This window comes from Episyrphus balteatus, chromosome 3, assembly GCF_945859705.1.
Source record: "Episyrphus balteatus chromosome 3, idEpiBalt1.1, whole genome shotgun sequence".
Taxonomy (NCBI): Eukaryota; Metazoa; Arthropoda; class Insecta; order Diptera; family Syrphidae; genus Episyrphus; species Episyrphus balteatus.
In genome coordinates, this window is record NC_079136.1 from 30323540 (window position 1) to 30395628 (window position 72089).

Consider the following 72089-nt stretch of genomic DNA (forward strand, 5'->3'; position numbering starts at 1 on the left):
AGAGCGTGATAAACTATTAAATTTCTTGCTATTAAATTTGGTACTTTAAGAACGCCCATCCGAAAAAAGAAGTTTTAACCGAGTTTAACTTAGCATGACAACTTTTGAAAAAGTTATTTTTGACGTGATAACGTCTTATAAATCGATGAACCATGGCAGCCACCACAAAAAAGTGACGCCATTTTCTAGCGTTACACTCTCGCACTTTCGCAGTGCGGCAAAAAATTTAAATTCAAAATTAAAAATAAACTATTAAAGATACAAAAATCTCCTAAAGCTTATTTGAAAGATAATAATTTAAAGCCTAATTCAAATGAAGGATTTTTAAAAATTCCGTCATTTAATAGGGTAAACAGGGGTAAAACGGAAAGATGAAATTTGCGCTAAAATCTAAACGCATGGTCGTAGAGAGTTGATTCTTTTTGTTATAGATAGAGGAGACTGATTTAAGGATAACTGCATTTAAGAAAAAATTCTAAAAAATTCTGAAACTCCGCTATAACGTTTTGTTTGAACGTTGATCAGGTGTTGTGGGTATGACAAAATGTTGATCATGGGTAGGGGAAATTTTTGTTGACAATTCTAAAGAAGACAGGTGAAAGATGAAGAAAAAAAATGAGGCGTCTCATATGTACGTATTTTTTTCCAACACTCTGCGTTTCGAACTATGAATTTTTAAATAATACCTACTTTTTTAGGGGTATTTTTGAGTAGTTTTTGATTATTAGCTTTTTTTGGAGAGTTCAAAAAATTTAAAGTTATATGGGACATGTAGGGCTGATAAATGCGCATACATGTGCAAAAAATTGGAATCGTTAAAAGAGTTTTGACTGAATACAGAGAAAAATAAGTTTTTAAAAAACAGGTTTTTTGGCCGTTTTTAACCGATTTTCATCGTTTTTTATTTTTACCTTTTTTTCTTTAATAGATAGAGGAATATTATATATGGAGTAATGATAGACCATGACTACAACTATATGTGTGCGAAATTTCAATCATTTTCGTAAACACAATTTTGAGATAACAGTAAAATAAAATTTTAGAACAGGTTATAACTTTTTACCAAGAGCAGATAGAAATTTGATTAAACATTTATAAGCATCCTGATACAATTGCCTTTCATTTGGTATATCAGATCACACATAACGCTAGACTAACTACAAGCCACACAATGTTAAATCAAGAAACTTGCGAAAAACATCATACCACCAGTGGAGATCTGTTGCGCCATGAACAGCCACCAGTGTGGGAAGTACCGTAATCTCAGTCTGGAAATTCCGCATGGTTGACTTTAAAAAATTCTAACTTCTCTTGTAGGCATCTTTGAAATGAGATTGATACGTCATTTGAAAGGTGAAACAATAAGCTTTTACATGGTATAAAATCTTTTATAGGTTGTTAGAGAAAAAATTCATTTAATAGCATGAGAACATAAAAATAAATGTTTTTTGCTTTTTTTGATGAAATTTCATCGAGTTTAAAAAATTCTAGCTCATTTTGTAGATGTCTCATAGACTTGATCTATACCTATATATATTTTTAGCTAAGACAATAAGCTTTCAGATGGTGTTAAAATTTTTATAGATTGTTAAAAAAAATGGCGTGAGAAGATAAATTTACATGTTTTCTTTGCTTTTTTTGATGAAAATGATCAATTTAAATAAATTATTTTAACACTTTTTGCTCATTGTAAAAATTTAAAAATGGTTTTATTATTTAGAAGAAATATTTGGCTTTTAAATGGTATCATTTTTTTTTGTGAGCTTTTAAAATAAAAAAAAAATAATATAATGAGAAAAGAAAAAAGGTATTTTTTTTTAGCTTTTTCTTGTAAATTATGATTGTTTGAAATAAATAAACCCTTCAATTGGCTCATTTTAAAAGCACAGAACCTGTTTTCTTACGACGTTATCACGTAAAATCATCGTCCGTAAACCGGCTTTACAGACAACCTCTTTTTTTGCTTAATAATTGTTGCTAAACTCCCGTGTTTATGTCGTGAAGTCTCAAAGGCTTAAAAAATTAAAAGTTGTCATGCTAACTTTATATAAACTTTTAATTTTTTGATTTTGATTAATTATTTAATGTTTTATTGCCGTAATTATGACGTGAAATCAAAAATAATATTCCTCTTTTGGTTTTCTCTATAAAAATAAAATCTATTTTTGGTAAACCGTAACCCCATTCCATATAAAGTTAGCATGACAAAACCGGTATTTCTTAAATCACTGGTCAAAATAAAATTTTTTTGGCCAATTAATTGCCGCATTGGTTATAAACCCAATGTAAACTGCAAACTCAAAAAAATTGCCGCGCTTTTGTTTAAAAAAAAATATATATATAAACTCATCAGGCACGGTTTAGTCCTTACCGATGCCGCCTCTGATACGACCTGTCGTAAAATAAATATGGAATAATCACGGATTAGATGCCAAGATAAAATATCCCTCTCAAAATTACGGGTTGGCCCGGTAAAATCACGCACTTTTCTGGGAAAATACGGGCTTCCCTAGTAAAATCATGGGATTCCCCTGTTAAATCATTGATCAGTCCAGTAAAATCACAGGTTCCAGCGGCATAATTACGAGTTCTCCTTAATTTGGTAAAAAATACGATATGCTTTGGTAAAATCACAGATAGCTCATCAGGTTTTCCTGGACACACGGTACCACGGACTGCTCCAAAAAATCACTGGATTTCTCGGTAAAACAGCTCGTTTCCAAAGTAGAGTCACATGTCACTTACTACGGTAAAATAACTGAATTTCCCCCATAAACCGAGGTGCCTCGGTAAAATCACAGATCCCTCCCTCATAGGTTTTTTAGTATTAATCAGTATTAGTTACCCTGGTAAAACTACGTGTTTCTCTAGTAAAATACAGACTTCATCGATAAAATTACAAATCCAGAGTTTTATCTGTAAAATCACAGATCGCTCTACTAAAATAACAGGTTTCTCTGTTAAAATCACGGTTTGCCCTGAAAAAAACCCGGCCTTCCTTGTTAAAATCCCAAGTTGCCTCGTTAAAATCACGTATTGCTAAAATCAGGTATCGTTTCGGTAAAAGTCCATAAGATTTACAAGTTTTTTTGTTTTTTTGTACTGACCGAAATTGAAAAAAAAAAAAAACAAGTAACAATAACTTTAGTTACTTCAATTTTTGGTAGCAAATTATTTCTCTCTGAAACACAAAATTTAAATTTATTTAAGAACTTTTTTATACTATTTCTTGGATTTTGTGTTTAATTTTGCACTTTTACTTCTTCCCTATTTATGTTCATTTGTATTGGCGATATATTGTGGCCAACTATGTTTTTATGAAAATAAATAGTGGAGAAATAAACAAAAAATCCAAGAAATAGCATAAAGGTCTAAAATTGGGTTTTACCATTGAATAATTACAAATTGTAATTATTCAATGGTTTTACTTCTTTGGTGCTTTATTTAAATTAATTTTTTTTTTCACCATTTCACCATTTCTTTGGTGCTTTATTTTACTTAAATTTTTTTTTCATTGAATATGAACAGTTCTACATAAATCCAAAAGTGAACCTTTTTTTGACATTCATTTAGTTAAATTTCTAGCTTATGTAAAGTTTTGAAAAATAAAATTCTATTAACGCTTATTCTGTCTGCCATTTTGGAACCACCATTTTGAAAAAATAATAGTTGGAGTATTTTTCGTATTTCACATACTTATATGCTTCAGTGTCCTAAATTTCAACTTCATTTTTACTTATTAGGTAAAAATAATATTTTACCATAACTATATGGTGAACAAATATGAAAAAATATGGTAAAAATAGGAATTTTGCATTATTTCGACAAATTCAAAACGCCAGAAGTGCGGAAGCCCTTACCCAATTTGAACAATTTTTTTTTCTACTTAATATTTAGGTAGCTCATAAAAGAGTTGTCTAAAGATATTATATTAAAAAAATAAGGCGTTAGGGTGGTCATTTTTTTTTTTTTTTTTTTTTCTAAAAATACAACTTTTTAAATTTTTTTTCAAGCTCAATGCAGAAGATATTAACCGATTATGATTATTTTGTAAACCCTTATTACGCTATTAGGTATTGAAATTCGAACAATTTTTTTTTTTTCATACATTTTTGACCCATCCTATATCTGTGTCAAATATGTGTTTTAAAAACAATTGAAAGTTTCTTTTATATCATATTCATTGCGAACACCTTGTATCTGAAGGAAAAAAAAAAACACCAGCACGATCTGTTTGTTTGACGTTGTTGTTTTTTTTTCTATAAAACAGGATTGGAATTTTATGGGGTGGAATGAAAAATAAGGAAGACGATGAAAGACAAGATTTTTTGACACAAGCATCATGTGTCATCTGTGCCATCATTTGTATATATGAATATAAGGTGAAACTCTGTTTTTATTTTTAAAATTTTTTTTTTCGTTTTTTTTAAACTTTTTTATTGACACCACAAGCACACATAACGTCTGAACAGCGGCGGATTTCTGTGAGATTGGAGATGAGGAGAAGATGTCATCGATGGTGGCACAGAATGATAAAAAGATTGTTTGCATATGGCAATGTATACAAGAAGAAGCACCGAATGTGCAGTGGGTGGAATTGATTTGATACACAGATGTTGATGGATGTTGAGTTAAATGAATTGCAGAGTGCCGCCAAAGACGAAGATGATTTCTGGCTTATAGAGAAGATGAATACGACTACGACTACTATGTTTGACGATGATGACGGAGACGACGACGATGATGATGACAAGCAACGACACATTCGTCTGGTGTTGTGTGTGATTTTTGTTTTGTATCACGTTTTTTTCCTTTTTTTTATTATCATATCTTGAAGATTCGAGTTGTATGATTTAATTTTTGACGCATGAAATCAGAGTGTTCCGGGTGCTGAGTGATTATTTTGGTCGAGAGGACTGAAAATGAAACATGATGGGAAATGTGATTATTTTCTATGAACGGTTGAACATTTCAATAAGAAGAAAACTCTTATTTCTTTTTTGTAGGTAGGGGCAGATTGTCTATTTTTCCCTTTTCATCCTGAAGGTGTGAACTTACTCGTGTGGAGTTTTCTTTTTTTTTTTTTCTTTTAAGATTTAATCTTCTTTTAATATTGGGTACATCTGCATGATAATTTGAAACGTATTGTGACAAATGTAATATTTTTAAGAAAAAAATATTACTCATACACCACAGTGTACCGAGAAGTGGGGAAAGTTTACAAATAAAAATCAATTATTTAGAAAGGCAAACTTAGGAACACTTTAATATTAAATTAATAAGAAATAACTGCTACCTTAAAATATGGAAATACAACATGGAAGTCTGATTATAAAACGTTATTATTTCACTACGAGTTTTTTGTTCAGGAAATTTAAGATGCTTTTTTATTTTAACTTCTTTTATAACTTAAAATACAAAGTAGAAAAAATACTCATTTGTAGAATTTACTACCAAAGAAGAGCAAATAGCAAAAAACGTCAACTTTTCTTTTGTTAATTTATTTACAGATGATTTTTTTGAATTTTTTTGTTTATAATATTTTAAAATTATTTACATACACTTTATTTACGAGCTTAGATCTAAGATAAATAAGAACATTATTTTTAATACTACAATCCCAGCAGCTTACAAAAACTCCTATACATTTTAGCGTGACGTCCCGTAAGACAACCATACAGTTCGTTTATTTTCAAACAATCGGTTTTGCTGAGAGTTCTTCTTTGACCAATTTTAATTCCAGGCTTCAGAGGAGTGACTGTTGGTTTTTCTCCTTTTTTCTTACTAAATAAAATAAAAAAGTTCAACAAATATAATGCAAACAAAATTTCCAATAATTTTACCTGAAATAATAAGCACCATAATGCATCACAGAATTATAATCATAATCAAATGAATATTTGCCATTCTTTTCCGAAACCAATTTGAAATTCTTCTTAAATTTTGGCATAATATTTTCCCAGTGTATTTTGACATATTGATCACGATCAGCTCGCGATTGCTCGTGATAAATTCCAATTGCATGCATCAATTCGTGCATAATTCTTCCTTCACTACTAAAACAATGTAAACTTGTTTCATCTGGTCTTTGTAGCGATACAGTCTGTTCGCCACCTCGACGGCCCACATATGACCAACATCCTTTTGGTACATCAACATCTGGAGGCTGAATATACAAATAGTCATCATCCTCTCCGTCATAGGGGGCAAAATTAATGCATGTTAGCGAGTTAAGTACACGTAAGGCATTTTCAATTGCCGCACGCTCTTCACTATTATAACTTTTACTTATCTCAAATGGAATATTGCCATTGGGCCAAAGGCGTTTGGGATACTTTGAAGGATTTACACCCAAACGTAAGCTGGTGTAAGTTTCTGCATCAACAGCGATATCGCCTTGAAATAATTGAGGCATTGTCTCTGGATCATCGTATGTAGATTCTTTACTCTCCTCAAGCGATGATTGTTTGTCGTAATAATCAATGCTACTTTCATCTGCAAAAGTAAAATACAAATTGATAAGGTTTCTTATTTATTTATTTGTTTATTTATTTATTTTATTTTTTAAAGAATAGTTTTTGAAAAATGAAACAAAAAATGAAACAAAATTTTCAAAAACTCAATTTAATGAAAAACAAACAACAATGTGCATCACAAAGGTAAAGTAATATCAAGAAAAGACAATAAAAGGGAGAGTTCAATTGGTATCTAGGAAAAAACTATTGCTGTTGAAATCTTTAAAAATCAGATAACTCGCTTTAAAAAATGCTTTGTTATCATAAAGTGTTTGCTTACCTACACATTTTTTTATTGTTTTTTTATTTAAAAAAAAATGCGATTTTATTGCACTTACATAGGTACATACACTTATGAATCTTTTCAAGGTCTTAAGTCAAAAATTGTAGTTTTTCAGAAAATGAGATTGAAGTTTGAGAACTGCATGCAAATCGATAACTTTTTGAGTATTAAACGTCTTATTTGCATACTAAGCAGTTGTTTCAGATTTATATTTTTGATACAAAACTAAAGAAATCTTACTCAATCTAAAATCAAGAAATGCAATTTTATGACTTAAGGTCTAACTAACACCAAAAAATTATGAAAGTGAACTAAGTTTAAAAATACTGTTCAAAAGCAAAATTGCAGTTAATAGACTTGTTTATAGCTCTTATAATTGTTTCTAAAAAGAAATACTGCTAAATCAAAACAATAGATATTGTTCTTCTGTAAACAATGCAAAAAGTGACTTTATCCACTTTTATAATTAAGGTCACATATGGAGGTATGACTTTAGTCGATTCGGCTCACAATTTGTTTTTGTCCCAGCCCAACCTACACGCTCTAGCTTTTTGATAAATTGCTAGTTTCTAAAAAACATGAATTTACCGCAACGAAACTTACCTAAACTTATCCTATGAAAAATAAAAAGCACAACTGAGTCTCACGAGGCACGAATTTAAGTTGCTAAAAATGTAAAATGTTTACACTTTTTTTTAACTATTCACTTTGTAAATGTATATTAGACTGGGCCAAAAAAATAAAACATTTTTTTTTTTTGAAAGTTACTTCAAAAATCTTGTTCAGGATGATGAAAAAAAAATTTGGTGAAAATTTGAGCCGTTAAAAATAATTTTAAGAGGTCTATCATCGGTGTTTTTTTTTTATACATGATATGATGTGTTACAACAGAACTGCTAGACGATCAAAGTAAAAAAAAATTCTGTTCATTTTTTCTTATATAAAATTAAATTTCCTACAAAAAAGATCTGATTGAAAATTTTCGTCAGACGAGCGTATTCGAGTAATTAAGCTTTTTAAATCGAAGTGTTTTTTCAATTTGACTGTTTCACTTTGGAATTTTGTGATGAGCAAATAATTGAATAGAAAAATAAAACCACGACAGATTCTTATAGGAAGTAAAAACTTGATAAAAACATAAACTTAGCAAAAATTTTCATTTGCTGTATTTAAGGATCAAAAGAGTACAAAATATTGATGGAGGGGGTTTTTAGTCAAGATAGAGCAGGAGGAGGGGGGAAATAATATTGTTGTAATGTAGGTAGGTATACAATACACATGACATTAAAAGCGAGTCCATCATACGAATAAAAAAAATTATTGAAAAAGCTTCGTTTGTTATTAGAGAGAACAGCCTAAAGAGTCGAAATTATTTTGCGTAAATGGTTATTTTTTGTGAAAAGATGAAAGTTAGAATAAGAATCGATATAATATGACAAAAATGGAAAGTACTGTCATTTTTGCTCCATACTCCAGTATTTTTTGGGGTTTTATTTTATTTTTTTTCATTAATATGTTGATGGTCAATATAAAATTTCAGTTGTGTTTTCTCTTATTTGTTTTAATTCAGAGATTCAACTAAATGTAACAGTGATTTATTCAAACCATCAAACCATAATGGATTATTATCACAATGCAAGGATCTAAAAAATCAAAACATCGATAAATGTGTTTTTACTAAAAGGACCAACTATTTTGAACATGACACTTAATACAAATCAAATTATAAACAAAAACTAATTCTTGTCTCTTTAATTTAAGGTTCAATATGCGGAGGGTTATTAGGGGCTTCTTAGACGCACAATATTCACATTTTTTTTTATCTTCGAATTTCACTAACAATTTGTATGTCAAACAAATAAATTTTTTGAATAAAAAAACATAATTAATTTTTTTCTTCTAACACACCTGAACCAAGAAGATCTAATTCACTGAATTCATTATTAGCTACTGTTGCCGCACTTGTTATTGCTATCACAAAACTAACAACAAGCCCGAAATAAATTGGCAGTCCAATTATAACTTTACACATATCTCTGGAGAGTTTATCTCAGTTTTGTTTGTTTGTTTCACATAACACAAAAGACTGCTGGCCAAATGGAGGCTTACTTGGCTAAGAACCATCGCGCGCGCTATAAATTCCAGAAACTTTTCATTTCGTTTGTTGTTATCATCACCGTTTGGCTATTAGTTGTGGTCGGGCTGGTAGTTCGAATCCGAATCCAAATCAAAATACAAAACAAAAGCCACTTCGTTGTCGCAACGGTCTTCGTCGGTTGGTCGTCTTCATCGTCTTTTTGGACTAAAAGATGAAGAAATCTCAATTTGGCATTGGCCAGACATGGCCTGGTGGGAAATGGCAATCTATCACGTTGATAAAGAGAAACAGTGGGGGTTGAATTGAATTTGGCCAGCATAATATGGTCACCCATTACATGGTATTTGTATATCTATACAGTCAATCAAACATTATTTCATTTATTAACTTATTTGTTTTGCTTCTTTTAGTTCAGATAAAATTAAAAACGCATCTTTTCATTTTAGAAAATTATTTATTTTTGGCCTATATATTTCGAGGTCTTACTTGCCTTATCTTTAGGGTCATTGAAATATTTTTAAAAAAGATGAACAATTTTCTAAAAAGTTTTTTCGACATTTAAAAACAATTGAAAAATCAAAAATTTTAATTAATTTTAATAAAAATTTAAAAAATTCTTTAAAGTATTGTTCAAAAAATATTATATTATTATTTTCATTTAAATCTCTATGGTGCCAAATCTTTTATAAAGTTTTTTAACAACAAAAATGATTTAGTCATATCGTTTCATAATAAAATGACAGCTGAATGAAACCCGCTTTATAAATTCTTTTAGTTAATACACTGAATTTTTTCACAATACCCGAATTGGATTTTATATTTAAAGCTAAAAAGCAATTTAACATAAACGTTTTAGTAAAAAAAAAATATTAAATAAAAATAATGTTTCTAATGTCTTATTTCTTCAAAAAGTAGGCCGAAACATAAAATACAATGAGTAAGATATTCAGCATTTAATTCATCCACTAACTAGTCTTGATAGTTTCTTGCAAGAAAAGTTTTTTTGAGTCACTGTACACATGCAACTTGTTGCGTGATGTGTAGTTTTTTTTTCGTTTTTGGAGAATGTTAAACATTTAGCCTCGGGATACCAATTCCAACGAATGTGATCAAAAAGAGAAATATATTTTTTTTTTTCTTCATTTTGCCCCTAAAATAAGTTTTGAATTAATTTTATTTACCCATCTGATTATATGGTAAAGTTATACTTTGTAATGAATGGAATGAAAAAATGTGTTCAACTTCTGTAGTACTGGTTTAAAATATTGAAATGCCGCAATTAAAAAAAAAATAACAAATTTATGAGTGTTATGCTTTTGGGGTCGAAAATGATGTAAAGAAAGCCAAACCCCGTAATTCAGGGTTTGGTACCCTTATAAAACGATAAGACCTAGTTTGTCATTTACCAAATGTCTTAGCCCTGGAACCTCGATTGATGAGCCCTATTACCTATTGGTAATATAACAAAAATAAAATGCACGACTGGGGCCGCACGTATTTGCTCTTGTAGTTCAAAGTATCTATACTTTAGATAACTATTGGAAATTAAAGATTTTCGTTAAATTTTGAAAAAAAAAAAAAATAAAAGTAAAAAAATTCCATTTAAACTTTTTTTTTCAAAACATTTTAGATTTTTTTTTACATTTTACACTTCTAAATGACAAGAAATATCTGTCTGCAAATTTTGAATAAAATTGGCTTAGCCTTTGATGAAATATACGACATTAACTAAAAAATGCATCAATTTGGCAGAAAACGGCAACGCCTTACCGTTCTAGGAAATTTTTGTGAAAAACTAAAAACGCAGTTTTGTTAGACTCATTAAGACTATAACGAATACCAAATTTAATCGAAATCCTTAGAGTCGTTTTCGAGAAAATTGCAATAACTCATTAACGATACACGGGAAGAGCCGACATTAACCATTAAAAAAAAAGAAATTGTTATATTTCCACTATCCGTATTTTTTGAGAAAAACTAAAAACGCAGTTATATTAGATATACGTACAGCATTACTTGTGTCAAATTTAATCAAAATCGTTAGAGCCGTTTTCGAGAAAATTCCAATACCTCGAAAAGTTTGTATGGGAGGTATACGTTCTAGGCGAGATATTAAAAAACAAAAAAAAACAACCTTGGAAATTACGAAATAATCATCTGTACCAAATTTCAAGAAAATTCGTCCACCTGTTTAGGCTGCAGCTTCTTGTACACCTTTTTTTGACGACGCACAGGCGCACAGACGCACCGACGCACAGACCGACGGACGTCATGACGAAAACCACTTTTTCAGACTTCTCCATTATCGTAATGTTAGTTTTGACTAAAACCTCGAATTATTTTTTTGACACGAAACCAATACTTGCCCTATAGAGCAAGTAAAAAACTTAAAATAAGGTGCCTGCTTAGCGACTGAACATATCCTTAAGCAGATCAACAAAGTTGAGTGAGTGCGGCACATGGGAACCGGTCCAATCACTTTTTTTTTAAATAATTTTTTATTTTTGTATATAAATGCAAAAATTCAAACAAAAAGCTATCTAATATTTATTTTTAGACACTTTCCTAAAATCCAAAAATAAAACCCAGTTAGTTTATACAGGAAAAATATTTTTTCTGAATTTCATTATTTTTACACAAATTTGCTTTAGTACAGGAAAGTTAGTAAAAAAACAGGCATATTGTGGAACGAAATATAGGACGGCTGAATTTTTCAAATCTGAAAGAGGGGTATTAGAAAAGCTTAAGTCCTGGTTTTCGGGACGCCACCCCCTGGCGAAATCCGCCATTTTGGAAAACACGAATCGCTCTATATCTTCAAAACTATTTGTCCTAGAGAAATGGTTATCAGAAAAAAGTTCTTGGAAATTTAATTATCTTTCTCTTTGTAATACATTATTATTCTGAGCGGGCAATATTTTTGAGGTAATGTTGTTTTAATTTATTTTTTTTCGGTTTTTTTAAGATTTAAACATTCCCGGTAATAGTAACATAATTTTTTAAACAGTTAAAGTTATAGACCATCAAATTTCCAATAATTTGGTATATTTTTGAAAGTCATGCGATGTATGAGTCGAAAGTTATTGATCATAAAACTATAGTCTAAGTACAGGAAAGTTAGTAAATAAAAAACGAAATTTTGTGAAACGAAATATAGGGAGGCTTATTTTTAAAAATCTGAAATAAAGGTTAGAAAAAAGCTTAAGTCCTGGTTCTCGGGACGCCAATCCCATGGTGAAATTCGCCATTTTGAAAAACGCGAATTGGTCTATATCTACTAAACTATTGGTTTGGCCGAATAAGTTACTTAACCAAAGTTGTAGGTAATATAAATATCTTTTCTTGTGCATTCACTGTTTTTCAACGAGGACAACACTTTTGAGGTTATGTTGTTTTATTTTTTCGGTTTTTTTAATTTTTCTCAGCATCTATGATAGAAACATAATTTTTTAGCATGAATAAAGTTGTAGAACATCAAATTTATATTAATTTGGTATAATTTTGAAGATTATATTTTTAAACCAAAGATACGGAATTTTAAGAGCAATCCCTTTCAATATTTTCTAAAAATATACTAATATGTTTTTGCATAAGATATGAAAAAAAGGCTAAATCTTTTATGTAACGTAAAAACAAGAAACAAATGATATGAGAGGGAGTTATTAAGGTGGGTAACGGTAAACTTAGAATATTGTGGTACACATATTTTGCTTTAAGTCAAAATCCAACTTTTATGATGCTAAACATTATGTTTCCATCATAGAGACTGAGAAAAATTAAAAACCGAAAAAATAAAAAATAAAACAACATAACCTCAAAAGTGTTGTCCTCGCTGAAAAACAGTGCATGTACAAGAAAAGATATTTATATTGCCTGCAACTTTGGTTGAGTAACTTATTCGGTCAAGTCAATAGTATAGCAGATATAGACCAATTCAAGTTTTCAAAATGGTGGATTTCGCCTGGTGGTTGGCGTCCCGAGAACCAGAACTTAAGCTTTTCTAATACCCTTCTTTCAGATTTGAAAAAATCAGCCTCCCTATATTTCGTTCCACAAAATGCCTGTTTTTTTACTAACTTTCCTGTACTTAGACTATAGTTTTATGATCAATAACTTTCGACTCATACATCGCATGACATTCAAAAATATATCAAATTATTGGAAATTTGATGGTCTATAACTTTAACTGTTTAAAAAATTATGTAACTAATACCGGGAATGTTTAAATCTTAAAAAAACCGAAAAAAAAATAAATTAAAACAACATAACCTCAAAACTATTGCCCGCTCAGAATAATAATGTATTACAAAGAAAAAGATAATTAAATTTCCAAGAACTTTGGTCTAATAACCATTTCTCTAGGACAAATAGTTTTGAAGATATAGAGCGATTCGCGTTTTCCAAAATGGCGGATTTCGCCAGGGGGTGGCGTCCCGAAAACCAGGACTTAAGCTTTTCTAATACCCCTCTTTCAGATTTGAAAAATTCAGCCGTCCTATATTTCGTTCCACGAAAAAGTCTATCTTTCCTGTACTACTTATTTTTAAAAAATGTCATAATGTTAAAGGTTGAAATTGGTGTCAAATGAAAGATAAGTAGGTAGATACTAAAAATGAAAAATAAGGTTGCCACTTTTAAAATGGAAACTTCATTTTTAAAGGAAAAATGTTACCAAACTAATTTTTTTCATATCTTTGTAGTTTAATCAAATAAGAAAACTTTTAAAATGCCACATAAAAGCCCATAATTACAAAAATTAATAAAATAATGTACGGAAGCCTACAAACATAGCAAACATATTTAAATAAAAAAAAAACCTACAAAAATCGTTTTTAAACAAAAGAGCATAAGTTTTACACAAAAACATCAAACTACCAACAAAACATTGGATGACACCATCTGTGTTTTAAAGCATTTGCGTACGATTGCAGAGTACATTTTTAAAATAAAATATTGTTTTTTAAGCATTTTAGTAGGGTTGCCGCATACTTTTCATATTACCTAAAGAGATGACACCTGGTATTTTTGAGATAAAAGAGAGTTTGTGGGATAGAGTTTGGTGTATACTTAAGCCTTTTGGCGTAAAAACTCCTAATTTTCTGTTGAAAAAAGATTTTTGTAGTTTTTTTTTATTTGAACAGGGTTGCCATATTTGTAAGCCTTTATTTATAACATTGTTTATTTAATTTTTTACTTTTAAGGCAAAGATAAGACAAAATTAGCTAAGTGGCATTTTATAATATAGGGTTGCCAACTAGAAGTTTCCATTTAAAGTGTGTAAACCCTATTCTTTCATTTTTATTAACAACTTATCTTTCATTTGACAGCAATTTTAACCTCCATCCAAAAAATTTTAGCTGAAGTAGAAGTTTTTTTCTGTCACCGTTTATAAAAATTACAACAGTTCAAATTTATTCATGTTTTTTTTAACAAATTGCACTCTTTTGTGCTTCATATGATTTTATGGTTTTTTTTTTTAATTTTATTTTCTTAACTGTGCCACTGCCTCAAGCCACTTAACTTATTTTATTTATTAAATTATAACCTTTCTTTTTGAAAAGTGCGACCATGGTATTTTGTATAATAGTCTTCAACTTTTGCAGTGACTGATGCAATTTTAGCTCCTCAAGTTTTGGAAATCTCCATTTTTTTACAGATCTGTTCCGGTTTAGGAATAAGAAAATGTCACAACACAACAAGCAATAAGGACTCTTTTATGCAAATGAGGTCAACAGCTCCTGACCGATGCTCAAAAATTCTTGGGTTCAGTTTCTTAGTAATTTTTATACAAGTCCCTTTAAAAAAAATTCAAACATTTTTCAAAATTAATACAATTTTTAAAATTAATGAAAACTTCTTTACAATAATATCCGTAATTTATAAAACATAGTCAATCGTAGGATATGGTTTGTAAATTAAAAATGCAAAAAGATATTTAAACAAAATTAAAATAGATAACTAGCTTTTGCATTCAGTGGACATAATACAAATTCCCACTTATCAATAATTCTAATCTAATTCATTAATTTTTTGTACAGCGCTTACTTAAATCTGCATTAATCAAACCAAAAAACTTTTTTATGTGAAAAAAATATCTGACAAGTGTAAACCAATAAACCCTTCACATGCATAAGTAAATAATGATAAATTCAATTTTGCATTTGATTATAATATATATTTTTTCTAATTTGTATTTTTTTGTTGAACATCGCCAAACGCGAAATGTAACATGATACTATCAGTGCAGTAATAAATCAACAAAAAAAAAAAAAAAAATTGATTCCAATTCCGGTTGCGTATTATGCAACGCAAAGAAAGCTCAGTTGGTATACCTAATACTCTCGTCCATCAAATATGCATGGATTGAAAATTTTATTTCGATTTACGTGACTCTGGCCAATTTAACAACAACAAAACAATATACAAAATAGATATAAAAAAAAAAATAAAAATAAATAATTTATTCAAATCCGAATATCGCTTTGTAGACCAGGGTCGATAATTTTTGAAACCAAAAAAAATCATAGTAGAATGAAACCCATTGGAAAAGGAGGTGAATATGATGAAAATTAAAGGAAAAATAAATTACGGGCGAGCCGAGTTCGGGAAGTGGGTGGGTTGAGTTTTTAGTGGTAAAAAATGGTAAATCTCGATTTCCGGCAAAACTACAAATCCTATAGAAAAAAGTTGTATGGCAAAGTTGTAGGTAATAAAAAGGTCTACAACTTTTGTATCAACAATTTTTTCACATAACCTCAAAATTTATGTGAAAAATTAAAAAAAACCGAGTTTTTGGTTTTTTATTTTTATCTTTTTCAAAAACAAAAATTTTTCTACGAAATTTGGTGAAAACTTACCTTATTATGTCTCAAATACACTGTAATTTATTTGATTTAAAATATTAATTTGTTCACCTTATTTTGACTTAATACCAAAAAAACACCCTAATTTTCAATCGAAAATTCACGTGTCAAAATATCAGCTTTTTTCAAAAAGTCGGTGGGCATTTCGTTCGTTAAAATGTCTATTTTCTGATGGTGTAAAAAAAATTGTACATTAGTATACTATAGAACATGTTCTAGTAAAATTCAAAAAATGAAAAAAGCTTGAATTCGAAAAAAAATTTTATCATTGTTTACAATTTTGGCCTATTTATTCAAATTTACACTTTAATTACTCACAAAACGTAAGATTAATCAATGTTACATGAAATCTTACGTTTTTTGAGTAATTAAAGTGTAAATTTGAATAAATAGGCCAAAATTGTAAACAATGATAAAAATTTTTTTTCGAATTCAAGCTTTTTTCATTTTTTGAATTTTACTAGAACATGTTCTATAGTATACTAATGTACAATTTTTTTTACACCATCAGAAAATAGACATTTTAACGAACGAAATGCCCACCGACTTTTTGAAAAAAGCTGATATTTTGACACGTGAATTTTCGATTGAAAATTAGGGTGTTTTTTTGGTATTAAGTCAAAATAAGGTGAACAAATTAATATTTTAAATCAAATAAATTACAGTGTATTTGAGACATAATAAGGTAAGTTTTCACCAAATTTCGTAGAAAAATGTTTGTTTTTGAAAAAGATAAAAATAAGAAACCAAAAACTCGGTTTTTTGAATTTTTCACATAAATTTTGAGGTTATGTGAAAAAATTGTTGATACAAAAGTTGTAGATCTTTTTATTACCTACAACTTTGCCATACAACTTTTTTCTATAGGATTTGTAGTTTTGCCGGAAATCGAGATATACCATTTTTTACCACTAAAAACTTAACCCACCCACTTCCCGAACTCGGCTTGCCCGTAATTTATTTTTCCTTTCATTCTTATCATATTCCCCTCCTTTTCCAATGGGTTTCATCCTACTATGATTTTTTTGTACTTTTTAATGTTTTTGAAGGCATCGGCACTGGTCTATTGATTTTAAACAAAACTATCGATTACAATTTTTTTTATTGTTGTTGCTCACCAACATTCAGATGTAATCGGAATTTAATTTGTATTTTTTTGTTTTTGTGCAATATTTATCGGTATTTGACAGTTTTATTACGTTTTTTTGGGTAGATTATGGTAGGTTTTGTGGCGGCTATTAGGCTACTGTCAAAATTTTTTTCAGGTTTCGAATTTTCCAGAAAACAAATGCTTACACCAAAGTATAATTGTCTCTTAAATGCCCAAATAAGGTATATTAATAAATCTGTTCCGGCTTGTTTGCAACTTGATTTATCTCTCACTTGACACTTTAAGAAGAAAGTATTAAATTGGTCATTGGTTTTACGATGGGCCATCGTCTGCGATGGATTTTAGCTTTAATAGTCGAAAAATGAATTTCATTAGATGAAAGAGAGTGTAACAGCTGGTGGTGGAGAGGGGGATCATAGACACCTGATGGGTGTGTATCAACTAATATTTATGCATCAGGTAAGGCAACTTTCGCAAGTCTATATAGCTAGTTTGTTTGGATTTCTTGTTGTCAGTTGATTAAAAGGTTTATCAATACTTTTTTTTGTGTTTTTTTTTTTTTTTTTTGTTAAATAACCACTTACATTAGACTTTTGCATGTTTGAATAAATTATTCTGCAAATTTTTTTGTGGAATGCTAAGATATTTTCAGCTTTATGGAAAAATTTAAATTAAGTGACCATTATTTTGATGATGGAGAATTCTACCTTCACGGGAATTTATTCTCATGGGAAATATTTTCACTTCAAGGGGGACGAAATTTACCCCAAATTTTAATTTTAATTTTGAGGTTTTTTATAGATTTTTGACGTAAGTTATGGAATATCCAAACAAAGATAGAAACAAAAAATTTGCCTTTTAGCCATTTTTTCATATATATAATGGTCGGAATAAGTATTTTGACAAAATGAACATTTTTCTATCTGATGAGACTAATCTGTAACGGTTAAAGATAAAAGATCCAAGTAAACGTTCATTTAATAGGTTTGTTATGATGAATCTCATAGTGGTCAAGGTCAGTCATATGGGTGGTATTATGCTTCGAAGTTGTCATACGACTGACTGACAAGCAGCGAAGTTTAACGACGCACAGTGCGGTATTTTGGTTTAAAGCCTGGCCAAAAATATTTTGGCACATTTTCCACATCAAATAGGTACCAAATGACAAAAAAGTTATTCGGAAGGAAAAATTTTCATTTTCTTGTTACAGTAAAAGCCACTTAAATGCTTACCCACTTACCTTCCGATTAGCCGGGCGAAAAAAAAATATAAAAAATCATAAAATGCATGTACAATCCTGTGCTATATTAAAGTTAGTACCTAATCTATTCCTTATTTTATTTTTTGACTTAAGTTGTTTCATTAAATAGTTTTTGAGAAATTGAGTTTTAAAGATGAAATTTAGAAAAAAAAATGTTTACGTTTTTTAATTGATTTTGCATAAAATTTTGCAATATCATGGACATATTTATACCATTATTTAATGACCTAGTAGTTTTTAGTCAAATACTAAAGACTTCATTCTAATAAATATTAAAGTTCTAAAAGAATAACAAAAAGAAACTGACACATACTTTTTCCCCGGGAATACTTTTTCAAGAATATTGTGTTCAAATTGTGGAAGCCAAATTGATTAAGTTATAGGTATTTTAATACTTCGCTTACGAACGTTTTAGTCCATAGTTCAAAACTTTAAATCGTTCTCCCCACAACTAATGTTTTCAAAGCCGGTGTCCCTCATAACTGCAAAACTACTGCACCGATTCTTTTGAAATTTGGAACAATATTTTTTTTTTACATATATTTAAAGGTATCCCTGGAGACGTGCCCCCCCTGGATGTTGTCATTTTATATTAGCAGTGCGAATTTCTGAGTGGAAAAAGTATTTTCACAAATAATAACATTAGATTCCAATGTTGGTTAGGTAAAATAATGCATTTTACATTTTTCAAGCATGTATCAAAAAGTAAATTTTGTTTAATCTTAGGTTCGTAAAAAAGTGCTCAAAACACATCCAAACATATCCCAGCACTAAAATGAATGCATCTTTCGTTGCAACATGTAATTTCGGTGTGTCTTCTAAACAAATCTGTGGAAAACTGAATTTATAGTGCCAAACTATTGATTACCAAATAAGAAAACACAAAAAAACCTATACTATCCAAAATTCTCAAAGAATGGGCAGATAAACGAAAAAATGCACTTCAAGAAAACAGGCACATTTTGAGAAATTCACTTAAAATCCCAGATTGACCCATAAAAGTCTAGAGTAGAAGATGTCATTCTTTCACCCAAAACTTCATTAGCCTAAGAACAATTATCAGACAGTTTTGGGAAGAAAATTTTAAGATCTTTACCGGGAGATAACACCTTATTTACCTCATAGAAAAGAATTTAAAAAAAAAATTATTCTCAAAGGATATATCAAATGAAAGGTTATGTTATCAGCACGCGTAATAAAGTTAAATCAAATTTGTATGTGCACTAGATCAAAAGATATAATGTGTGTGGAAAAAGAACATCTTTTTACCGTTATCTCAGAATTTTGAATATGAAATTAATTGAAATTAATTGTAGGTATATTTATAGTTTATTTAATTACATATCTACAGTACAAATTTCGTTCAATCTATCTATTAAAACAAAAAAGTTATAACAAATCACTACGATACTAAAGAAGTTTTCACATCAAAAATCAATTAAGTGGTTTAAGCTGCAGCCCGAGATTAGAGCATAATTTTGTTTTCAAATTCAATCCTATAAGACTAAACTGAGGTGCTTTCCAAAAAACCGATACTAACTCAAAATCAAAATATATAAATACCAAACAACAAAATCGAATAAGCCTCCACTTACTATTCCAATAATGAACTTTAACCAATTTTAACTTAAAACTCGACAAACTTGTCATCTTCCCCGCGCGATAAACGAAAAACACAGATAATAAATCCCCAAAAAAAACAATATCAAAAAGCCTAAAATCTAATGTCATGGTGGTATGAATACTATTTGTTCACAGCAAATTATCATCCTCCAAAAATGTCCTCAGTCCATAAATATTGTTATCGCTGGGAAGTCATAAGCTCTGCTCGTTTTCATTTCCAAGAAGCAGCAATAGCAGCAGCAACAAAATGAGTATAGCATAAAATAATTTCATTTAACTAAAGCTCAGATTCTTCCGCACGCATAACCATCATGGTCATCACACTTAAGTGTCCTCTGCCTGCCCCCCCAAACCCACACTCACTAAAGCACCAGTCGATTGTCATGATCCTGGGACAAATATCCATAATATATATCGCATTAAATACACTGGCCATCCATAAGATACGAGTAATACCAAATGTTTTTGGGATCTTCCTGAAGTTGTTGTTTTTTTTTTTTTTGGTGTTTGTTTAGGGGAGGAAGGAAGAATAAGGCTCGGGAGTGTGACTTTGCCATGGAAAAAGGACGAAAAGATAGATGGCAGTAATTGTTTTGGCTTCGCTGTCAATGTGATTTTGGGAATAGAAAAAAAACAACAACAACACGAATGAACCAAATGTCTGGAGAGTCGTGGGTGTTGGATGAGTTTATGTCAGTAGGTTTGGGGGAGGATAATAACACCAACGAACATTCCGTTCTTCGTTTGGCGCGTTATTACGTATATTTCTGTGCGTGTGCATGTACTTGGAAGTTAATAAAATCTCAAGCACCTTATAAATACTGCAGCAGATAAAGGAAAATAATAATCTGTTTCAGCATTTAATTGTTTTAGTTGATGAAAATACATTTATCGGAAATGAGGGTAATAACGCAAACACAAGAAGGCGCTTTGCTGTCACACATTTTTATTGGAACCCGCAGTATACGAAAAGGGGGGCTGGCTGGAGCGATAGGTGGTTGTTGGGGGGCAGTTGAATATATAGCAGACGATTATGATTGAAAGGGTGCTAGGGCGACATCTGGGTTTATGGGACTCTTTGTTTTGATGGTTTTTTTTTTTTTTTTGCTTTGCAGAAGTTAAACAGTACAGATATGTGTGACCATGACCATAATAAGTCTCTACTTGATCATAAGATTGGGCGTGTGTGTGTGTGCGGGATGTTGTTAATGATATAAAGCAAAATTATTACGAAGTGGAGACACATTTAAATGAAATTAAGTGTCTATTGGATTCATTGATTGCTTTCGATAAAGATACGCTCTGAATTGGCTGTCATGAATGGACAAATCATGTTGTAAGCAGATGTATGGCGTTGTTAATTTATGAGATTTTAATTATTTTAGCTTTTTGTAATGCTTTGAACCATTTTAAACAGATCATTCTTATTATTAAAATATAATTTACTTAAAGTTTACAAGCTTAAAAAGGATGATATTTAAAGAAAAAGCGGATCCAATAATGACTATCCTTCAAAAGTAGATAAGTTGACAGAGTTTTCTCGATGTGGTGTGGCTATGTACAGTTTGTCACTGAATCGTGACGTCACTAATAAATGAAGATAGATAGTGGTAAAAGCCATTTGAAGTTCTTAAGTTTTTAATTGTTTATTGTACCAATAGCTCCACAAGAGACTCCAAGCAATCAATCCAGATTTTGGCACATTTGAGACGGTCAAAAATGTCATAGAAATGAGGCCTCTTTTGCCAGACATCATCACAACGGCTAGTGGTGGAGTTTCAAAACTTTAAATTTGTGTGAGAGCCACTGTGGCGTATGCGTAACCTTTTTTTTTGTTTTTTGTTGATCTGCTTTATGGCTAATTCAATTTGTTCTATTGTCCTTTTTTGTTTTCTTCAATTTAATGAACAAACAAATGTTCGCCATAGTGACCCTCGAAAAAGGAAAAGAAGCCGTCGCTGACTAAAAATTGAAGGCGATTGACTTCTGTTAGTTGACAATCACTGACTGTCAAAATTGGGGTTGAGAAAAATGGAGGTAGAAAATTTTGAAAATCGAATATATTGGTTAAGTTATTATGTATCAGTTCATAAACGGGCAGAGCAGAGAAAAATCGTTTATTCGTCAATTTACTACCAAAAATTTAAAATAGTAGTAAACGAAGCGAAATGGCGCATAATGTCCTCAAAATTACTGAGAGGACCTCCACGCAGAAAAATAATGGACCTACAGAGAGGTTTTTTCAATGGGTTAAAAAAAGGTGTTAAAAATAACGTAGTCTTGGTTAAAAAGTACGTAGTAAAATTACCATTTCAGAAGGTTATTTTAACCAATCAACTTGTTTATATTGATCAAGAAACTCGGCTAAATTTTGAAATATTAGTAAAATTTAACTAAGAAAGTGGGTAAGATTAAACAATTTTTCATAACCGAGTCGTGTAATTTTAACCGGGTTAGCTTGCAGGTGCTATATTTACAATCTTCCTCTGTTAATTTCACACTAATTTACGTTGTTTTTAACCGATCATTTTTCTGAGTGTAGAAACTATATCAACTTGAATGATGCGTTCTTATATTTAGGCTTTTGAAAAATAATCAAGTATGATTTTTTTTCCAATTGTATAGGACAAACCAATTTGTGTAAAAACCGCGATTAGTTTAACTTGCAATAAATAAAGGACATTTAAGTTTCATTTTGTCTCGAGCTACAGCCCAAAACAGTTTTTAAATAAGAATTTTGTGTGGATTCCTTAGAAGAGAAATTAAATTTTTTTTTAAGTATCAGAAATAACGGAACTTCCCATATGACCAAAATGTAAAATACATATATTATTATAAAAATTAAGAAAAAAAATTCAAAAAATATCAATTAAGGATTTAAAAATTAAGTTCCTTTGAAAAATAATTTTTTTTTTTCAAAACTGAATTTTTTGGTTTTTTTTTTTAAGTTAGCAAGAGAGCTACTTTGGACCATAAGAGGAGGTACATCGCATTAAAAAAAAAATGTTCTTAAAATAAACAAAAACAAAATTTTGGAATTATGTAAGTTATGAAATCTTAAATTGAATAGAAAAAGAAGAAGAAAAGATTTTGAATAAATTTATACTTTCTCTATTTTGTTTACATAAATAGATAATGCAGATATTTTATTTAAATAATAGGGTATCGCACATCTTACCTTCAGTAATATCCTTTTTTCTTCAAAAGAGCTATTATTTTGTTTATTTTGAAGAATTAAAATTGATTATATGAAAGATTAAATTCTCTAATAATTTTATATTTTTTCAAAAAATAACCAGTTTTATTTATTAATATTAATGAACAAATCTACATAAAAATATGAAAATATGTATTTCTTATTGCACTTTATAATTTAAACAGATAGCTAGTTAAATAATGTAAGTTTACAGTATCGAATCTATTCAATGAAATTTAAAATCATCATCATAATGCTATACACTGACTTTGTAACCTAAAAATAATGAAACAAAAATACAAATGAATCATTAAGACATTTTATATATTAAACAATTTATTCATACATTACCTGAAGAGCTGTGTTAACTGATAAAGGCATTACACCTCCAACAGTAATTAATTCAGGATCCTGTGATTTCATTAACATAAGTAAAACGCATTTTTGCTGTGGAACTGCCAGTTTATACCAATGAATTGAATAGATTTCATCACAAAACTTGTCATTCTAAAAAAACATTTCAGAAGACAATCAACATTTTCAAATATGTCCTTGAAGGCCAAAGGACACTTACTGTTAATTCAACCAATGTCCCAATTCCACAATAAACGTACAACATGATAAACTCTAGAAATAAATATGAATATGCTCCTGGCCAATCTCCTGTTAACATTATAAAAAGAGTCAAAACAATTGACAAGGATGTTGTACCAATTTCGACAAATGTCATCCAATAGAATACTGTGTTGGTAGTCTTGGCATATCTGCAAAACATTCATTTTAAAACTATCACCCGCATTGCGAATATAAAATATCAATTGATAGTTAAGTAAATAAGTACTAAAATTTGGTGTTTTAAAATGGAATGGAATTTTTAATTATACATAATTTTCTGTTTAAAAATTTTTTGTAAATTAAGTAATAATATATCGAAATTTAATATTTATCAACTATCAATTGATAGTTGTAAATCGCAATAAGGGTGTATGTTTGAGGAAACATTTTTGAAAAAATAAAAAAGTAAAACTCTTACTGCGAATAATGTTGATGCCATTCTATAATATCATTCAATAATTCTTCAGACTTTTTTGAACCCAATTCCTCAGTTTCTGTGATGTCATTGAATTCTCGAATTTTTATTTTAAGAATATCAGCAAAAAGTATAACATGCGTGCTGTTTATAACAAAAAACAAATCTCCAGCGAAATTACCAAAACCACCGAAAACCAAGCAAGCACCTTGCATGCCAAGTGTTGTAAAATATCCAAAATCGGTTTCAACATCCAATCCGGGCAAATAAAATTGCATCAACATGTAACGACGACCAGTTATTAAGTACATAAACAATGGGGCAAAGAAAAGCCAAATGAAAATAAATACGTGAGATATTGAGATGGTCCTTAATAACAATGAGACTTTCGAGACACATTTATTTAAAACTCTTATGCAATATTTATTTTTTATTTCATATTGCTTATAAATGGTTTGTAGTTCGTTGTTTGTAAATGCTAAGGTTTTTGTATAGCCAATTCCAGTAAAAAGTTTAGAGATTCCCTGAATGGTAAAGAAATGTTAGGTAAGGAAGAAATTAAAATTAAATTAAAACTTAATTTTAAATTAAAGTTAAAAATGAAAATAATCAAAATTTTATTTATTAACAATTAAGATTACCTGAATAACACTACCAACCATACAAAATGATTCTAAAAGCACTCCCCAATTTTCCGAAAATTTCAATTGCACTGTATAAGCGGAAAATATAAAATAAACTGTTATACAGAACATTACGCAAACTGTTATAAAATTAACATGGTAATTAGGATCTGCAACATCAGCACCACAAGCTGCAGCACAAAGACGTGCTGTTTTCATTAATCTTTGATATTTTTCAGAAGGTAAGCTCATTTTTAGGTTTTTTTTTTATTATAAAAAAAACTTAATTGAATCAAAACAATTGCAGACACTTAATCGAAAGAGAATAAAAATGATATTAATTCTTGTAGGGATTGATTCTTAAATGGAATTGTCTTAAGCAATTTGTTCTTGGTAATAAAGTTGTTTGTATCTTTGACAGCTTAATTGCATTTAATTGTTTCGTTACTTTTACTGACGGACGGACTAATTGAACTTATACAAAATTAAACGAAATGGTTTTACATTTAGGTTGCCGTTTTAAATAAATTTTAATTTTTACCATTCTTAAATGCAGAAATTAACACTTTCTTATCAATGAAGGCAAAGATCTAAATTTAATCACACACTGGAAATCTTTGCTGCAACAGTCCCTATTCTGAATCTGTAATTATTTTGCCTTTTAAAAAAAGGTAGCTTATGGCCAATAAATAAATAATTAAAAAAAATAATAATAAAAAATAATTTAGGCTTTTGCCTTTTGTAAATATCAACATTATAATCTAATTTGTGCATAGCAAGTTCTGGAAGAAAACCAATGAATTTAAGTTCCTTTTCAATGATTTTATATGAATAATGCATTTATTAACCTTTAAAAAAAGTTGACCTTTCTTTTAGTTAAAGCTAAATACACATTCTTATATGTTCCTATTATTTTGTTAAATTTTTTTTTTGTTTCTACTGGCTATTTTTTGAAAAAAAAAAATAAAAAGTAGGTATTAACTCATCTTTTTTGTAATTAATCATTGTCAACTAGTCAGATAAGATGACAGGCAAAACAATATAATACGCTTCAGCTGAAGTATTATCTACTATATAACTATCATGCATAAGTTCAATCGAATAGAAGAATACATTTTTTTTTAAATTTAGGAAGACATCCATGGGTCAATGATCTATGGACAAATTAGTAAAATTTAATACAAAACTATGTCGCTCATACTTTCTCCCTCTTTAGTTACTTAAATCTTCAATTAAAAAAAAATGAAGTTGTAGTATAATATGATGTTAGTACATCATCATAACAAAATCAAGCTTTTAAATCGGAACTAACTACGTTCTCCATTAGTCATATCCCGCATCCGGGGTTGTAAATGATTGCAATGGTTTTGAATGTAATCTCAATAAATTCTACATTCATTGAATTTAAACACCAACAGCTATATTTAGATTTACACTGCGCGTCACTTGAATAGAAACAACAATTTTTCTTTAGAAAAAAGCGATTGGCGCTTTGGTGAGGTAACTTAGTAGATTTTTGGTTTTGCATTTTCAAAGAGGAACTTTTAACAAACAATGTTGTAAAAACGAAAAACCCAAAACAAAAACCGTATGGCTACTAGTTGCGTTTTTTCGCATTACTTTACAAAAAACAGTGTTTTTTTTTGCGTCACTTGAATAGAAACAAGCTCTCAAATTACATAAAAATGATGAAAAATCATGGACAACAATAATTTTAGTGAAGCAATATTAAACTTTGACATTATTTGCACATTATATGCATAAATAGAAGCTAACATTGAAAATGCACTTGCACTGTACACAATCGTGGACCTAATTGGAGAAAGTGATTATACTGTTTGGTAACTTCTTACAAATTAAGAAAATGACATTTTCTACAATAATTTAAGGATTGAATAATTGAAATAAACTTTCGTTTTCATCCGGAATGTATCTGTTTTGTTTCTATTGCGTTGTTTTTTCTGGAACTATCCTTGCGCAATCTCTATGACGGTTGTTCTTCCACGTTCCTAAACTTGCCAAGAGCTTCTACCATTAGGTCTGTTTGGATTCTTTTTGTACAAAAATATGAAACCTGTCAAATTTTTAGGAGTGGGTATGAAATCCTCTCAGAGAAAGAAAAATTGTCCAAAAGTAACCAAACGCTTTTTGTTCAAACTTTTCTGCTTCCAAAAAAGTAAACAAAGATATAGGACTAATATTAATATGGTATTATGGTCCATCTGAGTTGGTATGTTTACTTTAAAAAAAAACCACTCTTTACCTCATTTCTTTTCAGTTCGAATGCAACTATAAAATAGTTAACTTTTCTGTTATCTTAGAGGAACTTAAAATGCTGTTATTTTGCATTTTAAGGCTTTTTAAATGATGCGCACATTTTATAACTTCCGTGATGGAACAAACCAACACATACCATCGCACTAAATCCACGTTTTTGACTGATTTTAGCGGCAAAGTGAAGGAAATTGCAGCTAGTTGTTAAATTATTTTTTCTCTGCTCTTGATTTGGGTCTCACATGTCTTATTTTTTTATTTAATCACTAGTTTACGATATTTTAAAAATATTCTCATCCAAATTTGGCAATTTTTTCAATATCATTCGCGATTTTGCATCTTGCAAGTGCATTTCCAATGTTATCTTCTTATTATGCATTTTCTGTGATGCCTAATGGTAGCTCGTAGCCCATAACTGGTTATAATGTGCAAATAATGTCAAAGTTTAATATTGCTTTACTAAAATTAGTGTTGTCCATGATTTTTCATAATTTGTATCTCACCAAAGCGCCAATCGCTTTTTTCTAAAGAAAAATTGTCGTTTCTATTCAAGTGAAGCGCAGTGTATAAAAGAATCTTAAAGGTTGTTTAACTTTAAACAACCTCTAAATAGCTTTTAAGTACAAAATGTGTACTTATAAATAACTTACACATTTTAGCAACGTTGCTTAACGATTGCTTAACGTAAACGCCATTCTCGGTGTTTAAAGCTTGCTTAGAGCCATTTTAACAAATATTACAAAGGTTGTAAGCTCAGTATCATTGTATTAATTTATCTAGGGTTTTGATTTGAAGACGTAAGGGGTATTCACGATTCGATGCAAATTGTCTTGTATCGTTGTAAAAGTGCAAAAGTGTAACATTTTCTTAAAATAAAACAACCAAATATACAGACTAAAATTTTTTTTTTGCTATGTACCCCAACCCTATTGCAAAAATAAAATACAATGGTCCAAAATTTGTCTATTGCAGTTGTAGTTAGGGTTGCCAACCGTACTCTAAAAAAGAGTATTGTACTCTATTTCACGTGTTTGTACTCTATAATCTATAACTCTGATAGAGTACGTCAAAATACTCTTTTTTTACTTAAGGCTAAGTGTACCACCACATAAACATCTTAACGTTTATAAATTGGTGGATAACTTTCATATTTCTAAAGATAATTGAATGAAAAAGATAACGAGGCTTAAAATATTCGACCTTATAATAACTAAATATGAACAATTGTGATTTAGAGAGTACAAAGCACTATAATTTTGGTCGTTGTTTTAGTATGACCTACTTGTTTTGTTTGTTTCTTAGTCAGACTTAAAATTTATTTTTTAAATTTTGTTTTGGAATGAAATTGAATCAAAGGAAGGAGTAAGCTTTTTTCAAAAAATTAAACTTTGTTTTTTTTTTTAATAGAAAAATATGAAACACAACTGATGCTATTTTTCTTGATTTTCCAATGTTTGAACTGGTGTAACTTTTGCTGTTTTCAATATGATTCATGGAAATAAAAAAATTTATAGAATATTAATACCTTTATTAAAAAAAAAAAAAAAAAAACAGTTTTAAATATTAATTAAAGAAAAATGTTTAAAAAGGATTTTGTACTTTTTTAGAAATATTAGTTTAATTTATTTTTAATTCAAATTTTGTTCTCTATTTTACTTTGTTTTGTTTAAGACCTCAAAACATTAGATTTTTTCTTGTAAAAAATCAAGGTATTTTTGTTCGAGTTAAGCTTCTTATATTGGTAACTGCAAAAATTGTGAACTATATACTATCTGTTCTTACAACTTCAGCATTCACTGAGAGAGTATTTTGGGTCATGAATTTATATCAATTTTGAATTTGCCCGTTTAGGGTTATACAGATACACATATTTTAAAAATAACAAAAATATTGATATATACTGCAAGAAGTACCAAAAAATACATTTTTAAGATTTGCAATGAATGGTACTCTTCTTTTTTCAAATGTACTCTTTTTTTTCGTCTATGAGATCAAATATACTCTATTCCTTCTTAAAAAAGTTGGCAACCCTAGTTGTAGTAGTAGAAAACAAAATTTTGCATTTTTACACCTTTTTGTTACACCGGATCGTGAATACCCCTGTAATTTAGTTTGAAGCTTGAATTATATTTAAATTAAGGTCTTTTTGTGCACACAATGTTAACAAACAACATTAAGTGGTCAATAAACATTAACAAAATCAACTCTATCTGGATTTGTTCTTCGCATTTCATTGTACTAGATTGGACAATTCTCTGTCATTTTTTGACACAACCATCGCTTAGGTTGCTAATCGACAAATTAAATATTTAAGCAAGCTTAACTAAACATAACACTGGTTGCATTCAAAGATTGCAATCATTCAAGAACCCATGCAAGGCACCAACATTCTTTGCATTCATTTGCATTCGTTGCAAGCCAGAAAAAATCTTCAACGTCAAGTCCTTTAAATGCCTTTTTATCTCAAAAGCTTGACATCTATGTATATTTTTGACTTTGGATTTCAATGCCAAATCTATTAGAAAATTTTATTTTCGTTTAATAAGATATTTAATATTCAGTTTGTTGAAAGTGGTAATATTTTTATAATTAAAATTTTAATCTTTGCCTTAAAACATAGGTGGCAATAATACAATGTCAACATACTATAAAGGGTCTCCGGTAAAGAATGGTTTTTCAAAAGGAGACGGTTTAAGAATATGAGTGCTTTTATGAAAATCAAAATAATATCGTTTTTCATCCTAGCTAGATACAGAGTTTATTTAAAGAAAAGGAAATTTCGCCCATAATTTCTTGCTTGTACCTATTCAAATGGAAAACTTTGTCAAGAAATTTAACGAAATAATGATTTTTGTATTGTATTCTACAGTTTTGTTTATTTCATCTAAATTTACATTACAACTTATTTTAATAGACAGTTTTAAAGATTCAAGCTGGTTTAATAAGAATAAGTGCATTTTACTGGCTTCGAATCGAATTTATGAAGCACACTTTAAAATGTCTTTGCATAGCCTTAAATTGTTTCATTTTTGAATATTTTGGTTTATTATGGTTGCCTTCAATTTTTGAAGGGTTTAATGTTTTTTTAATCGACGAAGTTGACAATCATCATCAAAATGCTGTACACTGACTTAGTAATCTGAAAGAAAATAGAAACCAAATACTATTTTTTAAGAAGAAGTAGGTATTGATATTAAATTTGTTGGGAATTTTTTTTGAATTTATATTGTTTAAAAATAAACTTATAACTTATATTTATTCAATTTAGAACCCAGAGTTAATTTTATGAGTAAGGTGATTTATTAACTCCGATCAAACTCTGAGTACTAAAACAAGAACACAATTTATATTTAAATTCGAGCGGTATAAACTTTGACTTTACCTGTAGAGCTGAATTTACTGATAGTGGCATAACACCGCCAACTGTAAGCAAATCTGGATCTTGTGATTTCATTAACATTATTAAAATGCTTTTTTGTTGCGATACTGCCAGGTTATACCAGTGAATTCCATAGATTTCATCACAGAACTCGTCATTCTAAAAAAAAAACAATGAAACACAAACGAGAATACAATAGTTTGAGTTACAAGTTTTTGTATACAGTACCTAGTGCCTATACACATAACCAATAACATCATTAACAAACTTACAGTTATTTCGACCAAAGTGCCCATCCCGCAATAAAGATATAGTGTACCAAATTCTAGAAACATATAGGAATATGATCCTGGCCAGTCTCCCGTCATCAATATGAAAAGAGTTAGAACAATCGACAATGAGGAAGTTGCTACTTCAGTAAAAATGACCCAAAAGCAGGTGGAGTTGCTTGTCTTTGCGTACCTACCAATTAATATGTATGAAAAAAGATTAGAACCTTGCTTTCCAACGGTTTGTTGTTTGTTATTTGTTATTTGTTATTTGTTGTTTGTTATTTGTTATTTGTTATTTGTTATTTGTTATTTGTTATTTGTTATTTGTTATTTGTTATTTGTTATTTGTTATTTGTTATTTGTTATTTGTTATTTGTTATTTGTTATTTGTTATTTGTTATTTGTTATTTGTTATTTGTTATTTGTTATTTGTTATTTGTTATTTGTTATTTGTTATTTGTTATTTGTTATTTGTTATTTGTTATTTGTTATTTGTTATTTGTTATTTGTTATTTGTTGTTTGTTGTACTTACTGAGAATACTTTTGATGCCATTCTATAACATCATTTAACATCATTCCTGTTTCTGCATCATTTCTTTGATCAAGTTTATCAGCAATTGCATTGAGTTCTTCAACTTTAATTTTAAGAAGATCCGAAAAAAGTGTTACATGCATGTTGTTTATAATAAAAAGTAAGTCTCCAGCGTAATTGCCAAAACCGCCAAAAGCTAAGATAACTGCTTGCATGCTTATCGTGGTAAAATATCCAAAATTAGTTTCCAAATCCAATAAGGGGAAATAGAATTGCATTAACAGATAACGTCGGCCATTAAATAAGTACATAATCAATGGTGCAACGAAAAGCCAACCAAAAATAATAATGTATAGTATACCCATAAATATTAGCAGAAATTTTATTTTCTCCAAACATTTATTTAAAACTTCAACACAACTTTCATTTTTGCCTTCAAAGTCTTCATAGATTTTACACAATTCAATATTTGTATTACATAATATTTTTGAATAGAATATGCCTCCAATTAGTTTGGCAACTCCCTTAAATTAAAAAAAAGAGACATATCTTAATTTATGCAACAAATAATTTATTTAAACCATAAAGGCTTGGCCACACCGGAGGGTACATGCGGTAGCGGTACGGGTATTTGTATGAAAAAAATCCACATCTGAACGTTTATTTTTTTTCATACAATAATTATTACCCGTGCCGCTACCGCATGTACCCTGAAAAAAATTCCAATCTGGAACAACAAAGTTTAGGTGTGGAATATTTTTCATACAATTAAGCCTGGTACGCTGCTCGCGCTAAATTTTAGCCGAGATAAAATTTCCATACAAGTTATCGATAACTTGTATGGGATCCATTTTATCTCGGCTAAAAATTTTCGATAATTTGTATGGGAGCTAAAATTTAGCGCGAGCAGCGTACCAGGCTTTACCCGTACCGCTACCGCGTGTGGTCTAGCCTTTAAAGGCTTGGCCACACCGGAGGGTACGCGGTAGAGGTACAGGTAACGGTACGGGTATTCGTATGGAAAAAATTCCAAACTGACACATCAACGTTCGGGTGTGGAATTTTTTTTATACAAATATCGTTGCCGCTACCCGTACCGCTACCGCGTACCCTCCGGTGTGGCCAAGCCTTAAAGGCTTAGCCACACCGGAGGGTAGCGGCAACGATATTTGTATTAAAAAAATTCCACACCCGAACGTTGATGTGTCAGTTTGGAATTTTTTCCATACAAATACCCGTACAGTTACCTGTACCTCTACCGCGTACCCTCCGGTGTGGCCAAGCCTTAAGGCTTGACCACACCGGAAGGGTATGCGGTAGCGGTACGGGTACTTGTATAAACCAAATTCCAAACTGACACATAAATGTTCAGATGTGGAATTTTTTTAATACAAATATCGTTACCGCTACCCGTACCGCTACCGCATACTTCCGGTGTGGCCAAGCCTTAAAGGCTTTAGGTGATCTAAATATCTCTTTAAATAAGTTTACCGACCTGAAGAATGCTACCGACCATACAAAATGATTCTAAAAGTATTCCCCAGCTTTCAGAAAATTTCAACTGCACAGTATAGATCGTAAATACAAAATACACAACAATACAGATCATAACGAAAACTGTCAAAATATTGATACGAAAATTAGGATCTGTAACATCTGCACCACAAGCTGTAGCACAGAGACGAGCCGTTCTCATCATGCTTAAGTATTTTCCAGAAGGTTGAACCATTTTCAAAAAATTCAATTTTATAAAAATTATGACAGGCAGTTTGAAGACCGACAACGTATTGAAAGAAAAAGCTTATATTTTTAACTTCCCATGATAACAATTTATTAAAAAAAATACTTAGGTAAATGAATAAAATTGATAATATGACAGGATAATTGAATTTAATTGACTTCTTATACAATAAATCACTGATGTGGTTCTACTTGCAAAAATTTCACTATATATAGCCTATAGCTGGCGACCATACGTGTAAGTTTTGGCACAACACAAGTAGCATACATGTACATACTTAGTACCTATCTTTGAAATTCGTAATATGTTTTTGTATTTTATGAAAACGTTAGTGGCATAAACCACTTGCGAACCAACTTGCTTGTAGGTTCTAATTTTCAATAGCTTGTTTGGTGTGATAGAAACTAGTCGTGTTCGTGAGAACTAACGACAACTTTTCACGAGTTGATTTTATCCACACAATTTGTCGCACGGCTAAGGTCGACTAGGTATTCTATGGGGAATGTCACTTTAGTCGCCTGCGGCTTACGTTCACACGAATCGACCTACGCCGAAAAGCTTCGCCGCACGACAAAAATCGACTTTTGTCCACAGAAACGATCCAAAGAATGGAGTGTTCCATAGTTTCAAATTCTTTGAATCTGTGTAAGATTTTTACTGACTGAACAGGACTGGATAGCACGGCTGCTGTCATTACTTGATTCTTTGCTGACAACTCTATTGGCTTAAAAATCTGCAAGCCATATAAATCTGACTTAAAATCTGGAGCAAATCCGGAGTACTCAGTAGATAACTACTAAAACATCTCGGTTAGTAAGCAATCTCCCCTATATACAAACGAGTTACAGTTTGTAATAAAACTACACAAACGCAATTATCGTGTCATTGGGAAGAAGGGCGAAGAGAATTGCGAGGTTAAATTACTAATTTAAGTCTGGTATGCAAATCTGGGCTAAATCTTATATCCCATACTAATTACACCGGCACACAAAAAAAAAAAAGTGTCATGAACCAGAAACCAGACCTATCTTTCTATATGTTTTTGGGACCGCTGAATCCGAATTTCAAGTCCGTTTGGCCCTGTCACCCTCCAGTTTTGAGTAATATGCAAAAAACTCAAAAAGAGGTAGTTTTTGGGGTCTTTTTTACACTTTTCTCAAAACTGGAGGGTGACCGGGCAAAACGGATTTTCAAGTCCGTTTTGCCCGGTCACCCTTCAGTTTTGAGAAAAATGCAAAAAACTCCAAAAAAGTCATAAAAATTCAAACAAAATGCACTCACAGCTCAAAACTGGAGGGTGATGGGGCCAAACGGACTTCAAATTCGGATTCAGCGTGCCCAAAAACATATAGAAAGATGGGTCTGGTTTCTGGTTCATGACACTTTTTTTTTTGTGTGCCGGTGTTATTATCGATAAGATGCTCAGATAAATTTAAGCTCGGCTAGATTTTTTCGATAATTTGTATGGGATCTAAAATTTATCTCGATCTGCGTACCAGCTGTAACACAAATTGCCGTTCCAAGAGCAAGTCGTTTTAGTATTAACAAGTGACTTACGTAAGAGGGGTAAATATTTACCCTTTTTTACTGTGAAACAACACAAAATGCAAAATAAAGAAGGTACTAAAAGCCGAGTGAAAAAAATGACTCAAGTTATTCTACTTCTCCACTCCGGGTAATTGCATGAACAAAATTCCAGAATTCATACAATTTACCCGTACCACATACCCTTCCGGTGTGGTCAGGCCTTTAAAAGATCATTGTGTGAACCCCCTTAAAACTCGATCTTTCGATCTTGCAATGTAAACGTAGTAATTTGTTTCAATTTCTATTTGAGCACGTAGTAGTTTGTTCCAAATTCATATTTTCCCGCCAGTTGCGACAGAGGAAATTATCGAAAATCGATAATCAATTGAAAATTGTAGTAGATTAATTGGTATTTAGGGTCATAACAAGAGGAAACCTTAAGGGCCCTGCATCACTGATCTTTAAAATGCATAAATGATGACGAATTCCATATAAATATATGAGTTTCTTCTTTTTCACAATGATAACGTATTCCTTTGGAAATATAATCTGTAGATAGATAGTGATAGATATAGAACATTAGGATTCTGTAAGTAGTACTAGTCGTTTACCTATTTCATTTTTCTACAATCAATCTGAAGATGAATTTTATTTTTGTTTCAATTTTCATATATTTTAAATAACAAAATTTATGGTTGAACAAAAGTTGAACCACATCGTTTAATTAAAAATTTTAATCAAGGCTACGCCACGTTAGTATTTGTACAAGTAGCCCTTAAAGGCAGCATTAAGGCTTAACTACATTCACCACTTTTTGGTGAAGTGAAATAATTTTTTTTTTTCTCGCTAGCGGAATTTTTTGTAAAAAAGAGTTTACAAATTGATTTTTGGACGAAAAAATAAGCTTTCTGAATCATTTATTTTAATTTTCTATCCCGAAAAACCATACAAAAATGTGTTCGAAAATTTTCAATTTTGTACTTTTTCACTTTTTGAGCCAATAGCCTGGTACGCTGCTCGCGCTAAATTTTAGCTCCCATAGAAATTATCGAAAAATTTTATCTGAGCTAAAATAGATCCCATACAAAATATCGATAACTTGTATGGGAATTTTATCTCGGCTAAAATTTAGCGCGAACAGCGTACCAGGCTAATGTAGTTAAGGACTTAAGCCTGGTACGCTGCTCGCGCTAAATTTTAGCTCCCATACAAATTATCGAAAAATTTTATCTGAGCTAAAATGGATCCCATACAAATTATCGATAACTTGTATGAGAATTTTATCTCAGCTAAAATTTAGCGCGAGCAGCGTACCAGGCTTTAAGCGTTAACTACATTGGCCACTTTTTACAAAAAAAAATATTAAACATTTTTTCTTTCTCTGGTGTAACCAGGTTTTAATTCTGGTAGGTACGTAGATTAAAAAAAAAAAGTCTAGAAATAAGCTATTAAATCTTAACTGCAATTACCTTAGAGGATATAATATATGGAGTGCTTGTTCTTTAGTTCCGTGAAGCTTTTGTAGAGGGCTCTAGTTTCTCTAAGTTTTTCGATGAGTGCATGCCTCCATTTTATTTTCATTTGATGGCTGTCATCAACAAGCGTGTTTATTTACAGCTGCGGAACTGGACTCTCATTGAAAAAAGAAGGCAGCGACCCCTATCCATGCATATGGTGTTACAGTGTATTAGATATAGGAACAAGCACTCCATATATTATATCCTCTGAGGCAATTACTTAAAGAGTGGGAAATTTACAAAAGTAAAAATTTTTTGTTTCTTTCTAGTGATATTTGTTTCTGGAAAAAACTACAAAATTTTGTTTTGAAACCAAAAACTAACTTTTCTGCATCATTTTTGGAATTTTTACATTTCGGGAAAACATTACGACATCAAGCCTAGTACGCAGATCGCGCTAAAATTTATCTTTCATACAAATTTCTCCCAAAGATAAATTTTAGCGAGGATTTTAGCCAGGTAGTACGCAGTTCAAGCCTGGTATGCTGCTCGCGCTAAATTTTAGCTCCCATACAAATTATCGAAAATTTTTAGCCGAGATAAAATGGATCCCATACAAGTTATCGATAACTTGTATGGGAATTTTATCTCAAGCCTGGTACGCTGCTCGCGCTAAATTTTAGCTGTGGTAAAACTCTCATACAAGTTATCGATAATTTGTATGGGATCCATTTTAGCTCGGCTAAAATTTTTCGATAATTTGTATGGGAGCTAAAATTTAGCGCGAGCAGCGTACCAGGCTTCAGCTAAAATTTAGCGCGAGCAACGTACCAGGCTTCACGCGCTAAATTCGAATTCTCATCTACTACTTTTGCAAAAAGTCTCCACTCAATTAAGCTCGCGAAATAATGCTCAGCGCATTTTTTCACAGATAAATTTTGACTTTTTTTGTGGTTGTTGTTGTTGCTGCAAGGAATAAGAGGCAAAAAAAACCTTGGAATATATAAAAGAAGAGGAATAAAACAAAATGAAAGCGTAAAAAAGGTATTCTGCAGGTAAAAAAAATATGTAATGTAATATTGAATGTAAGCTGGTATAAGTAAATGAAACTGTGATTCAGCCGTTATTTTTAAATTTAAATTTATCTTGGCTTTTAGCGAACGCGTGTAGAGATAAAAATTGTAGAGATAAAATTTAGTTTAGCGCGATCTCCGTACTGGGCTTCAGTTTGAAAATGTTCACTTTTGTACTTTTGTGTCACTCGTTGAAAAAAGTTCTTAACGTATGACGGTATTTTGTACTTCAGCTAAAAATTAAAACTCGTATTTAAATTTATTGCAATCTCATTCTCATTTATCTAATTTTTGTACTCAAAACAAAAGATATAAACTAGGCTCTGTTTAATTTTATTTCCAAAAAAATGCAATCTCGCCTTAATTAATTTCAAAACCTAAGCCCCATAACTAAGCATCTACATTTGTCATCTTACTTTCTACAAATCTACTACAATCACCCATCTATCCCTCACATAAAATCGATTTCGATATACAAACAGAGCCATCGACCAATCCCGCACTTGCGTCATGTTTTATTCCACTTTTGGACGAGGTTAGGTAAGTTTCTTTTAGTTTTTCTTCTCTTGATCGGCCGAGTTAAATTATAATTTTTTTTCTCCCAACTAATTATTTAAATTTTAAACAAAAAAATCAATAATTTTTATTTAAACTTCTAAAGTATTATAAACAGTGATCAAAAAATATGTTGAAAGTATTAATAAATTCCTTTGCTAACTCGTGCCGTATAAGTGCATCAAAAACTCGTGTTATTTCATCATCTACAAATATAATACGCCATTATTTTCACAGCACATTGCTCCCAGTCACCAGTCCTATTAAATTAAGTCATAGCTGCAGTTTCCAGACATCAGCAAAATTATTAAAAAATTCATCTTTATATATTGACCAAGAAGAAGAAGAATTTGAAAATATGTAAGTATATCAAAAGAAATTTTTTATATATTTTTTTCATGTAAAAGAAAGAAAAAAAATGTATTCAGTGGAAAAGTCCCAAGCGTCATGTCCGCCGCCATTTTGTTTTCTTTTTTTTGCACATGGTGTAGAAATGTAATTATGCCGACTGTTCGCTTTTTTCTCATTTCATTTCATTTAAAAATGAAAAAATGTGTTCTCTGAGTCATCAGCACACGTTTTCGCAAACCTTGAGACATTCTGTGAGCCACGGAATCACTCGAAGATAACGCGACAAAACTTGATTTTTTAATTTCTACGTCGTAATTATACACACATTTGTGTCTATACCAATGCTTATTTATGTATTTGTTTGTATGTATACTTGAACACATTTGCGTAGTGAAAGTATATGTATAATTCTGTGTATAGACAGGGTGTTTTCATAAACGTCGTAAATCGACGTTAGTATAATCGTCTTTCTGCTTTGCTGCAATAATGAATACACCAATTCTGCAGAATGTTTGAAAGCCTGCGTTAGTACAATTTTCAGCAGTCACTGAGTGTTCATAAACGCCAGAAAAAAAAATAATTATAAAAAATGACCACAGAATGAGTTTTGTTTAATAAGAAAAAAAATATTTTCTTTTCAGTTCCCGAAAACATTATGTACATTAGGGTGGCTTCTTCTGAACGAAATAATAAAAACGACGAGTGGTTCACATTTGAAACAAATGATATTTTTAATTAGGGTGTCCAAGAAATTTTTTTTTTGTGTTTTCGTGCACAGAAAGTTTTTTAAGTGCGATTTTTGCTATAGTAATATTAAATTCCTATCAAATTAATTAAATCAATTTTGGTTGAATTCTAAGCGTAATTGTAAAATATTCCATTTTTAAGAGCCCCCTAATGCGAAAATACCTACCCAATTTTAAATTATATTTTATACACTATGTTTTACAAACTTTCTCTGCAGTGAAAATAAATTTTTTTTTGATTAATACAAAAAAAATTTTTGAACCACGCTAATGAATTTTTTTTTCTTCGATAATTTGGTCAAAATAATATCAACGTTGATTTTTTTTGGAATTACACAAGCCACTGTAGAAGTTAACATTTCTTAGAGCCACCCTAATACGAAAAAAAAATCAATTTAAACTCATTGTATCAAAAAATACGATTTAGAAATTTTCTGTATCATTAAAATCTAAATTTTTCGAAAAATGAAAAAAGAAATATTTTTTGCACCACCCTAATTAATATGTTTGCTTAATTTTTTTTTTTACAATATGTAGATATTTACATTTAGTAACAATAAAAACATAGAATCAAGACCTAAATAAACTTCTTCGTGAATTCTGCAGTCATACAATTTTGGCTGAATTGAACAGCAATTCTATTTTTATGAACACGTCTAAAGCAGGCCTAAGTTAGGCAGACGTTTATGAAAATACCCTAATGTACTTCTGTGTATTGACACTTGGCATCACGGCACCTAGTGGATAGCGACGGAACCCCGAAAGTTATATAGATTATTTTCGGATTTGCCGCTCAATGTAATTTCCATAAGAAAAAAATAAAAAAGACCTCGAAAAACATTTATTTTACGAATTAATTTTATATGTACGAGTATCAATTTTATGATTGCAAAATGATAATAATATGTGTTTATATCTAAATCAGGTTTAAAATATATCAAAAAGTATAATAATACCTGTGTAATTTGTATTTAAAAAGTGCAAGCGAATCGCCTGAAAACAACAAAAAATACTATAAAAAATATAAAAATTATTAAATTATTCTTTTATTTGTTTCACTTTTTCACAAATAATAGTAGGTAAGCATTTTTTTTTATTTTCAACAATCTTGAAAGAAAATTAAACCAAAATAGTTTCTATATTTTTTGTAGTATTTGTTGTTGTTTTCCTGCGATTTGCTTCTCTTTTTGGAGACAAATTAAATAGGAATTATTATTCTTTTTGATATATTTTAAACCTGATTCAGATATAAACACATATTATTATCATTTTACAATCATAAAATTGATACTCGTTCATATAAAATTAATTCGTAAAATAAATGTCTTTCGAGGTCTTTTTTGTTTTTTTCTTATGGAAACTACATTGAACTGCAAATCGAAAAAAAATCTATATCATTTTCGGGTTGTCGCTACAAGTGGTAGATGGCGTGGAAAGCTATTTCCCAAGTCACAATAGACATTAACACATTTTTTATTTCTGAATATAAAATTGACTATTTTGCTAAAAAAACGAAATTAATCCAACAAAAAAAAAATGCAGGTCTCCTCATGATAGAAACTTCAACGGCGGCCGTGGCAATGGTGGACGTGGTGGTCGCGATGACCGTGGAAGCCGCGGTGGCGCATCCGGTGGTGGTGGAGTTCGCAATGGACGCATAGACAAGCGCTCTGACCGTCGTGGTGGTGGAGGAGGAGGAGGTGGTGGAATGGGTGGTGGCAATCGCAACAATGGTGGCGATATGGAGCTCTATGACGTTGATTGGTCCAATCTGGAACCATTTAAGAAGAACTTTTACCAAGAGCATCCCAAAGTAGCCAATCGTAATCCACAAGATGTCCAACGTTATCGTGACCAACACGAAATCACAATTCGTGGCAGTGCCCCAAATCCAATTGAAGACTTCTCCGAAGTCAATTTGCCCGATTATGTTGCCAAGGAGATTAAACGTCAGGGTTACAAGGCTCCAACAGCAATTCAAGCTCAAGGTTGGCCAATCGCCATGAGTGGTGACAATCTTGTTGGTATTGCCAAGACAGGTTCCGGCAAAACTCTGGGTTATATTCTCCCAGCTATTGTCCATATCAATAATCAGAAGCCATTGCAACGTGGTGATGGGCCAATTGCTCTTGTTTTGGCACCAACTCGTGAATTGGCACAACAAATTCAACAAGTTGCCACAGAATTTGGTTCGTCATCGTATGTCCGTAATACATGTGTCTTTGGTGGAGCACCAAAAGGTGGTCAAGCTAGAGACTTGCAGCGTGGCTGTGAAATTGTCATTGCTACTCCTGGGCGATTGATTGATTTCCTTGCTTCGGGAACAACCAACTTACAAAGATGCACATATTTGGTGCTAGATGAGGCTGATCGTATGTTGGATATGGGTTTCGAGCCTCAGATTCGTAAGATTCTCACACAAATTCGCCCAGACAGACACACTTTGATGTGGAGTGCGACATGGCCACGTGAGGTTAAACAGTTGGCTGAGGATTTCCTTGGCAGTTATGTACAAATTAATATTGGTTCGTTGGAATTATCTGCCAATCATAATATCAAACAAGTCGTTGAGGTTTGTGATGAGCACGACAAGGAAGAAAAGTAAGTATATTTTTTGTCTTATTCTGTAAAAGTAATCATAGCCAATTCAAGATTCCTAGATCTCTATTCTGAGATTTTGATCTAGGAACTTAAACTGGCTTAATTGATTTTTTTTTTAATTGCAAAATCATCGCCTAGAGACTTTAGCCCTTTACTAACTCTTGGTTTCCTCTTTTTCTCTTTTTTTCTTATTTGTAGATTAAAAACACTACTTTCCGATATCTACGACACAAGCGAAAATCCCGGCAAAATTATTATTTTCGTTGAAACAAAGAAACGTGTCGACCATTTGGTGCGTTTCATTCGTAGTTTCGGTGTCCGTTGCGGAGCCATTCATGGTGACAAGTCACAATCGGAGCGTGATTTTGTTTTGCGTGAATTCCGTTCTGGCAAATCAAATATTTTGGTTGCCACAGATGTAGCTGCTCGTGGTTTGGGTAAGTGTTTATACTCCGTTGTTTTTATCTATTTTTATATTTATTTAAGTGTTTTTACAAATTGCGTGGGCAAAATTAAAAAAAAAAAAAAGATGAAAGGTTTTTTGGACATACACCCGGTTATCTAAAATAAAATCAATTTTTAAGCAGTATTTTTGTAGAGTACTTTTGGATTTCTTTCAAGGAATATTCAAAATTAATTTAAAAATATTAAATAATTGATGTTGCATTGTAGGGAGTGGATTTGATGATATCGATTTTAATTTTTTTTACTCGTAGAGGTGATAAATTTATATAGTAGCGCCAATCTGATATACATAAAGTACGTAGATACTCGTTTTCGTTCTAATCTATTGCGCAGATTCTTATTCATAATTTTTTCGTTTTTTTTTTTTTGTCTTTCGTACACGTTTATCTGTCGTGTCGTCGTCTGGTTTTGTTTAGATTAGCTTTTATTTATTTAATTTATTTTTTTCTTGGAAACAAATTCCGGGTTTGAATATATGTATTTTTGTATGTATACCTATCTAAGACTGGTATTATGTATTTGTGTATCCATTGACTTTTTTTTAGCAGAAGGAGAAATTAAATTGCGACGCCATTTCTGCCAAACACGTGTTATGTATCTGTTATGTAGGTAGAAAGGTAATACATAGTTTTAAAGACGTCACAATTCAAACAGATTTATATTCTTTTTTCTTGTTTTTGTTTCTTTTGACTATATTGGTACTGTTATACACACTTTCAGAGTGAATTTTAATGTTTTTTTTTTTTTTTTTGTAGTGGAAACTAGTTTTCGTTTTAATTTGGCAGAGAAATTTTACTAATCGACTATTAACCTTTTTATTTATTAGTATGGCAAAACTATTAACTAACTCCACCATGTTCTTTTATTCGGTTAACCTGATTTTTTCGATTTATGTATTTGATTAAGAGCCGCTTGGTCAAACCAAACTTTGAATTTAATGTCGTTTTCCTTTACTCTACTGAGAGTACCATTTTAGTATTAATTTTTGCACTGTTTGTGTTTTGTATTCTCCTTCAAGCTACAAAAGGGTAAAACATTTTTTACTTTTGGTAATTTTAGTACTACCGAGTACAACGGATTAACTAAAGGTTTTTAGTCAGATCTACACATACTAGCACACTTTGGTGTTTGTTTTAACGTTTTTTGTTATTTAGTTTTGACAAAGTTTTTTTTTTCATATAGAAAAATGACACAGTTAATTTGCTCTAATTTGCGTTCCAGCATTCCATAAAAATGGCTAAATCCGTAGTATATTCTTTTATAGAGTAAAGGAAAAAGACATTAGTTCTACATAAAATCTTAGGTATGTGACTGTAGTTTACGCTTATGTTTAGGTTTCCTTTTAACAATGACCTTTAATTAGTCAAATTAGCTTTGAACGTTGTTGGTTTTGGATTCCTCTTTATTTTTAGACAATGACGGGAATCGTTTTGATTGTCGATTTAAGTTATTTTTGTAGCTAACTTCATAAATTGAAAGATTTTTAACCCCCTGAAATATTCTTTTCAAAGAATTTTTGGGTTCAGTTTTGTTTGACACAATCCTCTGTTCTTGTTTTTAAGCAAAAAAAAAACTATATTTCGGTCAACAAGCCTTTAAGAAAATAAAATAAAAAAATGATAAGGCAACTAATTTCCATTTGTAAAGAAAAATTATGAATTACATTTAACCTTTTTGAAAGGTTAAATTATTGTGTTTTGAAGAACTAACTATACCCTAAGCATATCAACCCCTGCAATGCAACTCTTTTCGTTTGTATCAAAATTTAACTTGAGAGCCATTTTAAAAGAGACAAAAAAAATGTATGTACATATACGTAAAACTCCCAATTCCCCCCTCAAAAAAACCAAACAAAAAAAAACTTATTTATAAAAAAAAAATTCAATTTTAATGAGTTTTGGAAATCAATTTTCCTGTTTTTCTTTTTTCTTCCAATTTTTTATTTTACAGAGGCCGATTATGATGGTATGGTGGGGATAACATGACACAATGAAGGATGTAATTTTGTATGTGTACTTGATTGAAATTGAAAAAAAAAGGCTCTCAACGACGCATGGCAATGTTTCGACGTAATTAAAATTTTATATTTTTTTTCGAAACTCAGCCATGGTGTTGTGTAGTAGAATGGTGTGCCCCAAGTTTAATATGGAAGCACACAACAAGAGTTAAAGATATAAAAAAATACGTACATAGCATACACGAGGAGGTATATTTAACATCAAACTGCTCCATAGTTTGCGCCATGTGTGTATCTCTTCAAAAAAAAAAATTAAAAAAAAACTTGACAGAGACTACAAAAAATGTGCGATGGCGCTCAAACTTAGGACAAGCCGATAAGCAGTATACCTCACACAATATTACAAACGGATTTGTGTTCTATACAGTAACGGACGAGCTACTTAACTATCCCTATCATCACAAGAGTAAGGCCTCTGGTTGGGTTTTAAAATATCGTGTATAAATAAATAAAGGGCAAATATTGAACATATATAAGTTTAGAAAAAGAAAAGAAAAATAAGCAAAACAAAAGCGGATCGTGTATACTTTTGGCGCTAGTTAATGTAAAAGTATAAAACAAAAATGAAAAAAAGTACTTAAGTGGCGCAACAGATTATTGACGTTGTTGTACATATGGCAACCAAATAAAAAAAAAACAACACAATTGTTGCCGCAGGCATTGCATGGAAACGTTACCGCGCAAGTCTAAAAATATGCCACACGTGTCTCGCCTCACAACACACAATACATGACGCTTGAAACGATTCATTTTTTGCTTGAGTTGTGTTTTAGGGAAACTACTCTCTCCTAAAAAATTCTAAATAAAAAACATATCAAACAACTGCTGCTGCAGGCAAAATCCACAATAAATGCATCTCTATCAAACCAAAATGTGTTCTTTGGCATAAAGTTTTATTACAAAAAATATACAAGCTGAAACAGTCCGCCTCTGTAATTCGTTGGAGTTGGATTGTCTTAAAAATGTGTGTTCATTAAAAAAGATAAATTATTATAAAATGATGGACCTCACGAGATTGTGGATTAAGGGTTGCGCACAACATTCAATACAATATGGAAGTGTGTGGTCCTTAAGAGCAATTATTTGATTGTCATATTCGCTGTGTAATAAAAAAATAAGGTCCCCGTTTTTTGTTGCTTTTATTTAAGGGAAACAAAAAATTAAATAAATTAACAAAAATGCACACAGCAAATTGAGATAAAAATATATAATTAAAACAAAGGACACATAATGGGTGGGCGACGGATATGCATAGATGTTGTATTAAAAAAGGAAATGCCTGCTGCTTGTTCTGCTCCTCCTCTCTGCTTCTTCAAACACAACTCTTCTTCTTTTAAGTGTTCAAGGTAAAGTAATGTGAATTCAATTTTTTTTTCTTGCTCTTTAAGTTAATCTACTACTTAGCTGCTAATCACGTTTTAAATTTATATATATATATATTATGTACAAAAAAATAAATAGTTATTAAGCTCTCACACTTATATATTGCCACAAAAAAATCAAAAAAAAAAAATAAATCAAATCAAGAAAAGAAGTGCTCATTATAACATTTAGTTTATAGTTTTTTATCCACCACGGTAGTTGGCCTACCCCAAATGACAGCTAAAACTAATATGTGAATTTTATTTGTATGTGTCAATAAATAGATGTGGACGGTATTAAGTACGTGATAAACTTTGACTACCCACAATCATCAGAAGATTACATTCATCGTATCGGCAGGACAGGTCGATCAGAAACCAAGGGTACATCATATGCATTCTTTACAAAGAACAACGCCCGCCAATCTAAGGCTCTTGTGGACGTTCTCCGAGAAGCTAATCAGGTTGGTAGTCTAATAAAAATTATCTCCATCACAGAAAAATCTTAAAATTACTACTCCCCAACCTCAAGATTGTTATTACTTCGTTCTAATCATTATTAATTTTGTTTGTTTTTATAGGAAATCTCACCCGCACTTGAACAGTTGATGCGCAACAACCGCGGAGGCTTTGACAACAATCGTCGTTATGGCGGCGGTGGTGGATCCCGATTCGGTGGAAACAGTGGTACCTTCAGAAAAGGTACACTCGGCGGAGGCAGCAAATTCGGCGGTGGTGGCGGTGGCCGTGGAGGTGGCGGTTATGGCGGCGGAAATGGTGGATTCGGAGGCGGTAACCGAGAAAACGGTTTCAGCCGAGGAGAAAATGGAGGTGGTGGTGGTGGTAACAATGGTAGACATACGCGATTCGATTAGAGATACCTGTTAAAGTATAATGAATTTTGGATTAATTTTATTTAAATTAACTTTAGTTTTATTAGATTAATATCAATCTAGAAAAATAAGTTTGTGTTTCCGAGTCCTACCAACAACAACCACTAAGAAAAAATGACACAGAAATTATCATATAAAAAATATTTTTTTTAAAGAATATAAATTTAAGAAATACATTTTTTTTGTAAAAGAAGAAGACATTCCGAGTCTTTTTGGTAAAAAAAAAAAAACAAACAACAACCAATGAAAGTGAAAAAAAGGCAATTCTAATATTTGCCAATGTAAAACGCAAAAGGAAAAAGAAAAAAAAATTATTTTTGTTAAATATTTTATTTATTTAAGAAAACTAAAATAATTGCGTTAAAAAAAATTCGGCTGTTAACGAATGAATATTAATAATGATTTTCTTCATTCGTTTTTCTCTACATTGGCAAAAAGAAATGCCAAAACTTGATGATTTTTTTTTTCTATTTTGTATCTACTATAAGAATTGTGTCTATCGGAGATAAGTAATTATATATCGCTATCATCGCCTAACTACTCTCTCCCCCACCTGCTCATGATGATAATTTATTCCCTTAACTTTTAAAATGCAATCAATAAAAGGACGGAGTTTTATTAAGAAAGTAAACAAAAAAAACAAAAACCGAGGCTTATTGCGCGGAGATTCAATGGAATGAGGCGTACACATTTCTTTTTTTGTACAATTATTGTTTAAGAGAAAAAAAATAAACTTTTGTCAACTATTATATAGAAGAAATTGAATTTGAATCATAAATAAAAAATAACAACTTGAACATGTGAATTCAAACACAAGAAATTAAATTTGTTTTTTGTATGGAAGAAGATTATTGAATTTTCAGCTAACTTGGGATGGACTTGCTTTAGATCAAATTCCCAAGGGGTCTATTACGTAATACGAAACGAGCGGCAAGTCAACGATACTGAAGTAAGCGATAGTTACGACAAAGAGCGATTATGTAAAACGATAAAGTCGTTTGGGCAAACTAAACCGAAAAAAATATTTTTTTGAGGCTCACTTCCATTCTACCAGCATGCGCAATCATATTATGACAGCTAAACGAAAACGATAGTCAAACGATAGGTAAATGGCAGTCGTAAAGATTAACGAGTATCGTTGAAGTAAAACGATTATTGTAATACGTAGTCGCATTTCAACGAGAACGAAGTAGTTTCAACGATTATCGTTTTACAAAATAGGACCCCAGAAAGCATGATATTTTTACATTCATCTTTATTCCCAAAAGCGTTTATGCGAAACAATTAGCTTTCATCTGAAATGACCACGCTATGGTATTTTATAGAATGAAGATCATTGAGAAAAATAATTTTTAAAAGCATTCTAGGAAAAGGCTACGCCCATGTTTTGAATTTCGATCGAAAGTAAATTGAGACCACTTGAGCAATTTGATCGTAATAAAACGCACCACTTTCATTCGTATCGTTGAATTGCCATGAATCCCAAAAAACAATCATGAAATTCTTTCACAATGGCAGATCTAAGAAATTTTCCTTTATGAACGGATTGATTGTTTTGTAGGGATTGTAGCAAAAATACAAATAGTATTCGTGATAGATTAACAAACAAACGATAGGGAAATGACAGTCGTAAAGATTAACAGGTATCTTTGAAATAAAACGATTATTATAATACGTAATCGTGTTTGATAACGAAGTAGTTTCAACGATAATCGTTTTACAAAATAGGGCCCCTGGGTTCATATAAAATAGACAAATCCATTCCTGAACCAGGACAAAAGCACGTTTGTGCAACCTGGCCCTTAGAGTAAGCAAAGCCCTATTGGAAATTTTTAGATAGAAAGCCTTACTTCTGCGAACTGAGGTGACAGTTGATTGTTGATCATTGGAATAAATGCTTTTGCTCCGCGTAAGGTGATTATGATTATAAAATTGACAATGGCCCTAATTGCGAGTATCGTTTGTCTATCGATCTTTTTGTTCGATCTTTTTCGTTCACAATTTTGCTATCGTCTTAAAACAAGTTCATAATAAGTTCACAATGCCGCACCGGTGGTGTAGTAAAAAACGATAGATTTGTTGTTGTAAGGCTATAATCAAAACGAGAATCGCTTTTCAGACTTCATTTCATTAAAAATTCTTTAAGAGATCGCTTTAATTAGAACCAAACTGCTTCGATTTTGATGATTTTTTAAACTTCGGTAAATAAAATATAGATACTTAAACATATTCTATGCCGCTGTTTTTCTAAGTTTCTTTTTTAATTAAATAACTGAAGTTACTATTATTGTGTGCTAAATATTTTTGTTCAAATTCAGTAAATTAAATGATATCAAAAAATTGAGAAAAATCTAACGAAAGTGGTAGGATCAATTTTCTCACAAGTTTCAACGTACAATAAATATTTAAAATAAAATATACATTTTTAAAATGTTTAAAATCAAGTAAATTTAATGAAGTATTTTTGAGAATTTGGTCCTTAAATTCCGAAATTAAAAAAAAATTAGATTATTTGATTGGCCTTCTAGAATTCTGTTTCGGATTTCAAACGTATTAAATATTTGAAATTAAGTTTTATAGGTAAATAAATACCTCATGATACAAGAAAAAGGTACGTAGTAAAGGTACTTGTTTACTCGGGAAAGTCAATACTAATTTAAGTATTCGGCCTTATCATGAATTCCATTCACATCGTAAATTTTCAACAATTCCCGAAAAAACAAACAAATACAGAATCCGATCGTTGTGACGATGTGTATGAAATTTTCCGCTACGAACGTATTCCGTGATTGTTTTTTTCGGGAATCGTCGATGCGAATATAATTCGTGATATAGCCGATTATTGAATTCATTGAATGCAATACATAATAATACCTATACCTACGCATTTTTGTGAAATTGTTTTAATATTCAATATAGTCACGTTAACTCTGACATGCGTTCTTGTTTATGTTTCAACAAACATCAATAAATTTGAAAAGCAATAAATTTTAAACCGCATCAATCAATTATGTATCAGCATTATTTGCATTCAAAATTGACTTATCTCGTATACCTTCCTAGTATAAACTATAGACGCTACGCTACACCTTTTCTTAAAATTTATTGAACTTCTCATTCCCTTGAAAATAAAGTAGGTAGGTATGTATATTTTTGGCACCGGTTCTCTTTTTTGGTAAATAGAACGAAAAGACTGAAACATGAAGTGTACTTGGCAACATCTTGAGTTATGCTTCTGAATCAATGAAGCTATTTATAAGATGCTCGGTTGAGTATGAAAGAAATGTTGTTGGATCTAACAGGAGCGGATTTGAGATTTTTCTATCAGAATGAGATTAAGATTTTTTCTGGTTTTAGGAACATCTTATTAAAAAAAATTAGCTCAAAATTTTGTTGTTTTCAGTATAATTTTCTTGAGGATGTTTGGGTTTAAAAATAAAATTACCTGTATTGGAAGGTTTTTTTTTATAGTTGACCAAATCGACCCGAAACTTGACGAACATTTTAGTCTCTACCGTTCCTAAACCTAACCGATTTCTAAGTTTAAAAGTGATAAAAGAATACATACATTTGTTTGATAACTAACTGTAATAGAAGTCTAAAAAGTCAGTACCTACAATTATTGATGATGAAGTGATGGGTTATGACACGAAACTTACCTACCAACAAACAAGTGTATTTTTTATTTCTTAATTTCTTATAAATCCGCCCTTGTTCAAAGGGTGCAACTGCAAACTTTCTCTTCCAGAATCTATGAGAGAGTGTGCTGTTTTAAGGGGATGGCAATGGCAATGGTGGTGTACTTTATTATAGGAGGAACTCGTAGTAAAAAACGACAAGAACGATAATAAAATTGTAATAAAGACAGCACAGCCGTGGTAGTATCCAGGTTTATATTTTAGCTATCAAAATAACCATTTGGCTGTCTGCGGAAAATTTGGGGTGGCACAATTTTGGTTGTTGCGTGCTATCTATATGAATTATACCTCACTGCGCTAAAAACGTTCCGATATGATCTGTTGAAGACTTGTGGAGTTTATCTTATTTGATTAAATTTACGAGTGATAGCTCTAATGTTTTTCTATTCATCGTAAATACCTTTTTAACGATTGTTAATATCTTGGTCGTAAAATAATGATCGAATGAAATAAACCTTAGAAGAGTTGGGTAATCAATTTGTTTAGTGTTGTCACCAAAACTGGAGCATTAATGGTCAAGTTAATATGATGAGTGAGAAAGTTATAAAAGGACATAATGTACGTCGAAAATGTTCCGATAAAAAGGAATGTTTTATTCCTCATTCAATATAACTATCTATAATGACCCAAATTGCTTAAAATTATGAGCAGAATTGTTTTTTTTCCGAATATATGTAAGTTAAAATATTTTTTTGGTAGGTATGACGAAACTCTATGAAATACTTACGGTTGGGAATAAGCTATTCACTTTAATAATCGAGTCGTAATTTATTCTATTTCAATTACTGTGCATAAACTCCAGTTTATAAAAAACTAAACAGGAGTTACCTACCTAGTTTTTGCAACCCAACATTTGAGCCTTTCATTAATAGTAAAAAATTTTTCAGATCTTTGAACTTTTTTGTGAATTATGCTCAAATTAAAAAATCTAATTTATACTCAAACAATATGCCCGAAATAAAATATTTGAAGGTCCCTAGGTAATAAACTGATTAAGCTTATCAACTTCCGGGAAACTTTGCTGATAATGATTACTGGAAGATTTCTTAAAAAAAATAATAGATTTTTTATTAATATGTACTTAATTATTCGACGAAATCACGAAAGTGTAATCATTATCTCAGCATAGTTTGAAACCTCACATAAAAATGCAATGTTTTTTTCTAAAGTGTTACAAACATTGCATATCTGCAGGATAAAAGCTTTGCATACTTATTGGTTAAAAACATTGCATACTTGAGAGATGAAAACATTGCATACTTACAAAAACCTCTTGGAACAGGTCTTATGAAAGCCTTCTGTCACTTGAAAATAGAAGGCTTCTTAAGAATGGTTCAAACAGGTCTTATAAAGGTCTTCTTTAACTTCTATTTACAAGGCTTCTTCTAAACACTTCCAGATAGCCTTAAGGAGACCTCCTTTTTTTCCAAAATGGATGGTTTGCGTAAGTAAGCCTTAAACTAAACTTATACAAACTATAGCTTGCCGAATCGAAGAAAATGGACCTTATGAAAGTAAAATTGTTACTTGGGTCCCCATTAACACGAAAATTGCGTTTGTGTCGTTTTAGTACAAACGACTTACGTAATATCAATCACCCCTATTACGTTACGTAATAGGGGTGATTAATATTTTAGTACTGATGAGTACCTACTTCGGAATCGGATTCCAGATTTTAAGTCAGATTTACACTTCTCAACTGGGGCAAGCAGATTTTTAAGCCAATCGAGTTGTCAGCAAAGAATTAAGTAATAATGACAGCAGAAACGTTTTTTCCAGTCCAGTTCAGTCAGTAAAAATCTAACACAGATTCGAAGAATTTGACACTATGGAACACACCCATTCATTGAATCGCTTCCGTGCTTAGTTCTCACAAAAAAACGGCTAGTTTCTATCACACCAAACAAGCTATTGCAATTAGAACCCACAAAGAAGTTGGCTCGCAAACGGTTTGTGCCACTTACGTTCTCATAAAACACGGATATTACGAATTTGAAAGATAGTAGGTACACGTAAGCTATTTTGTGTTGTGCCAAAACTTACACGTATGTTCGCCAGCTATTGGCTATATACAGTAAAATTTTTGCAAGTAGGACAACATCAGTGATTTATTGAAAGAAGTCAATTAAATGCAATTATCCTGTCAAATTATCAATTTTATTCATTTACCTAAGTATTTTTTATTTTTAATAAATTGTTTTCATGAGAAGTTAAAAATATTTGCCTTTTCTTTCAATACGTTGTCGGTCTTCATACTGTTTGTCATAATTTAAAAAAAAATTGAATTTTTTGAAAATGGTTCAACCTTCTGGAAAATACTTAAGCATGATGAGAACGGCTCGTCTCTGCGCTACAGCTTGTGGTGCAGATGTTACAGATCCTAATTTTCGTATCAATATAATGACAGTTCTCGTAATGATGTGTATTGTTGTGTATTTTGTATTTACGATCTATACTGTTCAGTTGAAATTTTCTGAAAGCTGGGGAATACTTTTAGAATCATTTTGTATGGTTGGTAGTGTTCTTCAGGTATGGGTAAACTTATTTAAAGAGATATTTATATCACCTAAAGCCTTTAAGGCTTGATCACACCGGAAGGTATGCGGTAGCGGTACGGGTATTTGTATTAAAAAAATTCCACATCTGAACGTTGATGTTTCAGTGTGGAATTTTTTCATTACCCGTACCGCTACTGCATACCCTTCGGTGTGGTCAAGCCTTTAAAGGCTTGGAATTTTTTTTTTTTCATAAAAGTACCGTTACCTCTACCCGTACCGCTACCGCATACCCTCCGGTGTGGCCAAGTCTTTATGGTTTTAATAAATTTTTGCTTACATAAACTAAGATTATGTTTCTTTTTTTTAATTTAAGGGAGTTGCCAAACTAGTTGGAGGCATATTCTATTCCAAAATATTATGTGATACAAATATTGAATTGTGTAAAATCTATGAAGATTTTGAAGGCAAAAATGAAAGTTGCGTAAAAGTTTTAAATAAATGTTTGGAGAAAATAAAATTTCTGCTAATATTTATGGGTATACTATACATTATTATTTTTGGTTGGCTTTTCGTTGCACCATTGATTATGTACTTATTTAATGGCCGACGTTATCTGTTAATGCAATTCTATTTCCCCTTATTGGATTTGGAAACTAATTTTGGATATTTTACCACGATAAGCATGCAAGCAGTTATCTTAGCTTTTGGCGGTTTTGGCAATTATGCTGGAGATTTACTTTTTATTATAAACAACATGCATGTAACACTTTTTTCGGATCTTCTTAAAATAAAAATTGAAGAACTCAATGCAATCGCTGATAAACTTGATCAAAGAAATGATACAGAAACAGGAATGATGTTAAGTGATGTTATAGAATGGCATCAAAAATATTCTCGGTAATTAAGTATTTTATTTAATATTTAATCAGTCGAAAATTGTTTTCTTTTATTACATCAACCCTAACAAAAAACAAACAACTAACAACAAACATCAAACAACAAACATCAAACAAAAAACAACAAACAACAAACAACAAACAACAAACAACAAACAACAAACAACAAACAATAAACAACAAACCGCTGGAAAACAAGGTTCTAATCTTTTTTCATACACATCTATTATTGCAGGTACGCAAACACAAGCAACTCGATTTTCTTTTGGGTCATTTTTACTGAAGTAGCAACATCCTCATTGTCGATTGTTCTAACTCTTTTCATATTAATGACGGGAGACTGGCCAGGATCATATTCCTATATGTTTCTAGAATTCGGTACATTATATCTTTATTGCGGAATGGGTACTTTGGTCGAAATAACTGTAAGTTTGGTAATTATGTTATTGGTTATGTATACCATGTACTACTAAATAAAATAAGGTTTATATTGTTGAAACTGTATAAAAACAAAAACTTTTAACCACTCATAAAACTGTTTTTGTTTTTTTTTTCAAGAATGACGAGTTCTGTGATGAAATCTATGGAATTCACTGGTATAACCTGGCAGTATCGCAACAAAAAAGCATTTTGATAATGTTAATGAAATCACAGGATCCAGATTTGCTTACAGTTGGCGGTGTTATGCCACTATCAGTAAATTCAGCTCTACAGGTAAACTCAACTTTAAAGTTAATGTTTATACCTACCGCACAGATTTAAATATAAATTGTGTGTTTTTTTTTTTTTGCACTCAGAGTTAGATCGGAGTTGATAAATCACCTTACTCATAAAGTTAACCCTGGGTTGTAAATTGAATAATTAAGGATTAACAAGTTCATTCTTAAACAATATACCTACCTAAATAAAATAAAATGCACGACTGGGGTCGCACGTACTTGCTCTTGCAGTTCAAAGCACTTTTATGTTAGTTTTCTTGTAGATTTTACGAGCTGCCTCTAAAATAAATTGTAAAGAAATTTTGTTGAGGTTGGGGAAGAGCCGACATTTAGACTAAATTTTTTTCATATAAAAAAAATTTTTTTTTTGTATTTGACTTTTTTGAGAAAAAATAAAAATGCAATTTTATTGCCATTGCTTTAAATATTACGTATACAAAGTTTAATCAAAATCGTTTGAGCCGTTTTCGAGAAATTAGCAATATCGTATTTTTTTTGTATGGGAGGTATACGTTCTAAACGAGATATAAAAAAACAAAAAAAAACAACTTTCAGAATTCCATAAAAATCATCTGTACCAAATTTGAAGAAAATCCATCCACGCGTTAAGGCTGTGGAAATGTGTACAGATGGACGTACAGACGCACAGACGCACGGACGGATTTGCGAGACCCACTTTTTTGGAATTCTCCATCATCGTAATGTTGGTTTTGATTAAAACCTCAAATTTTTTGTTCGACACGAAACCAATACTTGCCCTATAGAGCAAGTAAAAAAGCAACAATGAGTGTTTTTGTTTTTTTTTTTTTTTTGCAAAGGTATAGCACCTTTATCTCCGAACAAATTTAATATGGATCAATACTTCCTCTTAAAAAATAATAAGTGGTTTCTATTTTCTTTCAGATTACTAAGTCAGTGTACAGCATTTTGATGATGATTGTCAACTTCGTAGATTAAAAAAACATTAAACCTTACAAAAATTGAAGGCAACCATAATAAACCAACACATTCAAAAATGGGACAATTTAATGCTATGCAAAGATATTTTAAAGTGCGCTTCATAAATTCGAATCGAAGTCAGTAAAATACAGTTTTTTCCTAATTAAACCAGCTTGAATCTTTAAAACTGTCTATTAAAATAAGTTTTAAAAAATGTAAATTAAAACGAAATAAACAAAACTATAGAATACAATGCAAAAATCATTTCATTTTAGACAGACATAATTTGAATAGGTACAAGCAAGAAATTAAGGTCGAAATTTCCTTTTCTTTAAAATAAACTCTGTATCTTTGTATATGAAAAACGATATTATTTTGATTTTTATAAAAGCACTCATATTCTTAAACCGTCTCCTTTTGAAAAACCATTCTTTACCGGAGACCCTTTATAGTATGTTGACATTGTATTGTGGCCACCTAATAAACTGAATATTTAATATCTTATTAAACTCCGCTAGGAGTATAGGTGCATTGACTGGTAAAAAAAATTCCTTATTTAATGAGAAGCAAGTTGAACATCATTTAAAGACAGCTAGTTACAACAGTCGGAAAAAGTATTTTGACAAAATGAACATCTTTCTAACTGATGAGAATAATCTTTAACGGTTAAACATAAAATAAGTAAGTTGACGGTTATTTATTAAGTATATTATGGTGAATCTCATGATGGTCAATGTCAGTCATATAATTGGTATTATGCTTCTAGGCTGCATTTTTTGTATAAAAAGTACTAATTTTTGAGGAAAAAAAGTATTTTGACAAACGTTCTTTTTCAACGTTGGTAAGGTAAGGTAATGCATTTTACGTGTTTCAAGCACGTATACAACTGACAGACTTGTTAAGGCCCCGATTTGTAAAAAATTGGGCAAAACGGCGGAACTTAATATTGAAATTAGTGCATCTTCTGTTGCAAGTCATAATTTCTGTGTGTCTGTTAAAAACTCTGTGGATAACTGAATTTATCGCGGGAAACTAAAAATTACCAAATATACAAACTCAAAAATATAATTTTACTATTCAAAATTTACCACAAACGGACAAAAATTAAAAAAAAAATGCACTTACAAAAATTGAACCATTTTGAAGAATTCACTTTATCGCGGGTTGACTCCAAAAAGTCTGAATTTGGAAATGCCATTCTTTCATCAAAAACTTTGTTAGCAAAAGTACCCTTTGCATTGAGCTCAAAGAAGACAATTTTACGATGTTTATGGGAAGATAATACAGTATTTATCTCATAAAACCAAAATCGAAAAAATATTGAATTCTCAAAGGGACATGTTGTTGTGCTTTTCGCTTCTGGAATAAACTTGACCAAATTTTTAAGGAGCTTCAACAGTTCCTTTTCGTTTCCCGGATCATTAAGATAGAAATTTGTGAGAATGTGGTCCATAAAACATTGTTTTTGAATGAAAGAAGCATACCAATATGTTCCTTTGAGAATTCAGTTTTTTTAAATTTTTGTTTTATGAGGTAAATACTGTATTATCTTCCCATAAACATCGTAAAATTGTCTTCTTTGAGCTCAATGCAAAGGGTACTTTTGCTAACAAAGTTTTTGATGAAAGAATGGCATTTCCAAATTCAGACTTTTTGGAGTCAACCCGCGATAAAGTGAATTCTTCAAAATGGTTCAATTTTTGTAAGTGCATTTTTTTCATTTTTGTTGGTTTGTGGTAAATTTTGAATAGTAAAATTATATTTTTGAGTTTGTATATTTGGTAATTTTTAGTTTCCCGCGATAAATTCAGTTATCCACAGAGTTTTTAACAGACACACAGAAATTATGACTTGCAACAGAAGATGCACTAATTTCAATATTAAGTTCCGCCGTTTTGCCCAATTTTTTACAAATCGGGGCCTTAACAAGTCTGTCAGTTGTATACGTGCTTGAAACACGTAAAATGCATTACCTTACCTTACCAACGTTGAAAAAGAACGTTTGTCAAAATACTTTTTTCCCTCAAAAATTAGTACTTTTTATACAAAAAATGCAGCCTAGAAGCATAATACCAATTATATGACTGACATTGACCATCATGAGATTCACCATAATATACTTAATAAATAACCGTCAACTTACTTATTTTATGTTTAACCGTTACAGATTATTCTCATCAGTTAGAAAAATGTTCATTTTGTCAAAATACTTTTTCCGACCATTGTAGATAACTACGATTGTCCAAGAAGAATTGTTTCAATTTGCGTCTTCAAGAAAGAACTGGGAATAAACGGAGACGTCCAGTTAATCCATTTATTAAGTAGCCAATATGGAATCGGCAATTTTTTTAAAATTAAGTACAGTGGAATCTCGCTAGCTTGAACACATACGAAACCAGGCTTGTTCAAGTTATTGGATTGTTCAAGTGACTGGAACATATAAAAAGTCTTCGTTTTGTATGAATTCAATTTGTTACTATAAATTAATGTAAATGACACAAAACACAATTACATACGTAATAAACTTTATTGAGGAAATTCAAATTTCTGTTGAAAAACAATTTATTTGTTCAAGTTATAGAACTTCAAATATTTTAATTACTGAACTTATAGAATCAGCAATAAAAAAGTTCAAGAAAATAGTCAGCTATTACATGAAGCCTCAAGAGGCTTGACTCTTTTTTCGAATTTTCTTTTGATAATCATTTTGTGAGGCGCGTACTATTACACGATGCCTCTTGAGTCAAAGACTCAAATTTGACATTTCTCTTTTGAGTTTAGAATTGTTGTTGTTGTATTCCACCAAGAAGCAAAAAGAAATGAAAGGGAATGTTGAAAAAAGAAAGAGTGGGAAAAGAAACGTCAAAAAAGAGTCTCAGAATTTTGGCCCACGGCCACGACTCTCCGGTCGGATAATTTTTTGTTTTATCTTCTTTCTCTTTTGCACTCATTAGTTTTGAAAAGAGGCGCGCCTCTTGAGGCTTCATGTAATAGCTGACATAGCATGTTCAAGTTATTGGATTGTTCAAGTTATCGTATGTTCAAGTTAGCGAGAATCCACTGTATATGTATTACTAAAACATTGCTGTACTAAAATTTTCATTGCTGTGCGTGGTACGCCGGCCTCCCTCCAATCAACGGCGTATACAAGGGGGGGGTGGGGGGCACGGGGTCATGACCCCCCCCCAAGATCTCAGAACTTAAAAAGAAATTGTTATGTGATACTGAAATCTCTTGAATAAGATGTTTTTTTAAATGTTGAAGTTTTAGAACATGAACGAAAATTAAAAGAAAAAAAATTTTTGGTATTCAAACAAACTATTTTACCATATTTTGGGGATATTTTTAGCGAATGCTATGCTGAATTAGGATTATTTTGATTCGTTCGATAATATTAGTTGCCATCGACACTTTTCAAAAAAAAAATTTGGCATGATCACACCCCCCCCCCCCCCCCCCCCCAAGAAGCAAACCTGTATACGCCCCTGCATCCAATGCCTTTAATGTTAATTGATTACAGAAACAGCATCATTCTAATCTGCAAGTATGAAAAAGATATACTAAACTAAGCCCCTTTTGATAGTTTTATTATTCACTAAATAAAAATAACTATCTTTTGATATTTTGAGAAATGACCAGTCCTTGATGGTATGTCCAAAAGAACCATATTTTTCTCAACTGTAAGAATATTGATTTTTGGTAAGAATCTTATGATAAGAAAGGTCTTACCATTATTTTGTGCCATGAACAATTTTTATTGGGAATAAGTTCGACATCAGATCAGGGGCGTACACTCCCTTGGGGCAAGCGGGGCGGCGCCCCGGGGCCCCCGACTGACCCCAGGGCCCCAACTGGAGACAATGCAGAGAAGAAAACTGTTAGCATAAATTGAGTTACGAAGTAAATTAAAATGTATTTGAATCACTTCGGATACAAGGGAGACAAATTATGTCATTCAGTGTAATGTATAATGCATTGGTAGCCACACAATATTATATTGATTTAATAAAAAGGTTAGACAAGGGGTCCCAAAAAAATAAACTGCTTTTTTAAAAGAAAACTTATAATTTTATCTTAGGGCCCCAAAAAATATGACTTCAGGGCTCCAAAAATATTATATGAAGGATCCCAAAAATAATTTTTCAGGAACCCTGCTAGTTGAGAGGCAGTCAAATATTAATTTGGGGGCCCCAAAATCTATTACCAAAAGCCCAAAAATATTCATCAAATTTTCTGATGGCATGACAAATATTATTTGAGGATCCTCAAAAGCTATTACTTCAGTGGTTTAAAACAATCAAATAGAAAATTAAATATCAATTCAGGGGCCCCAACATAAAAATATCAGGGCCCAAAATAAAAACATTACGTTATTGGTGGCATTCCGAATATTACTTCAGAACAGAGGCCCCAATACCTATAATTCTTGGCTCCAAAAAAATTATATTATATTAATTTTTCAGGGGGCGCCCAGTAAAAAAAATTATTTTAGATGATGGAAAATCAAATATGTACATGTACATATTACTTCAGAACAGAGGCCCCAAGAACTGTCAATTCTAAGCTAAAACAATTTTTATTTTAGGGGTCTCGAAACATTTAATTTTGGGGGCCCCTAGAACAACTATTTACTACTTTTATGATAGAAATTTTAAGTAAGTATTGCAAAGTGCATTACGAATATTATAAAACATTAAAATAAACCTAAAAATAAATAAGCCATACAAAAGAAATGTATGGCGTATACGTACTTTTGTTTTTGTATCTAAGCGGCCCCCAAATATCAAAGGGCCCCCAAAATTTAGTCTTGCCCTGGGGCCCCGGCGACTTAACGTACGCCACTGCATCAGATGCTATTTCTATACGGTTCTACCATAAGGGAAAAACCCAAGAGATTAATTCATTGCATTTTATATACATCTTTACAAAATCTCTATGAATAGAATATATCGCTGTGCAGCGATGATGTTAATAAAGAAAAAAACTTTTGATAAGGCTATCATTATTATATTCAGGAAAGTTCGCTGATAATGGCTTGGGGTAAATACTTACCAAAGATCATTTAAATATGTTGATTCGGAACTGAATTTATTTCTTCGTAGTCTTCAGCAAGAGCAGCAATATGATCACCTCGAAAATTATTATGGTTGCGTTAGTTGTTTTGACTATATTAGCATTTGTAAGGGCCCGTAACATCGTGAACACTGTTCAAGATCCTTTTTCATCGGAAATGTTTTCTAAAGGTAAAATTAAATATTGTTTTACATTAAGAAACAATTATGTATTATCAATTTTAATATTTGTTGTTTTGAAATTCCAGAAATTGCAGTACATAGTAACCGTCACTCTAGAGGCCTAAACGATCTCTTCGATTGCGATAAAAGTGCGGCAGGTGTTTGGAAGTGTATCGGTTTATGTGCTGGAATGAGTCTAGCTGGAATGACAGGTGAATGCATACATGGAAGATGCGAGTGCAGAGAAGTTGTTGGTAAGTAATGTAAATTTTGTATATTTTTAAGTATAAATTATTTATGCTTTTTTTTAAATTTTCTTTAATATAGTGCCTGGATTTGGTCCGTAAATTAATGACTCAAATTGTATGTGAGTTTCAGAAATAAAAAACTGTAAAACTAAAAAAATTGTATTGTGTTTCGATGAAAAATGTAAAAAAAAATGTTCTATGAAAAATTTTAAAAACCTGTGGTATAAAAAAAACATAATTAACTTTATTCTGATTATTGATCTGATCTTGATATTTTAGTACCATTATTAAATCTTAATATTAGTTACAAAAAAATATTTAAATTTGTGCAACGGAACAGCTAGTTCTAAATTTTCACATCTTTATCATATCATTTCAATGACAAATTGAGGTTTTTTTTCTCGTTAGATAAATGCAACCTTATCAAAAATGGTGGTAGGTTCGTTTTCGAATTTGAGTTGCATTCCCAATCTAACTGGCCAGCGAAAAACATTCAATATTTATGTTGGATGCATTTTTATCAATACAAATTTTATCTTTTAAATTGGTAATTGGCAAATTGTAAAATAAATTTTTTTTCTACTTTGCGTTAAATAAAAAAAAGTTCAAATATTTTTTCATTTTTTAATATTTCACTTAAAAAGAATATTGCAATTTTAGTCCACCAAAACGTAATATGATGAAACAAAAATACACTGAACAAAAAAGGCAATATTTAGGGAATTGGTTGCGGTAGAGCATTTTTCTATTGTTTTTAAGAACAGTCATAAGTGTAGCTATCAGCCATTTCAGGCTTATTCATTCTTAACCGGACACCCTGTATACATTTATACAAAATCTCTTTGAATATTTCGCTGGGCACTCATGATGCTCAAGAGGGTAATAAAAAATCATTTTTTCTTTCTTTTTTTTTGCAAACAAAAAAATGCATATGTAGTAGGGTGCTTCTTAAAAATCAATTTTCGAAATTTTAATGGGACACCCTCTCATTTTGTTCTTCCTGCCTTAAATATAAATTGGGTAAAATTTGGCCCAGTTTAAACACGTTCTAGGGGTCGCTTCCACAATTCAAAGTTTTGAAAAATACACCAAATTTTTTTTTTTTCTCAAAAAATTTTAAAATTTTTAATCAGAATTAAGTACTTTATATTAAATCTTTAACTGTATTGAAAGAAATTTTGATAAAAATACAGGGGAAGTTTAATTTTGAATATTTTTGAATTTGACATTTTTTTGTGTTATTCTGTAGAATAGCTATTTGAGTGATTTTTCTTAATTGAAAAATCCAATGATTTTATCTGATTATTTTTGAGCCTAATATCTTTATTTGACAGACAGTTAACTGACTGTTTATTAGAAGATTGAAAAATCGGGTCTTAAGCGTACGTTAAAATTTTTTGTTGCAATCGATATTTTTGTTTTTCTTAAATTTTTATTGAATGGTAGCTACCCCTAAATTTTAATATTAAAATCGGAAAAAAATACCATATACTATGCTTATATGGTAGAACATAATACAGGGGTGTCCCATTAAAAAATCGAAAAAAAAATTTTCGACCATATAAGAAGCACCCTAATATGTAGGCATATGAAAAAAATTGCATTGGAAAAATTGTTTATTACAATTGAAAAATGCTTGCATTGAAAATAAATTTTTAATTGCAAATACAACTATTTTGCATTAAAAAAAAATAAATGTTATTGCAAACAAACAATTTTCTGCATAAAAAAGAAATTAATGCAAAAAGTATGCATTAAATGTTTTTTTAATATTCTTCGAATTTCTTACAATTTTGACTATTTGGCCTTACATTAGGTTCAATATGATTGTTGTCAAAATTGTAAAAAATTCGACCAATATAAAAAAAAAAAAAAAATATTTAATGCACACATTTTGAATTTTTATTAATGCAGAAAATTATTTAACTACAATTATTTTTAATGCAAAAAATGTTTGCATTTTTTTTATTGATATTTTAACACCCTTGATGCTTTATTACAATGGACCATTTTACAGAAAACACTAACAAGGGATCATTTTATTTGCTTGTTTGGAACTGAAAGTGAATTCATTTCTTCGTCATCCTCAACATCAAAAGTGTGGATACTTCGAAAATTATTACTGTTGTTACATAATTAGCATTATTAAGGGCCCCTAAAATCGGAACGTTATTCAAAAATTCTCCTTATCGGAAATGCATTCTGAAGGTAAAGTAAAATATTGTTTTATGTACTTGTACATAGAGGCAACATTAGGCATATTCCAGACCCAGTACATAGTAACCGTCAAGTTAGAGGTCTTGATGATCTCTTCGATTGCGAAAATACTGCTGCTGCTGTTAGGAAGTGTATTGATTTATGCACTGGAATGATAGGTGAATGCGTAAATGGTAGGTAAATGCGATTGCAAAGAAGTTGTTGGTAAGTGACCTTAAGTCTCTTATTCATAATCATTAACTATTAATGTCTTTTTTTAAATTAGCTTTAATATAGTGCCTTGATTTGGTCCATAATTAAATTGACTCAAATTTCATGTGTGTTTTATGAAGAATTAAAAAAGTGTAGATATAACTCAAAGGATAATACATTTTATTGAGAAATATAAAATCCATTCTGCTTCAATACTTAAGCTTCGCATCTCAAATTTAACAGATTTTATTATTTTAATAAAAATCACATTTCGTTTTGATTCAGAGTTAATTATCGGTGGTAAATTCGTTTAAGTACGAAAATTTGATAGTTCATGAAAATTCGGTAATCTTTTTTTTTTCCAAAAACAACAATTTACTTTTATGATGAAACAAGAAACAATAATTATATAATTGAGCATAATTGAGCCGTAAGCTATATGAGTTCCATTATGTCTTCCAATATTATACCAATGAAGCCAATATAATTTGCGAACAAAGAAAGTATATGGAAGGATTTAAAACCTCCTACTCAGTTATATCTCACTGAGAATACCTACTCATTTAAAATGATGAGTTGAATGGTGATATTGATTTCAGAGATAAAGTTATTTCAGCAGCCATCAGGCATAGTTATTTCGTTTTATCTCTTCATTGTCTTCCCAGAAGCCAGATAGAGATCCCAAAGAGTACGTTTTCCACCGACAATGAGACCAATCAGCATTAAATAATGGACTTTCAAGAATGAAAATCTTGGAAAAAATAACGATACTAACGAATAAGAATCAATGAATTGCTGCAAGGTATGCATTATGATTCCATATGATAATTCTATGAAATATCCGAATTATTTCTGATGAATATAATTGAAATTGAAGTGGAAATTAAATTCTTCTAAAAATTAATATCAAAAAGCTATAGGAGGTATAATATAATTGTTGGACACAGAGAATCCTTAATGGTTCAGAAATGTTTTTCATTTTTTTTATTTTTTTACTATTTAATAATTTTATATTTTGTATAAAAAACAAAAAATTTTCCCTCTCAATTTTAAGTGCAAAATAAAAATGGCAAAAATAAATTAAAAATTATATTATGCGCGTTTAATGAATATTAATTTCTTTATTAAAACAAACTACCGATTTAAGTTGTTATGTTGTTTCATTTATATTATTATTTTCTACCCATTACTACTGCTGGTTGCTATGGATCCTGAATATATTTTGCATTAAACAAAAATGGTGCTTTTAAACGAATTCAAGGAATAAAGGGCAAATATAAGAGGTATAATTGGTATGGTTTGAATAAAAATGTTGTCCAGAGTAGTGCGAATGAGTAGGTAAAATTTCTTTATTAAGGACATAAAGATACAATTAACTTGCAGCAACAGTTAATTTTACTACATCATATTGTGAGAAAAAAGGGTACAAAATATTAAAACTGTGTAAGGGTTCGTAAAGGTAAGAAATGATATACAAACAATTTAACGAATGGCTTGACACGTTATTAAAAAGTTTAATATTAATAAACTAGAAAACCTTCATACAAACCAATTTAGTTGGATTATTTGGTCGAGGATAAACTTTGTATACATACACAGAGAAAAATATGACCACCTAAAAACTAACAGATTGCCATATTGTTTTACTGCCCATATGTTTTATAAGGAAATCTTATTAAAAGAAACGATTAATAAGGTTTTTCTATAAGGATTTCTTATTATTTTTAAAGAGAAAATCTTATTAAAATTTGAGTGAAAAGTTAATTTTTTTTTTGCAACACTAGAACAAAAATCGCGATAAATATTTTCATAACAGGCAAGTGGTAAGGTGTGGGACTAATGATTTGAAGTCTCCAGTTCGATTCCCGGCCTGGTCGTCGTTTTTTTTTTTTGTCTTTTTAAAACCCTACAAGTGCAGATTTTAAAACAATAAGGAAAATCCGATTGTTTTAATAAGATTTCCTTCTTGGATGAAAACCATAGAGAAATCTTATTGTTTTGTGGTCTATTTTTCTCTGTGTATTAACTTTTTAAGTTTTTTCTATACCTAGAACAAAAAAAAAAAAAATAGTACGCATACACCACAGTGACCCGCGAACCTTTAGATTTGTCACTTTCCAGAATAGTATTATTCCATTTGGTTTCGAAAAGTGTATTTCATTGTGACAAAACCTCTTCCCCCAACCTCCAATATGCCACCCTACATATTTCTCATAAGTAAAACGCTTAAATAAGCACTTGCAACTCTAGGTAAAAAATATGTTGATCTCTATTGCGAATAACTTTTTAAAAATGTATTTATTAAAACATAATTTAAAATAAGTTCAACTTCAAAGTGCACAGGACATGTCAAACATTACGAATTAAGGAACAAAAAAATAAATAAGTTGAAATGGTTGCTTTTCCCAGTAGACTCAGCAAAAACGACAGATAAAAATTATTATTTCAAACTGAATAATCTCATGTAATAAGAAAATAAAATGCACGACTCGATTGCACTTGCTTTTAAAGGTTAAAGTACATAACTATTACATTACTATTGCCATTTACCTATTTTTTTTTCTTATTTTTTTTTTTAAACTTAATTTTGATAATTTTAATACATGATAAAAATGGGGTTATGTTTTTTTTTTAATATCTTGGCCATTTTTTATATTATAGTCGCCGTGAATAATTTTGTTGGTAAAAATTCAGATTCATGTCCAGCACCTCAAAATAAATTTTAGATAGTTTTTCATTTAAATTTTTGCATTTTTGTATAAAAATAAATTATTTAAACTTATTTTTTCACTCCCTAAATATCGAAATAACTAAGTAAATAACGAATTTATTGAATTTACGTGTTTTATAATAGTTAAAGGCCAGTTGATTGTCATTATTAATTTTAAAATTTAGGTTACAAGGGGTTAAGTCAAACAATAAAACCACCAGAGCTGTCTACTTTAGTATGAGCCTCTAAATACAATTTGGCTGGACTACATAGTGGAAAAAATTTAAGCGACTTTTTTTAAACCTAAGTTCAAGTTAGTGACTTTTCAAGCTTAGGTTGTAGGTTGAGTCAAGACAAGACAAAAATTTTATAGGACGGGGGTGTCTATTCCCCCTCGTTTAGCCGGGAGAGGCAATTTTCTAAAAAAATGAATACAAATCAACGTTAGCACCAACAACAACGTGCTGTGTCTTTTTGTAAAGCCAAAAACTATGTCTTTTAATATGTTTTCAAATAAAGCTGTTTAAAAGACTTGTTTTTGAAAAATTAATTTTCATAATTAAAATTTTGATAACAAAAGTGGAAACAAAAACTAGGAACTATTTTTTTTTTTCAAAATTTAACGCAATAAAGTACTAATTTAGTTTTCAAAAATCAATACTCTTATTTGTTTTTAAACAAAAACAGAAAGTTGGATCCAAAAATGTCTTGTCGTTTTTGATAAATTAAAAAAAAAAAAAAAAAAAAAATAACTTAAAGCCAAATTTTTTTTTTTGAAAACTCATTTTTCAAAACAGCTTTATTTAAAAACAAGATACAATAACAAGTCCTTGGCTTTAGAAATAGGTATACAGTAGGTACATTATTATTGGAGTAACCGTTGATTTTTTATAATTTTTTTTTCAAATGTACTCGAGGGGGACACCCCTGTCCTACGCTATTTTTTTTTTGTCGTGACTCAACCTACACGCTCTAGCATTTTTGTACTAACCTCCCCTATATTGTTCCTCTCAATGGTTGCCAACCCAAAAACTACATTGCATAGCTTTGGTGTTCATAGCTCTGGTTTTTCATAACTTCAGTTTTTCATAACTTCGATTTTTCATAACTTCGGTTTCGCATAACTTTTTCGCACATAACTCTGGTATTCATAACTCCGTTACTATTTCTTCAAATAATATTCATTTTTGGTCGGTCTGAGCTAAACAAAACAATTTGCTAGCAATCGCCAATTCAATTAAATGTTGTATCATGTTAATTTAATAAGGTTTTAGGGTTATTTCAACATGATTACTAAAATAACTTCGAAATAGGTTAATATAAATTTATCAGTACAGCATTGTGAATTGTAAAGTGTATCACGTAAATTCATCATGCTCAGAATTTTAGTCAAAAGGTGTTTTCATGTTAGCTTAAAACTTTTTATGTTATGAAGTATTTTATAAAAATCATGTCTCATGTTAAAATTTTAACACGACCATATTTTTTTTTTTTAAATAACATGTTCTATCGTTAATTTGTACGTAGATTTTTCTCTCAGTGTATTTAATATGATCTTTTTGGCCAATTTCAAGTTCTGGAAAAATTAAGTTTGGCCCACGACTTTTTGAATATATCGTCGTTAACTGTTAGAGTGGGCTTAAGAGTTTAATAAGAATCCCGTTTCAACATTTTCAGTGGTGAGTCTCATTTTTTAATGAACAGGTACGTTAAGGCTCAATTACTTGAGTGAGACATTTCAAAATTACAGTAGTAACAGGTTTGTTTAATGAAAAAATCTAGGACAGAACATATCAGAGCAGCACAAGTTTGTAAATACTTTCAGAACAAGAAAGAACAGAAAAGTTGACAGTTGTTGTCTATATCAGTTGCATAATTTTAAATTAAAAAATCATTTTTTGAAATGACTTTTTACTCAAATAAATTATTTACTAGCACTTTTAATATTCCCGTATTTTTTTTTTTTTTATTATTTAAACATTCTTGAGGAATTCACTTTTTAAAATCGTATTTTCTCTTATTTATTCCACAATCAAACAAACAGCTGACAATTGACACTTTTCATTCACTTGCTCTACCCCAAAAGTACCTAGGAGCAGAAAAACTTGAACTTTTTTGTGCTGAAAAACTTCATGAAACATAAAATGACAGGTTGTAGAACAAGTTGGGGCGAGTTTTTTTTTTTCATGAAACACAAAAACTTGTACTTTTCGGATCTTTTCTGCTCTTTTCTGTGCGGGTCAGATTCATTAAACAGACCCAATATAGACTTTTGAGAAATTTTTTTTTCTATTTTTCAAACAGAAAACGTTTAAACTTCAAGAATCCACGGAAATGGCCTACTGCGACCTAAATTGCATTAGACTGATATATATAACCATTCTACATCCGCTTATCAAACTTCAAATTAACTTTTGGTTGAATAAACCTCACATTACATACAAACTTTTAACTGTTGACAGGAAAAATATTTACAGTTTTTTTTGTTTTTTAATGTCATAACCAGAATAGTATGAATACTACTACCTACTCCACTAGATGGTAAACAAACTTTGTAAAAAATCCCTTTTGTAAAAAAGTTTGAATGCACTTACCTACAAAATTCCTATACATACACTCTCGTACATACATAAATGAACTCACTTGCCAGTTCCAGTCTAATTAATGCACTATGCACACAGCGAATCATCTAATTGCATCGAACCCAACTCACTGTACCATAACTTCGTGATGCACATATGCACAACACACTTCTCTTCTCTGGATGCTTCTCTAAAAACTAAAACTCACAGCAGTCACAGTCGTCGTATCGTATAGTTGCATTGCATCTAGTTCAGCAGCAAATAAGAGAAGAACCACGAATTCAAGTTCTCCACATCAATGCATATGTACTTGCTACTTGTCATTCAGTTCAATATGCCAGTGAGTGTACAAGTACAACATTCCACGCGGAATATGCCTCAATCCTAAGCAATTGTTATGGCCGCACTATGACACCATGACACCCTACTAAATACCATTTTGCCATACTACTAGCTTCTTCCTATATTCCTCTGCGTTGGGGGAAACGCAGAAATTCAAAAAATTCCGCTTCAATGATCGGTTGCACTTCCGTGTGGCAGCGCCAAACCCAAACATCTCTCTATCTCCCTATCTAGCCCCATCACCAACTCCAAGCTTCAAACCTTGCATTCAAATAAGAGAGTCAGGAAAAAAATTCATAAAAATCGATTACCATACACGAGAAACTGCAAATAGAAAATACAATCAAGAGTTTTGAAAAAAATACAAAAAAAAAAAAAAGCAAAAATATTAATCCTTTGGTCTCGTCGTCGGTTGTCGGGATCCCCGCCATCGCTATCGTCAACTTGAATGCATGTCCTTGTCCCGTCGACCATTTTAGATCCTAAACCCGTATTCACAGATTCATAGTTTTCAACGCTAGAAAAAACACTGTGTGTGGAAATTTGTTTGCGAAATTTTTCAGATTTTTGTTATTATTTTTTTTTTTTATTTATCAAGTTTTGCGACTTTCAATTGCATACACTTAGGGGAGAAGGCATGATGGGGCCCAATTCACAAAAAAAAATATACGGATATTGCTAAACCTATGAGTGTACTCACATTTATATCACAACTAAAAAGAAATCACCATCAGAACCATGCAAATGCACCACCGCATTGAACCATGTTCCAACCTCCATCCACCAAAGGTTATCCGGAGTCAGAGTCAGAGTCACATCACAGAGAGTTTGTTCTGTTGACTGTTTGAGCGATAAAAAAATATAATTCCGAAATCCCTAAAAAGTGATTTCATCCGTATAGCTGAAATTTTGTTCCAAACATTAAGCTGCATATTTTAATTGCATTCGTTGCGCGATGGTCAATATTTTTTTATGGATTGGATATTGATTAGCCGTTTGTTGAGTTGTGTGTTGCCTAAATCGCTTTAGCAGTTTGTTTGGCTGATTTTTTTTTGTTGAAAAGAGCTGATGTTTTTAGTTTTTAGGTGTTATTATTTTTTTTTTTTAGTTTTGTTTGTTTTTGAATAATTTATCATAAAGGGATAGGAGTCGATATATTGAGTGATATTAAAAATAAAAATTAATTCATTCATTTAATAAAAAAAATGTTATTAAATCTCAACAGTTTGATATTTTACACTACTTAGTTTTTAGTCTGTAGTTCTATACTCAACTCACTGAGTATTTAGTTAAATTGTGCACACTGATGCAAATACGTTGAAAAAAGCTATTAAAAATGTTGTTAAAATTTCAGAATTAATAAAAAAAGATTAGCTGACAGGATATAGTCCTTGTGGATTGATATTTAGCTGAGGAGAATTGATTTTGATTTGATTTCGTTGAAATGTTTTTCTTTGCACAAAACATAATGTAGATAAATTTGGTTTAAGTACCTTTAGTCCAATCAAATTAGCAAACTAGAACAGGCAAATAGCCAAATTAATTAGGTAAAAGCAACAAATTGGTTGAGACCGAAATTTAGATATACCTACAATTGAAAATAGTAAAATTCTCAACCTCTAACTCCAGGGCCGGATCGACAATTTTGACAAAAAGTGGGCCTGATCCAGTTTTTTTTTATCTTATCTCTCTTACTCCGATCGCAATGATGGAGTTATTTCTTTTTTCACCGGTAAACACAAAAAAAAAAATATTTACTTGAGTCTTGTTGTAAATACTTAATAGAACAAAAAAATTATTAAAAAACAACGGCAACACTTACAGTTTTGATTGATACTTTTCTCAAAAGCTAGAATTATAAACTTAATATTAATTTTAAAATGAAATTATTTTAATCAATTGTTTTTGAAATAAACGAGTGATTCCGATAGTGAAAGTATTTTGTCTATTTTATGATATTATGATTTTCATGATTTGATAAGAAATCAATTAAGGCAGTTTACTTTGTAGATCAATTTCGTATTGAAGTCCACAGTCTTTGTGAAAATTGTACTCAATGTGCTTTTTAAACTTTTTTTTCACAAGTTTTGACTTTGAAATCGGGTATTTCAAAAGCAATTTATTAAAATAACTTCATTTTAAAATTAATATTAAGTTTATAATTCCAGCTTTTCAGAAAAGTATCAATCAAAACTGTAAGTGTTGCCGTTGTTTTTTAATAATTTTTTTTTCTTTTAAGTATTTTTTTTAGAAAATTGCCCCTCCCGCCAAAACGGAGGGACATAGACCCCCCTCCCATAGTAAACAATGATTGTATTTAACCCCTCTACAAAATCTCATTATCAGTTCTTGGTGCTTAAGTTAAGTTCCCCTCAAATGTTTCTGTTTTACTTGAGTAAAACTAAAAATGCGAAAAAAAAGATAGATTAAAATGGCCATACTTCGGTTAATTTTCAATGAAAAAATTTAGTGAGTACAGCATTTTGAAGGATATTTAATCTTCTTTTTCTTTGGTGCAATGTTTATGTCTATCTCAACCCAAAAAAAATGTACAACTAAAAAAGCAAAAATAAACTCAAAAATCGATTTTTTGATATTTTTTTATGATTGTTTCGACTATTTTGGTATGGAAATTTATTTTACAATTTAAAAAAAAACATTATTCTAATAGGAAATTCAATTTTCTACAAAAAGTTTTCAGAGCAATATATTAAAATTTTGCTCGGTTTACGAGATATATTGAAAAAAACCAAAAAGGGGGCTTTTACACCCCTATCTTCAGTTTGCACCCTCTCATTTAATAGCACTCCGCAATTTTATCTTCTCTTATAACGCATTGAACGATTCCTGCAATAAAAACCCGTGAACGTCTTAGTTCCTTTCTAAATGACATAATCAATAGCCTAATAAAAATATTGAAAAACATGAGTATTAATTTTTGGTGAGCCAAAATATACTTTTCAATAGATTTTAATATTCTTAATTCAAATCAAAGAATCTACCTATTATGTCAATTTTTTTTTAAATACAAGTTCAAGATGAATTTTTATTTTCGAACCGTGACTTCATAGACTTTTATGATTTCGTATTTGAACTGAGAAGATTAAAATCTATTAAATTGTATATTTTGGTTTACCAAAAAAAAAAACAAAAAATACTCAGTTTTATTGAACATTATAAATTGTCATTTTAACATGTATTTTAATATTTTCTTCAAAACATAGTTGGCAATCATAAAACCCAAAAATATTAATTTTTTTGTATAAAAAATATATATAAATATGTATTAAAAAAATCCATGAAATACCATAATAAGAGGTCAAACATTGTGATTTACTTATTTAGCACTCTTTCTAATATGAAAGTATTGAGCATTAGGTAGATATGAAACTGTTTAAATAAATCATTTTATCATCTTTCTGTTATGTTCAGAGGAAACACGTTACACATTATAAACAATATTTTAAAAACTAATCAAAGTAAAAAGCTTTCTTTTTGGATTCAATGCAAGTGCATGGTTGTAAAGAATTGCCATGTAAGTAATCTAACTATTTTATTAGTTAAAGAGCTATATCGTAAGATATGAAGACTCTTACAGAATTAAAATTTGTTGAGCAAGGTATTTTTGCATCGGACGTTTAAGAGATCATAGAACTCCTTTTTCATAGAGTTTTCAGCTTTTTTTCCGTCCCATATGACCCAATACTGGACGCACGGTTACCACTATGAGGTAAAACTAGTGGAAAATTGCTGTAAAAAAGTTGATGTCTCTAGGATAGGTGTTACCAAGTTAAATTAATATTGATTAGAATCTACTAATTTTGGTGGGAAAAAAAGCTTCTCATATTATATACAATTTTTACTTAACACCGCTTCCGTTAGTTATCCTTAAAAATTTTGCATCGAACAGATCTTCTACTTCTCAAATGAGCGTGAATACCAACAAATCAAATGCAAATTCCGAAA

At 30.7% G+C, this 72089-nt stretch overlaps 6 protein-coding genes across 10 annotated transcripts; 3 read left to right on the top strand and 3 right to left on the bottom strand.

Annotated features, from left to right (window-relative positions):
- Positions 1–5612: 5612 nt before the first annotated feature.
- LOC129914900 (hatching enzyme 1.2) lies at positions 5613–8830 on the bottom strand. The gene is made up of 3 exons (XM_055994348.1): positions 8707–8830; positions 5844–6495; positions 5613–5784 (listed from the first exon to the last, which is right to left on the bottom strand). Exons 1-3 carry the CDS (start codon positions 8828–8830, stop codon positions 5613–5615), a joined length of 948 nt encoding a protein of 315 aa, XP_055850323.1.
- A 14285-nt stretch (positions 8831–23115) lies between these two features.
- LOC129913567 (odorant receptor 67d-like) lies at positions 23116–24903 on the bottom strand. The gene is made up of 5 exons (XM_055992313.1): positions 24622–24903; positions 23984–24504; positions 23525–23714; positions 23302–23457; positions 23116–23226 (listed from the first exon to the last, which is right to left on the bottom strand). The coding sequence occupies exons 1-5, from the start codon at positions 24853–24855 to the stop codon at positions 23173–23175; spliced, it is 1155 nt and encodes a 384-aa protein (XP_055848288.1). The 5' UTR covers positions 24856–24903; the 3' UTR covers positions 23116–23172.
- Positions 24904–29756: 4853 nt separating this feature from the next.
- On the bottom strand, positions 29757–33077 carry LOC129914901 (odorant receptor 67d-like). The gene is made up of 6 exons (XM_055994349.1): positions 33038–33077; positions 32557–32861; positions 31062–31585; positions 30529–30718; positions 30260–30415; positions 29757–30016 (listed from the first exon to the last, which is right to left on the bottom strand). The coding sequence occupies exons 1-6, from the start codon at positions 33075–33077 to the stop codon at positions 29963–29965; spliced, it is 1269 nt and encodes a 422-aa protein (XP_055850324.1). The 3' UTR covers positions 29757–29962.
- Positions 33078–37279: 4202 nt separating this feature from the next.
- LOC129913566 (ATP-dependent RNA helicase p62) lies at positions 37280–46673 on the top strand. 4 transcript variants are annotated; one of them, XM_055992312.1, is made up of 6 exons: positions 37280–37399; positions 37652–37774; positions 40054–41112; positions 41311–41549; positions 45241–45419; positions 45537–46673. In XM_055992312.1, coding segments are annotated over exons 2-6 (1773 nt in total). In that variant the 5' UTR covers positions 37280–37399; positions 37652–37772; the 3' UTR covers positions 45831–46673. The 4 variants fall into 4 exon arrangements, 3 of the variants coding, with proteins under 3 accessions (XP_055848287.1, XP_055848286.1, XP_055848285.1); XM_055992311.1 differs by lacking the exon at positions 37280–37399 and having other exon boundaries at positions 37452–37774; positions 45537–45844; positions 45896–46673; XR_008772069.1 differs by lacking the exons at positions 37280–37399; positions 45537–46673 and adding an exon at positions 43528–44940 and having other exon boundaries at positions 37447–37774; positions 45241–45420.
- A 5159-nt stretch (positions 46674–51832) lies between these two features.
- On the top strand, positions 51833–54764 carry LOC129914902 (odorant receptor 67d-like; the record flags this gene model as incomplete). The annotated part of the gene is made up of 5 exons (XM_055994350.1): positions 51833–52075; positions 52418–52941; positions 53176–53365; positions 53499–53654; positions 54563–54764. Coding segments are annotated over 5 exons (1167 nt in total), but the record flags the coding sequence as incomplete, so codon positions are not given.
- Positions 54765–59655: 4891 nt separating this feature from the next.
- LOC129913572 (uncharacterized) lies at positions 59656–60272 on the top strand. 2 transcript variants are annotated; one of them, XM_055992319.1, is made up of 3 exons: positions 59656–59841; positions 59928–60086; positions 60160–60272. In XM_055992319.1, the coding sequence occupies exons 1-3, from the start codon at positions 59721–59723 to the stop codon at positions 60177–60179; spliced, it is 300 nt and encodes a 99-aa protein (XP_055848294.1). In that variant the 5' UTR covers positions 59656–59720; the 3' UTR covers positions 60180–60272. The 2 variants fall into 2 exon arrangements, with proteins under 2 accessions (XP_055848294.1, XP_055848293.1); XM_055992318.1 differs by having other exon boundaries at positions 59658–59841; positions 59919–60086.
- Positions 60273–72089: the final 11817 nt, after the last annotated feature.

Excerpts from the sequence above, each read along its gene's own strand:
- LOC129914900 (XM_055994348.1), bottom strand. The coding sequence starts at position 8,830 with ATGTGTAAAGTTATAATTGGACTGCCAATTTATTTCGGGCTTGTTGTT. Across the intron at positions 6,496-8,706 it reads ATTAGATCTTCTTGGTTCAG|ATGAAAGTAGCATTGATTAT; the intron begins GTGTGTTAGAAG and ends TTACTTTTGCAG. Across the intron at positions 5,785-5,843 it reads TATGGTGCTTATTATTTCAG|TAAGAAAAAAGGAGAAAAAC; the intron begins GTAAAATTATTG and ends TATTTTATTTAG.
- LOC129913567 (XM_055992313.1), bottom strand. The coding sequence starts at position 24,855 with ATGAGCTTACCTTCTGAAAAATATCAAAGATTAATGAAAACAGCACGT. Across the intron at positions 23,715-23,983 it reads TGGCATCAACATTATTCGCA|ATATGCCAAGACTACCAACA; the intron begins GTAAGAGTTTTA and ends AATGTTTTGCAG. Across the intron at positions 23,458-23,524 it reads GGACATTGGTTGAATTAACA|AATGACAAGTTTTGTGATGA; the intron begins GTAAGTGTCCTT and ends ATGTTTTTTTAG.
- LOC129914901 (XM_055994349.1), bottom strand. The coding sequence starts at position 33,077 with ATGTACATGTATGCTACTTGTGTTGTGCCAAAACTTACAC. Across the intron at positions 31,586-32,556 it reads TGGTCGGTAGCATTCTTCAG|GGAGTTGCCAAACTAATTGG; the intron begins GTCGGTAAACTT and ends TTTTAATTTAAG. Across the intron at positions 30,416-30,528 it reads GCACTTTGGTCGAAATAACT|AATGACGAGTTCTGTGATGA; the intron begins GTAAGTTTGTTA and ends TTTTTTTTTTAG.
- LOC129913566 (XM_055992310.1), top strand. The coding sequence starts at position 37,545 with ATGTTGAAAGTATTAATAAATTCCTTTGCTAACTCGTGCCGTATAAGT. Across the intron at positions 37,775-40,053 it reads GAAGAAGAATTTGAAAATAT|GTCTCCTCATGATAGAAACT; the intron begins GTAAGTATATCA and ends AAAAAAATGCAG. Across the intron at positions 41,113-41,310 it reads GAGCACGACAAGGAAGAAAA|ATTAAAAACACTACTTTCCG; the intron begins GTAAGTATATTT and ends TCTTATTTGTAG.
- LOC129913572 (XM_055992318.1), top strand. The coding sequence starts at position 59,721 with ATGATCACCTCGAAAATTATTATGGTTGCGTTAGTTGTTTTGACTATA. Across the intron at positions 59,842-59,918 it reads ATCGGAAATGTTTTCTAAAG|AAATTGCAGTACATAGTAAC; the intron begins GTAAAATTAAAT and ends TTGAAATTCCAG. Across the intron at positions 60,087-60,159 it reads CGAGTGCAGAGAAGTTGTTG|TGCCTGGATTTGGTCCGTAA; the intron begins GTAAGTAATGTA and ends TCTTTAATATAG.